The following is a 72,089-nucleotide window of genomic DNA, read 5'->3' on the forward strand; positions in this document are numbered from 1 at the left end:
TTCGAATGTATCATCTTGCACTCATTAGTGTCAAGACTCGTATCTTTTAATATTTACAATTCCTATTCTTATCCGATTAGTCATATTTGTGAAAACGTTGTTTCTTACAAAAACTGAATTTTAGTTTAGCGTTTTCTCTTTAACTTATGTCAATTACTCATATCAAGAAATTGACAGCTAAGAATTTATTCTTGTTCATTCTTAATTTACGCGGGGATTCTCAACTGGTTCCCTTGCATTGTCTAAGTAACCCGTAGGTTCTTTCACTTAGCCTCGTGGGCTATTTCATTAAGCTTTCACCTCTTTAAGGTGAGGTCTTTATTATCTATTTCTTTGTATTCATGACTCGAGAGTCATTTTGGTCCTGTAGATCTTTACACTGTTTGTAACCCGAAGGTTAGGATGATCCCGTAGATCATTCTTTTTATGTTTGAAATTCATTTGTTTTCAAGTTTAAGATCCGTTAACCTTAACTGTAGTTCGTGAATACAATCATTTTATTTCAGATCATTCTCCCGACTCTATGACTTCTCACGTCATTTATGCGTCGGTTCATCTTATGCTCACCGTTATCCAGTTTACATATATTCGTATTTAATTATGTCCCATTACTGGGCTCATTATTCTTTTGCGTTTAACGCTAGCGTTATCCGGCTTGCGCTTACTTATGCCATCCGACATTATTTTATACTCAATCTGTTTGACTTGTTAATGTGAAATCCATCACTTATAAACAATCAAACTTTATTCTTTATTCAACTCGTTCAACCTCAAAATAGTTGAACATATTTATTCAAAATTTCTTTTTAATAAATTTTATCACCTTTTAGTCATAATTCGTAATCCGAGTCTTTCGACTTTCAATATGCGTTCCCGTTTCTTGGTTTACGCACAGTGGCGGATCTGGAAACGAAACTAAGCCGTAACGTTTTATAAATAAGCCGACACGAAATCGAAAAAACGTCAAATTTTTCCAAAATTTACACTAATTTTTCCAAATTTTTCCGCGCCAAGCCGTAGCAGAGGTTGCCCCCCGGTAAGCCTTATGTCCGCTACTGTTTACGCATGTGTTTAATCCTTACCCATTAACCGGGTGATTTACCGAAGTCATTATTAATGCAACCAATTAGATATGCATTAAGACTTCGTTTTGACTTGTTTGGTTTTCTTAGAGAAATCCATCGCTTTATTCAACCAAACCTTTATTCTTTATGTGACCATGCTTGATGGTCTTATAAATTCTGAATGATGATTATCATCATTATCCTTTCTTTTACTACGACCAAAGTTGTCACACCCCCAAATTCCACCTGCGGAGTAACATCCGCTTGAGGGCGTGACTGACCAGGATCCAGCCACCAATTATACTAAGCATTGGTTAATAGCAAAGTAATTGCTATCTAAAGTAGTTAGCAACACCGTAGTTTGAGTTCGATAGTAAGTTTAAACAAAACAGCGGAAGCATAAACCAAAAAGTTTTAAAAGATAGTCCATGGTTCAAGATAAGTAAAACCCAACACACGGGTTTTGATGAACACTACACATCCCCAAGCAGCAGCTCCTCAGTCACTGGTTACCTGCAAAGCATGCAGTAAGGTGTCAACAATAATGCTGAGTGAGTTCACTAGTTGTCCAGTTTTAATTACCAAAAACTTGTTTCACCAGTTAATTTATCCGTTTATACATGCCATGGGGAGCTACCCCAAAAGTTAGCGACTAAACTGTTTTTCCAATACCGAACACTAGGTAACCGTTTGCGTTTCCGCAGGATGCCCCGATGTCAATGTTCTATCATCATTGACGGATGCCTGAGTACATTAGTTCACGACCGATCCCATACCATGGCACGGTGTGAGGTTGGTAAAACCTAAATAGCGCTATCAACTAATAACCCGTTCGCCTGGCCCCGGCGACTAATCGGTATTATGTAGTAGGGACTTGAGTGATAGAGTTTCATTTAGTGCCGTTAGTTGCAATCCGTATAAACAGTAATTAACTACAGGTTCCCAATAACAAGGGAAGAAAAGTAAGTTGTATCCCTCATAGGGGATAGTGTTGTTTGTAGTTCCGTTTCCCAAACCACCGGGAACGCATGCTTTAGGTTGTGAACTCACCTTGTGTTGCTCGGTAGATTAAATACCCGGTCAATCACGTTGGTCACCACGTCCTAGCATGGTTACCAAATATAGGTCAAGTTGGGGTACGAGTAATCACGTATGGCAAACACGTTTAGGCACACTTAACATACAATTCATTCAAACAGTTGGAGTATTGGGCCTAAACAGTAACAGATGCACAAGTAGTCCAGTTAGCAGATAATCCAACAAGCTTTTGGCCCAATAACAGCCCAGTCGAGATAAGGGCGGTTTCGACTCGAGAATGCATGGTTACGAGTCGCAACTAAGGACTCCGACTCGCAACCACAGTTTCGGCTCATCATGCTCTGGTTCCGAGTCGCAACCAGGGATTCCGACTCGCAACCTTGGTTTCGGTTCATCATGAGCTGCTTGCGAGTCGCAACCGGGAGATCTCGACAAATTATGCTGTGGTCTCGAGTCGCAACCAAGGGTTCCGACTCGCAACCACTGTTACGTGCACCTGAATCCTTCTAGAACCTGGCAATGTACTAACCAATAGGATTTTGATTTCGTGAAATTTTGTACTATCCAATAATATTGCACTAACATGTTTTATTGTCTGATTACTAAGCAAAATGGATCAAAAACAGGCATATTTGAATATTCATATCACATTCATCTAGTTCATCATATCTTCAAGCATATTCAAATAGTTCATCCTAAAATTAAATAGTTCATCCTTCATAATTATGCAAATTTTTCGGGCAAGAATTATAACACATAGACAAGATATCAAGGCAACATTTCCTTTCATTCACTAATATGAAGCACATGTTCATTCTTCAAACAATCACATTCACTAAGATTCAACAATCATGCATAATCATTCGGTCAAGCATAATTAATAGCAACAACACATGGTTCAAACATGTTTATCATCATTATTAGTGACATATCTAAGTTAAAAACATGGCAACACTAATCATCATACTCAAGAATCAAAGCAAACACCTAAAAACACTAACCGGTTGATGTTGTGTGTGCGAAGGATCAAAGGTTCCACTTCCGAGTGATGGTTCCGAGTAGAAATCCGGGAGTCTTGATGTTATGGTTGGATCCGAGAGAGATGAGAGGGTGAGGAGGTGATCTTGGTTTGCTAGGGTTTAGGGTTTTAGTGAGAGGAGAAAGGGTGAGAGTGAAATGAGGGAGAGTGTAAAGGATAGAGTGTGAGAGTTTGGGGCTATATATAGCCAAGGGTGCATCCTTAAAGGTTTCCGAAATGGGCTAAGGGGAGGTTGCGGCCCAACCGGCCCAACCGTTCACTGTTCACCCGAGACCGGGTGGTCTCGAGTTGAGTTTCGTGGTCTCGGTTCACTTGTAATACGCATACATAAATATATAACATACATACATACAACACACTTAGCACAAAGGTCACATAGCACCATCAAGATAATACGCAACTTTTCATTTAATGACGTATATACACATAAGGCTATTACAAGGTATTTGTTCGGGAAAATCTAGAGTGTCACATTATCCCCAAGTTTTAGGAACTTTCGTCCCGAAAGTTAAGGCAGTCACTGTCAAGCTAATGTAAGTGAGAACGTTTCAACGGGGTGTCACATCATCCCCCCGTTAGTTTGGAATTTCGTCCCGAAATTCGGCTGTAGCTTCAGTGCTGGGGTTTTCGTTTGGGAACAACTGGGGATACTTGTGCTTCATCTGGTCTTCCCGCTCCCAAGTAAACTCTGGGCCACGTCGCGAGTTCCAACGGACTCGTACAAGAGGGATTTGGCTACGTTTGAGGGTTTTGATCTCTCGATCAGTGATTTTAATCGGTTCCTCAGTAAAGTGTAGCTGTTCGTCAATAGTCAGTTCCTTGAAAGGAATTACGAGCGTTTCATCTGATAGACACTTCTTCAGATTAGATACGTGAAATACGTTGTGTACCGCACTCAGTTCTTCAGGCAGGTTCAATCTATAAGCAACCTTACCGATTTTCTCGATAATTTCGAATGGTCCGATATATCGCGGATTAAGCTTGCCTCGTTTACCAAAGCGAACCACACCCTTCCAGGGTGAGACTTTATGTAGAACCCGGTCACCGACCTGGAATTCTAGTGGTTTCCTACGCTTATCAGCGTAACTCTTCTGGCGGTCACGAGCTGCCGCCATGCGTTGTCTGATCTGGGCAATCTTTTCCGTTGTATCTACCACCATCTCTGGGCCCGTGATTTGACTATCACCGACTTCCGCCCAGCAGAGAGGTGACCGGCACTTACGTCCGTACAATGCCTCAAAAGGTGCTGCCTGAATACTAGTGTGGTAGCTGTTGTTGTAGGAGAACTCTACTAGTGGTAGGTGTTTCTCCCAATTCTTGCCAAAATCGATCACACATGCTCTGAGCATGTCTTCTAGGGTTTGGATGGTGCGTTCGGACTGTCCATCCGTTTGCGGGTGATAAGCGGTGCTCATGTCCAAACGTGAGCCAAAGGATTTGTGCATAGCTTGCCACAATTCCGAAGTAAAACGAGCGTCTCGGTCGGAAATAATCGAGGTTGGCACTCCGTGCCTCAAAACTACTTCCTTTAACTAAATCTCCGCCAAGGTAGAAAACTTGTCTGTTTCCTTAATAGCCAGAAAGTGTGTGGACTTGGTCAATCGATCCACTATTACCCAAATGGTGTCATTTCCGCGTTGAGACCTAGGTAGCCCTGTAACAAAATCCATGGAAATTTGTGTCACACCCTGGCTTTGCGGAAGCGTGGTTAATTTGGTGTGACTTCTTAATACCATAGCTTAATCATAACAAGCTATATGAATTAAAAATATGCAAGATCATCCATTGAAAATAAAATATCGAAACATTGTCTTAACGGGTTAACACCCAACAACCATAACTTGTCTAAACATTACAAATGCAAACTTAAAGTAAACATGGTTCAGGGACTGTGACTTGTCCAGGAAAGAGTCACAAGCCTCGAACCCTGGATGACCTCGGGCCTAATGCAGCGGAAAACAAGCCATACCGCGCCAGATCGTTAATTTCCTGAAATACATGTAAGTTGAAAAATCAACAATAATGTTGAGCGAGTTCATGCGAAAGTGTGTAAACAAACCTTTATCTTTATCAAAAACCTGGTATGTAGCAAATAAGGAAAAAGAAAAGAGATCACCAATGGTTTGCAAGGCCATTGATATGTGTGAAGTGCAAGTAGGGATGACTCAAACCTAGCGGATTTATGCGTCGGGCACTAAGTCACCCCGAGGTCCGTTATGCTGGACCTGGGGCTGGGCTCGCTACACCCAGATAGATCTACCGCTCCTGTCCCTCGGTCCTACTACGAGGATTAATGGCCTCAAGTTGTGCCTACCCACTCACATGATCTGAGTAACAAACCTCCTTACGCTAACCATACCATGTATAAACATATTCATAATCATTGTAACATGTATTTCACCCCCGCAGTTTATAAAACTGAAAACAGTTAAGAGAAAAGGGGGACATGAACTCACAGTCAGTGCGTAGCTAAATCAAGCACTCCAAATGTCCGAAAGCTGTGCAACGACCTACATGTGCTAATTCTATTAGACGGATGGCCGTGCTTTAGCTTTATAGTTTAATTTTCGGGGAAACAGTTAGACAACCGTTCCTTGTATATATTTGGTAGTAAATCTCCTTCCCAAGGATGGGGGAATTAATACATGTGCGTTTATAATATTAAGTCTCACTTAATACATTTTATTTCTCATCCCAACATATAATTATTTTTCTCAAAAATAATATATTTTCTTTTTACATAATACTTTCCAAAATAATACGTTGACAACATACGCATTCGTGAATTTTTCCGTATAAGGCGTAAGTTACGTTTTGGTGATTTAGTGGTAATAATAATTACCGTTGTAACTTATATGTTTGTTGTATAAGCGTTGGTATTATTTTGGGTTCGACAAAGTTAGTAAATATTATTTTTACTCTAAAAATAATATTTATACATTTTCACAAAATAATCATAAACAGTGTTGTGAAAAAAAATATATTTATCGAATAAATATTTATCACGTTTATTTTTGTGAAAACCCCACCTCCGAATATTTGTAAATAAAGTCATGGCGAAATATATTTTGAAAACATTTCAAAATAGTTTAACACTTGTAAATAATTCTAAGTGTTAGATTTTTAGAAAAATTTCGCCAGAGTTTCCCCTGTAACTGGAGGTGGCCACGCTTTCAAGCGTATCATTTTCTTTTACAAAATCACTTCAACAATTTCTTTAAATCAACCAATCAATTTCCGATACTTCAAACCAGTTTCAATACATCAAATTTGTAGACTAGTATGTAAAATCACATTATTACATGAACTTGTAATTTTTCCGAAAATCATGGTGTAGATCACCTTATCTTTAGTGGATCTATGTATAAAATAGTTTAGTCTTGCAAAAACCCCGTTTTTGGAACAAATCATTCTTTACAACTTCCCGACAACTTTTGTAAAAATTTGTTATTTTGTCGGATCTTTCATTTCAAAAGTGTTTATACACTTGTAGTTTGTAAAAAAAAAAATCATATTTATTAACATGTCATCCAACTTTTAAAACATGATTTTTCTCGACACTTGGTTCTACGAATATACCACTTGTACATACGTAGATCGGCTCGTTTTAAATACTATTTTACAAGTCAAAATACTTTTACACAAGTTCATGTTTCTCGCGTGGTGGAGTTTCACCTTTTAACCCTTGTACAAATAGAAACAAGCATATGTCAAGATTCGTGATCTTAACAAGGTCGGGTTAAACGATGATAAGAGCCACCACATCGTAGATCGGGCCTCAATAATCAACATATTCGAATACTACGACTTTTACACAAGACATGACCTTTTATCCAACGATATTCGAGTTTTAGTAGCCTGTAAAGATTTAAAAGATGGGTTTCCGACTTTTAACCGTTAAAAATCATTTTAACCACTTTAGATACGATCAAGAGCGAGTTTTAAATGTTATACCTCTAGCTCGGGGCTAGGGAAGATCTTTGGCGAAAATGGCGTGGATAAAAGCAAATGAACGAGGTCCTTCAACTTCCGCTTGCTTCAAGCTTCCTCGTACGTGACCCGAATGCCTTGTATGTGCTTGGAATGGCAAGACAAGAACCGAAAGATGGATGGTTGTGGGTGGGGGGTTACGGCCGAGAAGAGAGGGAGAGCAAGAGAGAGTGAAGAAAGTTGGTGATTTGTGGTGGATGTCTTGTGTGTCTAGTGTGCATTTTATAGATAAAAACTTGATCATCGTCTAACGGTTTCTTAGCTCTCTAGATATCCACGAAATCTAATAAAATATTCAAAAGGTGTACCCTTTGGTTCCCTCTTGTTGGCCGAAATCCTTAGGGGGAAAAGACATCCGGTTCGATCTCGATTGTTCAGTTAGTGTTCAGTTACATAAAGTTGGTTACTTTTAGAGGTTAACCCCGTTAGTTGTTTGATGCATTGTAAAGCGGGTGTTAGGGTAATCAGGGACCCTAACTGGCTCAGAAAAAGGCTAATAATATTTCTGGCAATATTTTTATGTTCCGGGTATAGTCCGGTTGTCCGGTTGGATAGTAATCCGTTAAAGCGCTTAAGTAATCTTTTAAGCGTCGTAAATAATATTTTTAGCGACACAATTTATTCTGCAAAGTGTCAGGAATATTTCCCCATGTTTTGGCACTTTATTAATTAGCTAGAAGCTAGTGTGTTGATAAAAGTGCTGTGTCTTGTGCTTAGAGTACGTTTTAGGCACATCCAATCTCTGTATCTTATTCCTAGAGACGCAATTATACAACCCTTGTATCCCTACACACACTACGGGTGTAGTAAAATATTTCTGGCTCATTCAGGCCTTTAGAGGCAGTGTTTGCCTGATGCTGGCTATATCAGCATGTTCAATAGGTTATCCGTTCAAATGCTACTATGCTTTTGTGCATCATGTTTGTCACTAGAGTTCAGTAAGTAAATAATGTAGTGACAGGAAATCAAAGTATGATGCAGATATGTACAAGTATCAACAATCAAGTAGCAGTTTATCAGAAATCTCAGTTAAGCACAGTAATTAGGCAACAATTAATAGTTAATTAAGTCGTACGGATACCTGGTTTAGTGAGGGTTGTCACATTCTCCCCCCGTTAAATAAATTTCGTCCCGAAATTTTAAATTCTGCTTGTAGAAGCAGGGTTCTCAGGAAATAAGTGGGGGTATTTCTCCTTCATTCGATCTTCACGCTCCCAGGTGAACTCAGGACCATGTCTAGCATTCCAGCGAACTTTGACGAGCTTGACACTGCTCCGGCGGGTCTTGTTAACTTTCCAATCTGTGACCTCGACAGGTTCTTCAACGAAGTGGAGCGTGTCATCAATATGAATTTCGTCGGTAGGAATGGCAACATTAACTTGAGTTGGACTTCTCTTCAGATTGGATACATGAAATGTATCGTGAACATTATTCAGTTCGGCAGGTAGATCCAACTTGTATGCTACGGTCCCAATTCTTTCCAAAACCTTGAAAGGACCAATGTAGCGCGGATTCAACTTCCCACGCTTCCCAAAGCGTGCCACACCCTTCCAGGGTGATACCTTCAATAAAACCATATCCCCAACCTCAAACTCCTGAGGTTTCCTTTTCAGATCTGCGTAGGTCTTCTGACAGTCACGAGCCGCACTAATGCGATCTCGGATTTGCGCGATCTTATCTGTAGTTTCCTGAACTACATCGGGACCTACCAATTGTCTATCACCTGCGTCAGACCAACAGAGCGGCGACCTGCACTTGCGCCCATATAATGCTTCGAATGGTGCGGCACCAATACTGGTGTGGTAGCTGTTGTTGTAGGAAAACTCAACCAGGGGTAAATGCTTATCCCAGCTACCGCCTAAATCCATAACACATGCTCTCAGCATGTCCTCCAACGTCTGAATCGTCCGCTCGCTTTGACCGTCGGTCTGCGGGTGAAAAGTTGTGCTCATATTCAGCTTTGAGCCAAAAGCTTCCTGGAAGGATTGCCATATCCTCGATACGAACCTCCCGTCTCTATCAGAAATAATCGAGAGAGGTACTCCATGGCGTGTAACAATCTCTCTCATGTAGATTTCAGCCAATTTGCTTGTATGATCCTTCTCGCGGATAGGCAAGAAGTGTGCTGACTTTGTTAAGCGATCCACTATCACCCAGATAGTGTCATGGCCTTTTGGCGTTCTTGGCAACTTCGTAATAAAATCCATGGAGATTTCTTCCCACTTCCCACTGGGGAATTTTTGGTTGCTGCAGAAGTCCCGAAGGCTTCTGGTATTCCGCCTTAACTTTGGCGCAAGTTAAACATTTGCTCACGTAAATAGCAACATCGCCCTTCATCCTAGGCCACCAGTAGTAATCTTTAAGATCCTGGTACATCTTATCCGCTCCAGGGTGGATAGAGTACCGCGACTTGTGAGCTTCATCAAAAATAATCTCTCTTAAACCACCAAACAGAGGAACCCAAATCCTTTTCTCAAAACATAACGTTCCTTCCCTGTTTGGCACCAATATCTTCTCCATCCCACGGAGATATTCTTTCTCAAGGTTCTCCTCCTTGAGAGCTTCCTTCTGTGCTGCACGAATGCGCGAGGAAAGGTCAGTTTGAATTATCATTTCCATAGCCCTAACCCTTATGGGCTTGATCCTCTCCTTACGACTTAGGGCATCGGCGACCACATTCGCCTTCCCTGGATGATACTTGATCTCGCAGTCGTAATCGTTCAACAACTCGACCCATCGTCTTTGCCTCATGTTCAACTCTTTCTGGTTGAATATATGCTGGAGACTCTTGTGATCTGTGAAGATCGTACACTTCGTACCATAAAGGTAGTGTCTCCAGATCTTCAAAGCAAAGACCACTGCGCCTAGCTCCAAATCATGCGTGGTATAGTTCTTTTCGTGCACCTTCAGTTGGCGTGATGCGTAGGCGATAACCTTTTGACGTTGCATCAACACACAACCCAATCCTTGACGCGATGCGTCGCAGTATACCACGAAATCGTCAGTGCCTTCTGGTAGAGCTAAGATTGGCGCGTTGCAAAGCTTATCTTTCAATATCTGAAATGCCTCATCCTGTTTGATTCCCCAATCAAACTTCTTATCCTTCTGCGTGAGGAGTGTCAATGGTTGAGCGATCTTTAAAAAGTTCTCGATGAACCTTCGATAATAGCCAGCCAAACCCAAGAATTGCCGAATCTCAGTTGGCGTCTTTGGCGTTTCCCAATCTTTGATCGCCTCGATCTTGGTTGGATCCACGTGGATTCCATCTCCATTCACCACGTGCCCAAGGAATTGCACTTCCCTTAGCCAAAACTCGCACTTAGAGAATTTGGCGTACAACTGTTCTTTCTTCAGCAGCTCCAGAATGGCTCTAAGATGCTGCTCGTGCTCAGCCTTCGTCTTTGAATAAATCAAGATGTCATCGATGAATACGATCACGAACTTATCCAAGTATGGCTTGCAAACTCGATTCATCAAATCCATGAACACTGCAGGTGCGTTTGTCAACCCAAACGGCATAATGAGGAACTCGTAGTGTCCATATCGAGTTCTGAAGGCTGTCTTCGGAATACTCTCTTCCTGTATCCGTAGTTGATGGTATCCAGATCGAAGATCGATCTTTGAATAGAAGTTTGAACCTTGAAGCTGGTCGAACAGATCATCGATTCTTGGCAGGGGATACCTATTTTTGATCGTCAGCTTGTTCAATTCTCTGTAGTCAATGCACATACGGAAACTACCGTCCTTCTTCTTCACAAACAAAACTGGAGCTCCCCAAGGCGAGAAGCTTGGTCGGATAAAACCCTTGTCTAACAACTCTTGAAGTTGTGTCGACAGTTCTTGCATCTCAGACGGAGCAAGTCTGTAAGGTGCCTTAGCCACAGGCGCAGCGCCTGGAACTAAGTCGATGCGAAACTCCACTTGCCTTTGAGGTGGCAAGCCAGGCAAGTCTTCTGGAAAGACTTCTGGGTATTCCCTCACGACAGGGATGTCTTCGATCTTCGGCCCAACAGCTTTTTTTTATCCATAATGTGTGCCAGAAAAGCAACACATCCTTTCTGCAAACACTTCCTTGCTTTCAGGCAGCTAATCATCCTTAACGGCGTCTCACGCTTCTCCCCATGAACAACAATGGTCTCACCATCACCGGTCGGGATACGAATAATCTTCTCGTGACAAACTATCTCCGCTTTGTTACTCGATAACCAATCCATCCCTACTACCACGTCGAAGCTTTCCAACTGGACTGGTAGTAGATCGAGAGCAAACTCACGCTCTCCCAACTCGATTACGCAACCTCGAGTCGCCTCCTTAGTTTCTACTAGCTTCCCATTCGCCAATTCAATTGAGTATCTAATTTACTAGCAGTTAAACCAAGCATATTCTTAAATTCTAATGATACGAAGCTATAATCGGCACCAGTTTCACACAAGATAGATGCGAAAGTTTTGGTTGTTAAAGAACGTACCAGTAATCATGCCTGGATCCTGGCATGCTTCACAAACTCCGATGCTGGGTGTTCTCTCACGGTCTTGTTTCAACTCCGGGCATTCTCTCTTAAGATGTCCAATGTCCCCACAATGGAAGCATCCTAGCATTCGGCCATTTCCTTTCCTGCTTCCACCTTGAGCGTTGTTACGGTTTTCTCCTTGTTTGGGACTCTTCATCCCACAACCATCCTTGTTATGCCTTTTCCTCCCGCACCTAGGCTTCCGACATCCACATTCATGGTGATATTTGCACCCAGCACGTCTTGCTTTAGTTTCTAAGCAAATCTTATCATTGGCCTGTCTGTTGTTAGGGCAATCTTTCTTGAAATGCCCTTTGCCTCCGCAGTCAAAACAACCTCGAATAGATCTTTGTTCATCATTATTTGTTCGGGTATCTTCGGTAAGCTTCCTTTTGTTCTTTCCAGATGACCCTACCTGAGTCCCCCTATCAGGGTTTGCAAGTTTTTCTAGTCTAATGGCTTCCGTAACGAGTGCCAAGCCCATCTTGCTTGCAGCAATAGTTGTTGGTGGCGTAGATGCTGCCATTAAGCTCATGACTTCTGGTGCCAGTTCCCAAATGAAGTGTCCCAATTTCCTCATTTCTGGTTCCGCTAAGTGGGGAATAACTCGTGCCAAGTCATGAAGTCTTTGCATGTACCCCAACATTTTTGAACCTTCCATTATCAGGCTCTGGAATTCCCCTTTCAACTTCTGGGTTTCCTCTTTGGAGCAATACTTCTCATGCATCATTCCCTTCAGTTCATCCCATGATAATGCATATGCTGCGGTTTCGCCCTTCATTTGAACCTGAAGGTACCACCATAGTCGAGCTCCTTCTTGAAACAACCCAGAAACGTATAGGACTTGTTGTTCTGGCGTACAACCACTCATTCGAAAGATGGAATCCATACTTTCAATCCATTTCACAAAAGCCATGGCACCTCCAGTGCCGTCGAACTTCGGAGGCTTGTAGTTGAGGAAGTGCCAGTAGGGACAACCGTTATTTTCCGAGGTACCTCCGTTGCGCTCGGAGTGATGGGCCTCGTATTATGCGATGACTGCAGCAATGATTTCCTGAAGTTCCGCCTCGTTGGTGGGTATGCGCATTTCGCGTCTTGGTGGCATCTTCTAAAAGATGTTTCACATAGGTTAGGTCGTAGCAGGTAAAATGTACGTATGTATTCAACAATATCAGCACATAACATCTCATGCTATCAATAAATCAGCCACATAACATCTCATGTCATAGAACATAAACCATAGATCAAACATCACAAGTGATGAGAATACTACGATTGCATTACCACAAATCGAGACCACAATGTAAAGCTTATATGTACATAACTGTATCATACAACAATAATGACTTAGTAGGGGACGACCCTAAGCAAGTCGTGCGATTTCTAGACATGTTAAGGAATCTCGGGTCTCTCCATTTTCAAATTCCAGAACTCCACCTTAAGCTTCTGAATTCCAGTCCTAGAACAACATTTCCTCTCAATCATTTCCTTGAGCTCGTCCCAGCTCAGTGCATAAGTAGCATCCGTGCTAAGGGCCTGAACATGATGGTCACACCATGAGAGTGTGCCGTCTAGTAATGACCTTGAGGTAAAGGTATCACTCCATTTGGGGCGAACAGTTAGTCTTTCTTAGAATGGAGTCAATCTTTTCGGGCCAACGAACAAATGCAATGGCGCTTTCTGTTTCGTCGAAGTTCAAAGGCTTGCAGTTTAGGAACTGCTTATAGGTGCGGTCAGCTAGGGATTATTTCCAATAGTGCCATTGCTGTGCTAAAAGCGGAGAGCTTCATGTCGTGCAATTGCCTGTGAGTTGCGTTTTTGCAGCTCGGCTCCTATCCTTGGCAACATACTGGTGTTTGTGTCACGCCTGGGTGGCATTCTCTTCTACCGGAATGGCATGAAGTGGGTTAGACAACTTTCCAATTGTCTTATGAGATACATAGCACCGTAAGCCATCATGTACTCACCCAATTTTACACATAAATATACTCAATGTATGGGTGGGGAAAAATAAATTTTCTGAGCCCTCACATAGGCTTGCCAATTTGGCTTGTTGCTTGAAATAGAATGAAGCCGAGGCTTCATCGCCTTGGTCATTCGTGTTCGAGTTGTTTCCTGCTACATTGGTTTTCATTAGCTTGGCCCGCAGAGTCCACCAGGATTTCTGTGCACTACAAGTCGTTATTACGTGGGCCCCCGTAATAATAAATTGTCTTGCACAGTTACCCCAGGTTTTCTCTCGTCCAAGCAGATGATCAATCAAGGAGCAACAGCAGGTGCATCGGCATGAACAGGGTCATGCTCCAATGCGGTGTTAGGAGCAACGCCTGGCTCAGGGCCATGGCTGGCTCCGGATCAACAAATTCCATCTCAAAATCAGCTGGATTAACCATCACAGGGGGTTACAGGATCCTCCAAGGGCTGGTCTAAGTGTATGAACTCAAGGTCATGGTCTGGATCAACACCAGGTGGAAGAACAAGATCACCCTCAATACTGTGATCAAACTCAAGCTGTGTGCGGGAACCGGTGCAGCTGATGATGCCGTATCAGGGTCGGCGCCGAGTGAATGGTGCTGCACTCCCTATATATGCGAAAATGCGGATGTCAGAAATTTAAATGAGTCTGGGACAGGGGAATGGGCATGAGTTTCCCCTGTAGGAGCGTCCGCAAGCAGTAGGCTAATACCAGCAGCAATAGGGCCTCGCCCTCGAATGGGCCCTCTTCTAGTAGATCGTTATCGTCATCAGAGGCCACGTCAGGGGGCATATCAACAACAGGATAAGCGGCAAGGGGCACAGGAGCAGGGATCACTGCGAGTGGCAAATTCCCAACAAGATGGCCATCAGTAGGCTCTGCTACGACATTCAGGCAGCGCAAAAGGGCTGAGAGTCGTCATTGTCTGTGCCGGTAGTATCGGGAACGTACACCTCGTGCTCCGATGAAACTATGTCGTCTAATACTATGGCCATGGGATTCGTAGTGTCCATCTTTCTAGTACATGATGAAGGCATGCCGTGTGTAACACAAACACACATACGTATAATAATCAATCATATATTCATATAAACATGTAAGTCAACAATAATCAATCAAATAATTCTCCTAGTCCCACTAGCCTCCCAGTCTCCTAGACTGACATTCCTAGTCCCACTAGCCAAATTCCTCCCGGTCTCTAAGACTGTTCTATCATCCACCTCGACCTCTTAGATTGAGCCTCGGCCTCTAAGACCGAGCCTCAGCCTCCAAGACTGAGCCTAAAACAACAAACATCTACCTCGATCTCTAAGATCGAGCCTCGGCCTCCAAGACCGAGCCTCAGCCTCCAAGACTGAGCCTAACATAAATAACATCTACCTCGATCTCTAAAATCGAGCCTCGGCCTCCAAGACCGAGCCTCAGTCTTCAGGACTGAGCCTAATAATGAATAAATGAAATGTGCTCAACATTTGTTTGTAAAAACGTTTTGGATCTGGACTTAAGTGGTATGCAGAAAATGTTTTCGTGAGAGCCCTAGTGATCATAGTCTAGACTCGAGAAGGAATCCTAGTTCGCTATGATCAGAGCTCTGATACCAAGCTGTCACACCCTGGCTTTGCGGAAGCGTGGTTAATTTGGTGTGACTTCTTAATACCATAGCTTAATCATAACAAGCTATATGAATTAAAAATATGCAAGATCATCCATTGAAAATAAAATATCGAAACATTGTCTTAACGGGTTAACACCCAACAACCATAACTTGTCTAAACATTACAAATGCAAACTTAAAGTAAACATGGTTCAGGGACTGTGACTTGTCCAGGAAAGAGTCACAAGCCTCGAACCCTGGATGACCTCGGGCCTAATGCAGCGGAAAACAAGCCATACCGCGCCAGATCGTTAATTTCCTGAAATACATGTAAGTTGAAAAATCAACAATAATGTTGAGCGAGTTCATGCGAAAGTGTGTAAACAAACCTTTATCTTTATCAAAAACCTGGTATGTAGCAAATAAGGAAAAAGAAAAGAGATCACCAATGGTTTGCAAGGCCATTGATATGTGTGAAGTGCAAGTAGGGATGACTCAAACCTAGCGGATTTATGCGTCGGGCACTAAGTCACCCCGAGGTCCGTTATGCTGGACCTGGGGCTGGGCTCGCTACACCCAGATAGATCTACCGCTCCTGTCCCTCGGTCCTACTACGAGGATTAATGGCCTCAAGTTGTGCCTACCCACTCACATGATCTGAGTAACAAACCTCCTTACGCTAACCATACCATGTATAAACATATTCATAATCATTGTAACATGTATTTCACCCCCGCAGTTTATAAAACTGAAAACAGTTAAGAGAAAAGGGGGACATGAACTCACAGTCAGTGCGTAGCTAAATCAAGCACTCCAAATGTCCGAAAGCTGTGCAACGACCTACATGTGCTAATTCTATTAGACGGATGGCCGTGCTTTAGCTTTATAGTTTAATTTTCGGGGAAACAGTTAGACAACCGTTCCTTGTATATATTTGGTAGTAAATCTCCTTCCCAAGGATGGGGGAATTAATACATGTGCGTTTATAATATTAAGTCTCACTTAATACATTTTATTTCTCATCCCAAAATATAATTATTTTTCTCAAAAATAATATATTTTCTTTTTACATAATACTTTCCAAAATAATAAGTTGACAACATACGCATTCGTGAATATTTCCGTATAAGGCGTAAGTTACGTTTTGGTGATTTAGTGGTAATAATAATTACCGTTGTAACTTATATGTTTGTTGTATAAGCGTTGGTATTATTTTGGGTTCGACAAAGTTAGTAAATATTATTTTTACTCTAAAAATAATATTTATACATTTTCACAAAATAATCATAAACAGTGTTGTGAAAAAAAATATATTTATCGAATAAATATTTATCACGTTTATTTTTGTGAAAACCCCACCTCCGAATATTTGTAAATAAAGTCATGGCGAAATATATTTTGAAAACATTTCAAAATAGTTTAACACTTGTAAATAATTCTAAGTGTTAGATTTTTAGAAAAATTTCGCCAGAGTTTCCCCTGTAACTGGAGGTGGCCACGCTTTCAAGCGTATCATTTTCTTTTACAAAATCACTTCAACAATTTCTTTAAATCAACCAATCAATTTCCGATACTTCAAACCAGTTTCAATACATCAAATTTGTAGACTAGTATGTAAAATCACATTATTACATGAACTTGTAATTTTTCCGAAAATCATGGTGTAGATCACCTTATCTTTAGTGGATCTATGTATAAAATAGTTTAGTCTTGCAAAAACCCCGTTTTTGGAACAAATCATTCTTTACAACTTCCCGACAACTTTTGTAAAAATTTGTTATTTTGTCGGATCTTTCGTTTCACAAGTGTTTATACACTTGTAGTTTGTAAAAAAAAATCATATTTATTAACATGTCATCCAACTTTTAAAACATGATTTTTCTCGACACTTGGTTCTACGAATATACCACTTGTACATACGTAGATCGGCTCGTTTTAAATACTATTTTACAAGTCAAAATACTTTTACACAAGTTCATGTTTCTCGCGTGGTGGAGTTTCACCTTTTAACCCTTGTACAAATAGAAACAAGCATATGTCAAGATTCGTGATCTTAACAAGGTCGGGTTAAACGATGATAAGAGCCACCACATCGTAGATCGGGCCTCAATAATCAACATATTCGAATACTACGACTTTTACACAAGACATGACCTTTTATCCAACGATATTCGAGTTTTAGTAGCCTTTAAAGATTTAAAAGATGGGTTTCCGACTTTTAACCGTTAAAAATCATTTTAACCACTTTAGATACGATCAAGAGCGAGTTTTAAATGTTATACCTCTAGCTCGGGGCTAGGGAAGATCTTTGGCGAAAATGGCGTGGATAAAAGCAAATGAACGAGGTCCTTCAACTTCCGCTTGCTTCAAGCTTCCTCGTACGTGACCCGAATGCCTTGTATGTGCTTGGAATGGCAAGACAAGAACCGAAAGATGGATGGTTGTGGGTGGGGGGTTACGGCCGAGAAGAGAGGGAGATCAAGAGAGAGTGAAGAAAGTTGGTGATTTGTGGTGGATGTCTTGTGTGTCTAGTGTGCATTTTATAGATAAAAACTTGATCATCGTCCAACGGTTTCTTAGCTCTCTAGATATCCACGAAATCTAATAAAATATTCAAAAGGTGTACCCTTTGGTTCCCTCTTGTTGGCCGAAATCCTTAGGGGGAAAAGACATCCGGTTCGATCTCGATTGTTCAGTTAGTGTTCAGTTACATAAAGTTGGTTACTTTTAGAGGTTAACCCCGTTAGTTGTTTGATGCATTGTAAAGCGGGTGTTAGGGTAATCAGGGACCCTAACTGGCTCAGAAAAAGGCTAATAATATTTCTGGCAATATTTTTATGTTCCGGGTATAGTCCGGTTGTCCGGTTGGATAGTAATCCGTTAAAGCGCTTAAGTAATCTTTTAAGCGTCGTAAATAATATTTTTAGCGACACAATTTATTCTGCAAAGTGTCAGGAATATTTCCCCATGTTTTGGCACTTTATTAATTAGCTAGAAGCTAGTGTGTTGATAAAAGTGCTGTGTCTTGTGCTTAGAGTACGTTTTAGGCACATCCAATCTCTGTATCTTATTCCTAGAGACGCAATTATACAACCCTTGTATCCCTACACACACTACGGGTGTAGTAAAATATTTCTGGCTCATTCAGGCCTTTAGAGGCAGTGTTTGCCTGATGCTGGCTATATCAGCATGTTCAATAGGTTATCCGTTCAAATGCTACTGTGCTTTTGTGCATCATGTTTGTCACTAGAGTTCAGTAAGTAAATAATGTAGTGACAGGAAATCAAAGTATGATGCAGATATGTACAAGTATCAACAATCAAGTAGCAGTTTATCAGAAATCTCAGTTAAGCACAGTAATTAGGCAACAATTAATAGTTAATTAAGTCGTACGGATACCTGGTTTAGTGAGGGTTGTCACAATTTGCTCCCATTTCCATTTCGGGATTTCTGGTTGTTGGAGTAGGCCTGCTGGTTTCTGATACTCTGTCTTGACTCTTGCGCAAGTCAAACATTTGCTAACGTATGTTGCTATGTGGGCCTTCATGCCAGGCCACCAGTATGTAGTCCTCAAGTCGTGGTACATCTTGTCCGAACCAGGATGTACTGAGTAGCGGGACTTGTGGGCTTCGTCCATCACGAGTTTACGTAAATCTCCATAGAGAGGAACCCAAATGCGCCCTGTTACATAGTAAGCGCCATCTTCCTTCTGTTCTAATCGCTGTCTCGATCCTCGCAGAGACTCAGCCCTGATGTTTTCCGGTTTCAATGCTTCAACTTGAGCATTTCGGATCTGGGTAGGGAGGTTAGACTGGATGGTAAGTTGCAATGCTCGCACGCGCTTTGGTATAGTGTCCTTTCTGCTGAGGCGTCTGCCACGACATTGGCCTTGCCCGGATGGTACTTGATGGCGCATTCGTAGTCATTCAAGAGTTCGACCCATCGACGTTGTCGCATGTTTAATTCCTTTTGCCTAAAGATATGCTCGAGACTCCTGTGATCGGTGTAGATAGTGCACTTGGTACCGTACAGGTAATGTCTCCATATCTTAAGAGCAAAGATCACTGCTCCCAGTTCCAAATCATGCGTAGTGTAGTTTCTCTCATGCGTCTTAAGTTGTCGAGAGGCGTAGGCAATAACTTTCTCGCGTTGCATTAACACGCAACCGAGCCCATGGATAGACGCATCGCAGTAGACCACAAAGTCGTCAGTGCCTTCCGGCAACGAGAGGATAGGAGCGCTACAGAGGTTATCCTTTAGCCTTTGAAAGGCCGACTCCTGAGCTTCATTCCACTTGTAAACAATGCCTTTCTGAGTAAGAGTCGTGAGGGGTTGTGCAATCCTTGAGAATCCTTTGATGAATCTGCGATAGTATCCTGCCAATCCCAAGAATTGGCGAACTTCGGTTGGAGTCTTGGGCGTAGGCCAATTCTTTATCGAGTCGATCTTAGCGGGGTCGACGTGAATGCCGTCCCTGTTGACCACATGCCCAAGGAAATGGACCTCTCGAAGCCAAAAGTCACACTTCGAGAATTTGGCGTACAATTGCTCCTTGCGTAAGAGTTCGAGGATGAGGCGTAGGTGTCGTTCATGCTCTTCTTGACTTTTCGAGTAGATCAGGATGTCGTCGATAAACACAATCACGAATTTGTCGAGGTAAGGCTTGCACACTCGGTTCATGAGGTCCATGAAAACCGCAGGTGCGTTAGTCATTCCAAAAGGCATAACGAGGAACTCGTAATGACCGTAACGAGTCCTGAACGCAGTCTTAGAGATGTCTTCATTACGAACTCTCAGCTGATGATAGCCTGATCGCAGATCAATCTTAGAATAGTAGCTCGATCCTTGCAACTGGTCGAATAGGTCGTCGATGCGCGGGAGAGGGTAACGATTCTTGATGGTAACCTTGTTCAGCTCACGATAGTCGATGCACATTCGGAACGTGCCATCCTTCTTCTTAACAAAGAGTACTGGTGCTCCCCAGGGTGATGAACTAGGGCGGATAAATCCTTTATCCAATAGTTCTTGTAGTTGCGTAGAGAGTTCCTTCAGTTCTGCAGGGGCTAGACGGTAAGGCGCACGAGCTATGGGTGCTGCTCGGGGAGCTAGCTCGATTTGGAATTCGACCTGACGGTGGGGAGGGAGTCCAGGTAGTTCCTCAGGAAATACCTTGGGATAGTCACGTACTACAGGAAAATCTTCAATCCTCTTTTCCTTTTCGTGGGTGTCGGTGACGAGTGCTAGGATAGCGGTGTGCCCTTTTTGTAAACACTTCTGGGCTTTTAAAAGCGAGATAATGCCTGTGACTTCTCCACCTTTGTTGCCTTGAACGATGAGGGGTTGGCCAGAACGGTGAGGAATACGAACCGCTTTCTCTTGACAGAGGATCTCAGCGCGATGTTTGGATAACCAATCCATACCGATGACGACGTCGAAGCTTCCAAGTTTGACGGGGAATAGATCGATACTAATCGTGTGACCAGATAACTCTAGTGTGCAGTCGTGGATTACGTGCGTGGCCTCGATGTTCCTACCATTAGCTATCTCGACGACGTGCTTAGAACTTAATAATGCAGGCGGGTGCTTAAGTTTCTTACTAATGCGAAGGGATACATAACTGGCATCGGCACCGGAATCAAATAACACAGAAACATAACGATCATCAAGTAGGAACTTACCTGCCACGACGTTGGGGTCGTTCCTTGCTTCTCCAGCTCCAATCACAAAAGCTCTTCCCCTTGCACCATTCCCAGCATTGTTGTTTTGCTCAATGTTCCCAGCTCCCTAATTGTTGTTGCGATTCTGATTCAGTTCAGGGCAATCCTTTCGCATGTGCCCAGTTGCCCCACATTTAAAACATGTTCGGTTGTTTCCCTGCTGCTGTTGCTGTTGGGGTTGTTGCTGATTCTGCCTTGCTGGGAACTGACTTCTACAATCCTTGGCTTCGTGCCCCATCTTGTGGCATCGCTGACATTGACCCTTATTACATGCCCCATTGTGGTGCCTGTTACACTTGTTGCACTTAGGGTAGCTTCCCCGGTAGCCACCCTGTTGCTGAGTGCCTTTGTTGTTGTCAGTTTTCCTTTGCTGAGCTGGGGCCTGAGTAGAGTTAGCATCTTTGCCCTGATTTCCATCCCACTTTCGTTTGCCATCATTAGAAGTTCCTTCCGCAGCACTGATCCTTTTGGGCAACCTGCCCTCTTCCACAGCCTGGTTGGTGAGTTTGTGGGCAAGACGAACCACAGGCTGTATGGTAGTGAGGTTGGCCGAGGTTACATGGCTCCTGATTTCTGGGACTAAGCCTTTGATGTACAATTCGATCCTTCGGTACATGGGTCGGGACATGTTTGGGCAAAGAGCAGCATAGTCGTTGGACAGCTTGGTGTAGGTCTCAATCTCTGACCCAACCATCTTGAGTTCATAGTACTCGTCCTCGAGTTTGTGGATGTCATCCTTGTGACAGTACTCTTCCTTGATCATATCCTTGAAATCTTCCCATGCAGTAGCATTAGCAGTCTCCAAACCAAGCATTTGAATTTGCGCCTTCCACCACGAAAGTGCGCTTCCCTCAAGAGTACCAGTAGCAAACTTCACCCAATTAGCAGGGGGACACTCACAGACAGCGAAGACAGCTTCGACCTTCTCGATCCAGTGCAGAAGACCTATGGCACCCTCAGTGCCATTGAATGGAAGAGGCTTGCAATCCATGAAGGTCTTGAAAGTACAGACACGTGGTTGCACAGGCGCATGCTGACCTCCTGGGTGTGCTGCGAAAGCTGCAGCCACTGTGTTGATCAGGTTAGTGAACTGAGCCTGAGTCATGTTGACGTTTCCTCGTCCGCGTCCACTCATTGTCTTCATAACCAGAAAACATAGTATGAGTGTGGTGTCGTAACATAGTGAGAATGAGATAGAAGAGGGGAGGCGTATCTATCTAATTAGGCAAACTAGTACGTATAGTAAAGCAGAAAGCATAAGACAAACAAGCAAGTAAATATGGGTCCGAGCTATGAGGTCAGATAAGTCGAGCCTTGCACTTGGAGTGTAGTGTCGTCACGAGTCACGGGTTATAGTCTGGTTTTTCTCAAAAAGATTTTCCCCTTTTTAAAACCAAGTTCACTATAACCAATGGCTCTGATACCAATCTGTCACACCCCCAAATTCCACCTGCGGAGTAACATCCGCTTGAGGGCGTGGCTGACCAGGATCCAGCCACCAATTATACTAAGAATTGGTTAATAGCAAAGTAATTGCTATCTAAAGTAGTTAGCAACACCGTAGTTTGAGTTCGATAGTAAGTTTAAACAAAACAGCGGAAGCATAAACCAAAAAGTTTTAAAAGATAGTCCATGGTTCAAGATAAGTAAAACCCAACACACGGGTTTTGACGAACACTACACATCCCCAAGCAGCAGCTCCTCAGTCACTGGTTACCTGCAAAGCATGCAGTAAGGTGTCAACAATAATGCTGAGTGAGTTCACTAGTTGTCCAGTTTTAATTACCAAAAACTTGTTTCACCAGTTAATTTATCCGTTTATACATGCCATGGGGAGCTACCCCAAAACCAGGGATTCCGACTCGCAACCTTGGTTTCGGTTCATCATGAGCTGCTTGCGAGTCGCAACCGGGAGATCTCGACAAATTATGCTGTGGTCTCGAGTCGCAACCAAGGGTTCCGACTCGCAACCACTGTTACGTGCACCTGAATCCTTCTAGAACCTGGCAATGTACTAACCAATAGGATTTTGATTTCATGAAATTTTGTACTATCCAATAATATTGCACTAACATGTTTTATTGTCTGATTACTAAGCAAAATGGATCAAAAACAGGCATATTTGAATATTCATATCACATTCATCTAGTTCATCATATCTTCAAGCATATTCAAATAGTTCATCCTAAAATTAAATAGTTCATCCTTCATAATTATGCAAATTTTTCGGACAAGAATTATAACACATAGACAAGATATCAAGGCAACATTTCCTTTCATTCACTAATATGAAGCACATGTTCATTCTTCAAACAATCAAATTCACTAAGATTCAACAATCATGCATAATCATTCGGTCAAGCATAATTAATAGCAACAACACATGGTTCAAACATGTTTATCATCATTATTAGTGACATATCTAAGTTAAAAACATGGCAACACTAATCATCATACTCAAGAATCATAGCAAACACCTAAAAACACTAACCGGTTGATGTTGTGTGTGCGAAGGATCAAAGGTTCCACTTCCGAGTGATGGTTCCGAGTAGAAATCCGGAAGTCTTGATGTTATGGTTGGATCCGAGAGAGATGAGAGGGTGAGGAGGTGATCTTGGTTTGCTAGGGTTTAGGGTTTTAGTGAGAGGAGAAAGGGTGAGAGTGAAATGAGGGAGAGTGTAAAGGATAGAGTGTGAGAGTTTGGGGCTATATATAGCCAAGGGTGCATCCTTAAAGGTTTCCGAAATGGGCTAAGGGGAGGTTGCGGCCCAACCGGCCCAACCGTTCACTGTTCACCCGAGACCTGGTGGTCTCGAGTTGAGTTTCGTGGTCTCGGTTCACTTGTAATACGCATACATAAATATATAACATACATACATACAACACACTTAGCACAAAGGTCACATAGCACCATCAAGATAATACGCAACTTTTCATTTAATGACGTATATACACATAAGGCTATTACAAGGTATTTGTTCGGGAAAATCTAGAGTGTCACATTATCCCCAAGTTTTAGGAACTTTCGTCCCGAAAGTTAAGGCAGTCACTGTCAAGCTAATGTAAGTGAGAACGTTTCAACGGGGTGTCACAAAAGTCAACGATTTTGATCGTCTTTTCGTATGGGCAATACCTTTGTTTTTATGACCTCGTGGGTCAATTATCCTTTGGTTTTACATGCCCCTTTTTGTCAACCATGGCTCTTTCGTCTAAAATGACTTATTTCACGAATTCACTTGGGTCATTTATTTCTATGCGCGCCATACATCGTTTTTATGGTTCTGTAGGATCGTTGTGCGATCTGACTGAGTCGATCAGAAGAGTTGTTTATCCGTGTCAATGGCGGAATCAATGAAACGGACGCTCGATGTAATTATAAAGTCTCTATTATTGATCTAGCACTGATTTACAACCTGGAGACAATCCGGCAGAGCTTCGCTACTCAAGTCCGAAAGTTACAAATGAATAACCAAGTGACCGTATTTATACTAGTGAGATTTCTCTTGAAATGGACAAAGCAATTTCAAGCGGAATCACTTGTTTCTGATTTCGCTTGAAATGGTCCTTGTTCATTTCAAGCAGAATCACTACCATTTTCTCTAAAAACAGTTTCTCGCAACCCGAACACTGGTTATCCTATCCTATCCCATTACACGACTCGATACAAGACGAAGTCAATAGACATAGTGCACTAACAGACTCCCCCTTGGATATTGACGAAGTCTTCAGTGTCAAGTCTCTATCACGACACATCTTCAGTCTTGACCAGTCTTCAAGCTCTTTTCCAAATTGTCTATCATTGTAAGCATCTATCACTCTTCATCTTTTCTTCAGCTTCTTCAGGATCTTGCCCTGGCTCTTGCTTTATCAGCTTCTTTAGGCTCCCCATTTCATCAAGCTTCTGTGCTTTAGGGATCGACACCTTGCTTCCTGGTTACAAGCTTCCCCTTGCTTTGATCTCGTCTTCAGACTCCCCCTTAGACTATGCTGTCGGGATCGTAGTCTGGTTCAATATCTGTAATCACTCATACGTTTATAAGTAACAACATTTTAATACTTCTAGAAATCGTAATCTGGCAATTCAAACTTTCCTAAAATCATTTCCCCTATCAACAATCTTTACAAGTTTGACAGTTTCAACAAAACGGATCGGAAACTTGCTCTTTAACAATATAAGCATCCAAATCCCTCACAGTTAATCATCCAAGTCCAAACTAATGACCTTGGAGATATCACAAACTGTTTTTGACTTTTGATTTTTTAATTCAAGTTTCAAATTAATAAACTTGTTTTATTTTCAAAAACACAATCAGCTTACTTAGATTTTGAAACTCAGCATTTCAGACATCGGTTGTCGAAAATAAAGCAGAATCAAAAATCTTTTTGTATTTTTCTGAAAATATAAAGCAGTAAAGAAATATGTACAAACATATTTATAGACAATATTTTTGTTTGAGTATGCGTCAGAGGATCATATCAGTTTTTGACAAGTCACAAGTACCGTTGAGCTTAGTTACACATTAAGAATTAAATAATTCACTTAGATTGTCGATATACTGACCCACTTAAATTTTCACACAAACTTCAACTGATTCAGGATACGAATTAGGTGTTTTAAGAACTTAAACTCATTCATGTGTCCCACCTCTTGAATATACTCCCGTATCCAGATCCCAATATTCAGTCTTACAGTTGAGTATACCTAAATGATATCTATAAGGGGTTAGATGCAAAACCGTGAGAGCTCAGGTCAGAACTTCCGTTCAGCAGAGAGATGACGGTTCGACTTTAGGTGTGTCCCCTTTAGAGGATCTTTTCTTCAACAGCAATGATTATCAATTTTATTGTTTCATCATTTTTGCTGAGGGCGACGCTATATTTCAAGCAATGCGAAAAGTATTATTTGGGGACTAGGTCAGAACTTCCATTCAGCAGAAATCCCGGAATAATACCCCAGATATCACCGAGCATAATCTCAGAAAGAGGGACCTTTCAAACGAGATTTCAGGGGTTACCTATATATCCAAGTAGTGTTCCCCACGAAATAAGAAAGTTTGAATTTAGGTTTATATCCCGAAAAAGTTTACTAAATGTATAAAAACCTATCGGCATATCATCAGTGAGACTGTTTAACGCTATTTAATCATTACATTTCTTTAGCATACTGTAACTGTCTACTGATGTACTATCAATTCCTCTTTTCACACAAAACTCAAATTGTTGAATTTTATCATGTTTTTGGCTTTTTCAAAATTTCTAATGTTTTTGGATTTTCTGACAATTTTTCTCCCCCTAAATGCAAAATCATTAAAAGAAAATTTGACAACACAATACTGATAGCTTTGTCTTGCCATCCATTTTCTGCTAACTATGCTCTGAATTACACGAAAAGCAGTAATTACCCCCATGATTTACAACACATTGATCTTTTACAGTTTGAAAACCGTTTTTCAATCTGGTGAAAGTAATCATGTTTGTTCCGCCGTGAGGGTTTCGGCATATTCAATCAACACATATTTTTTGTAATTTTCTATTTTTGACAAAAAATTAAAAACAAACATATTTTTGGTTTTTCAAGTTTTTAACAAACTAAAAACATATTTTTGGTTTTTAATTTTTCAGATTTTTAGGGTTTTTGAAAATATTGTTTATTTATGTACAGAAAAACAAATAAACTCCCTGTTTCAACCAACACAGGTTCCAGCAGCCTCTTCCTCCTTTCCATGTGCCAGGCTGCTCCAACTTTCATTCTCACAATCTTTGTTTTTCTTGAGCACCTGCACATTCAACTAACTCAATTACTTGAACAATTTAGCCCAGGCCTGTTTGACCTTAGGCATTTCAACACAATAATCTTCATTCAACGCCGGAAAGTCTTTGTCATCTTTCACAAAGACCTTATCAACTTTGACTTCAACTTTTTCATCTTTTACAAAAGTCATCGGTTTCTTAACACTCCATGTCTGACCTTTTGGTGTTCCTCTTTTGTAAAAATGTGAATCTTTTTGAACACTTTGTTTTTGAACAACAACTTTTGGTTTCCAAAACTCTTGAGGTTTTATCATATCAACTGATGTTTTCCAACTTTGTGTTGTTCTGAATCTGGGTGTGTGAGAATTCCAGGTCTGTCTCGAATCGAACCTGTTTGGGTTTGATTTCCAATTTTGATTTGAAGCAAACTTGTTTGTATTATACCTCCAAGTTTGTTTCGAATCAAATCTGGTTGACCTTTGTTTCACATCCTCAGATTTCTGTTTTTTAACATCATCAGACTTCTTTTTCATATCAACATCAACAGGTTTCAGATTTGGACACTTGCAAGCAAGATGACAATTTGATCACAGTTGAAACATGTTCTCTTGGACACATCTTTGACCTGTTGTTGTTGCTTTTTCTGAGCATGAAACTCATCATTAGACTGTCGTCCAAATTTGAGTTCTTTCTCTTCAGCTAAACTCTTTCCTTGAACAAAACTCATTTTTGCCTGAGAGTTTGGCACTTCATTTTTCTTCCAATTTTGTTTCTTTTTATAACCCAACCCAGCCTTCATGTTTTCCTTCTTAAAACCATGTTTGTTATAAAAAGTTTTGTGACCTTTACCAACAAATTTTGAAATTTTAGATTTTTCAATTTCAACCATTTTGAAAACTTTGTCAATCTTTTCTGAAATCACATTCTGAATTGGGAATACAACATCTAAGAATAATTTGTCCGATCGAATCATGGTATAAACCAATCCTTTTGAATCTTCATTCAATTTTTTCTCGGATTTTGTGTTTTTCAGATATCAATCATGAAAATTACCTTCATTTTCATCTTGTGGTTCAGAATTACCTGTTTCAACCGACTCTTCTTTCAACACACTTTCAACGACTTTACCTACCACCTCTGAATCATGAGAATCATCAGATTTGGAATAGGTTACGTCAATGTTGTCTGGCAATTGATCTACCAGGTTGAAAGCTTTTTCGACCTTTTCTTCATCATAAAATGCAAACTTTTCCGGTGGTGGAACTTGATGAAACTCTGAGCCAATGCCTTTCTTGTTTTGCTCAGACTCACCATCTCCCGGTTTTATATTGAAAATTCTTTCAAGCACATATGACGACACGTGATAACTTTTTAACTTGTTGTTGTCCTGTTCTAAATCAGCAATCTGTCGCTTTAGCTTAGCAACATCCTTAATATAGGAATTAACAACACCTTGTTTAATTTCATACATTCATTTAAGCTCTTTAGTTGTTGACTTGTTTCAGAAAGATAATTCATTCTTGATTGTGCATATTTCATTTCATCTTTCACTTTTTCATATGACTCTTTCATAATGTGATATGCCAATTTCATTGAGTCATATTCTTTCTTCATTTCTTGACAAACATTTTCTTTTTTTATCACAATCTTCTGTCATTTTCTTTTTCGAACTTTTTACATTTTTCTGAAAGTTTTTCATCATTTTTTTTAAACTTTTTCTTTTTCTAGCATTTCTTTGCATTTTTCTTTAAAAATGTTTTCGATTTTTGTGAATTCAAGATCTCTTGTTCTGAACTTCTCATCTTTTTTAGTACAAGCTCTGCACGTTTCCATGCATTTCTTGCACTGTTCAATCGGTTTTAAGATTCCCGAATCAGAATTTACCTCAGTGATTGGCACCTCGGTGTTTGTTGCAGTCTTTGTCTGCTTCTGATCAGCATCATCCTGCTTTTCTTCAACACCAATTTCATCCCCAGCTTCCAAATTCTCATTCTTCATTATCTGCTGTTCTCCAGTAACAGCTTTTTCAACCTCATCATTCCCCTCAACTTTTTCTGTCTCAACAACTTTCAAATTTTCAGCTTTCACAATTTCAACTTCAATGGCTTCAACTTTAACCTCTTCAGCCGCTTTCTTCAGATTGTTCACCATTTCTTCAACATTCTTCTGCATTCTCTCTTCATCTCTTTTTCTCAAACACGATGTCATGGCATACCATATTTCCTTTTCATGTCTTTTTGCATATGTGTCATCTTTCAACACATTTCTATAATATTCGGTTCTTGAAGGAATTATGAGAAGAACATCTTCAAAGATTATGTCTTTCTTCGAACAACTGGTTCTCCTTCTCTGTTGAAGTAGCACTCTCTCTTTTTATCCCATCTTTTGCTACTGACGGCATTCTCATACTCTTCCTGCATCTCGTCCATTCTGTTGAAAGCAATGTTTCTTTCTCGATAAGTTTTCTCACTTAGAATTTCATCTCTGGTTTTCTCTTTTGTCTCAGCTATGCCTTTTTCTTCACTGTTTTCTTCTTTAATTTCAGCAACAAAAACAAACTGTCTTTTCTCTGTCATAGCTCTGCCATGAGCTGTTTTTCAAACATTTTCCAAAGGATCTTCTTCTGGACAAATCTCGTTCCAATCAAAACCTTCATCATCTTGAATTACAAAACAAGCTCTTGATTTTTCTCTCGGTTTATCTTCAATCATCTTTGGCTCTTCTCTGCTGCGGTGGTAAATCGCTTTTCGGTAGTAATCATCATTGAACGGATGTTCATTTCCACCAACTACAAAATTGGTGTATTCTCTCTTGAAATGACCTTTCTGCTTACACTTGAAGCATGTCACTTTGGATTTGTCAAATCCAAGTTTTGTTGATGCACCTCCAAGAGATTGTTTCCCAGTAATCTCCATGTATCTTTGAGCTTTGCGAATGCAACTTGCCAAACACCAACGAATGTCAATGAGTTCCATCTCTTCAGGATCGATCTGGTCATAGTCTTCTTTGGTTAACTCTGAGTTTCCAATTTTTCCAGCTACAAGACCTTCATATGATTCCAGAACAGATGCAAGAAAACCCATTTGCTGCATAGCTGCATTGATGCTCATTGCCGGAGAATTTTTCAACTTAAGAGCAATGTTGCACAGTGATACGCGCAAAATGCAACATATAAATTATATCAATTGTGGCGTAAAACTAACCCTTTTTAGTACTAATGTTGGAAAAAGTGTGTTTTTGTCTTCCTTTTGTATTTTCAGGATTAAATGAGCTCAAATTAACAAAAGAAGCAAAAAGACAGCTAAATCTAACATAAATACAAGAAAGGGAACAAAAGTGGACTGCCCGACCCCTTGACAGCATCCTCCCAAGCAAAACAGAGAAGGCAGAAGACTGAACACGCCCCGTGCTCAGCGAGCACGGGGCCATGCCCAAGAAGCAGCAGAAAAGACAAACCTGTAGAAGCTTCTATTGCTCACCACGGGGCCGTGCCCAGTGAACACGGGGGCATGCCCAAAGTACTGCAGGCGCATTTATTGTAATTGCGAATTACAATTAATGAAGAAAGAGAGTGTCAGACGGGCACGGGGCCGTGCCCAGTGGGCACGGGGCCGTGTCCAGGCTTCTGTTCAGCCTATAAATAGGAGTGCTTGGAGCCATTTCAACTCATCCCTTGGCACACCACCTCTCTCACACTTCACCCACCACCCACCACCACCATAACACCATCATCCACCACCATCATCCATTGTCCATCATAGAGTGTGTGAGTCGTCTCGGGATCCAAGATTGATCGTAAGAGTTCTTGACAATCAAGGCCATGTTTGCCTAAGTCTCTTACATCACTTGGTGAAGACAAGTGTTTAGTATAATACTTTTTTTTTAATCTTTTGCATTTCTTAATTGGTTTTGTATTATTGACTTTAATAACTAGTTTCTTATGTTGAAGGTGATTCTTCCTTATCGTTTGTTCGTGGTGTCTTGGCATTATTTTACTGTCTATATAAAATAAAAGATTTTCACCATTCATATCTCCACGGTCTATATGGAGGTATGTTGGCTACCTGGTCGGGGGTTAAGGGAATGGTTTGGTAAGGGTCTTGCCCTTGTTCAGCGTTTAGAGGTCCTGCAAGGGACCTGGGTCAAATTTAGTAGGACCTCCTTCAATACCCAAAGGTATTGGATGGCGGGGGTCCAAACTCTTTGATCCCCTCATAAGTTAACTACTATTAGTACTATAACCCGGCTATTTAGGACTGTATCCCTGCTGACTCAGACTAGTTAGTCGAGGGTAACGTCACCTCCAAAAGAGGGGCCTACCGTAATTTGCATTAATAACTTAATTAATTATCTTTCAGTAATCCGACCCTTTAGGATTGTATCCTTGCTGACTCAAACTACTGGGTTGAGGGTAACGTCGCCTTCAAAAGAGGGGCCTACTACAATAACTAAGATAATCTCTTAAACAAGTGCAAAAGTGCGAAAATAATCAAAGGTTATACTAACACATGAGTCGGATCCAAGTGATTCATCTTGTCTATCTGTTTTTATTTTTATTTTATTTTTCAGCATTTAGTTAGTTTTATTTTCTTAGTTTAAAAATCTTTTTCTAACATTTTGATTTGATTAGACGTTGAGGATAAACCGGTACTAAAAGCTCTTGTGTCCTTGGACAACCTCGGTATCTTACCAACACTATACTACGTCCACGATGGGTGCACTTGCCCATATGTGTGTTTAGTGTTAGTAAATATCGTGTTTTATAAATTTAAAACTTGGCTAAAGTGTAAAAAGGGCTTAAATTATATACCTAAAACATATTACACCTAACGCACATCAAGTTTTTGGCGCCGTTGCCAGGGACACAAGGATTTTAAGAAAGCTTAAAATCAACGGCCTAATCAGTTTTTCAAAACCTTTTTAAAACGCGCGCACAGTTTTCTGCATTTTAGTGTAGGATCGGTTTCTGACCCGAACGAGTCAATCAGAAGAGTTTATCTCTAAACGAACGGCGGAAACAGACGTGTAGAGCTCAATTCAGCTAGATTTACACAATATACTGTTGTACTATTGATTTTAGAACGTTTTACAACCTGACAACACCTCGGCAGCACTTCGTTGCTCTGACCGGAAAGTTACAAATGTGAAAGTTTGAAACCTATATATACTACTTGACCCTTCCGTTTGAAACACTTTCAAATGGACAGACATTTCAAACGGACAGACTTTCAAACGGACAGACTTTCAAACGGACAGACTTTCAAATGGACAGACTTTCAAACTTTCAGCAGTTTCAAACTTTCAGCTTCAAACTTTCAGCTTCAAACTTTCAGCTTCAAACTTTCAGCTTCAAGTTTGTAAACCGAGACTCGATATAAGACGTAGACAACAGATGAATGCACCAACAGACTCCCCCTCAGATGTTGACGGAGTCTTCAATGTCGAGTCTCTGCATCTTCAAGCTTTATCAGTCTTCTCAAACTCCTTGAAGTATTTGACGTTGTAAGAATCCTCAAATCTTTCTCTTCTCTTTTCGTCATCATCAACAAACTTTCACGAACAATCTTTATTAGGATATCTTCAGACTCCCCCTTTCGATATGCTGGGATCACAGTCTGGCTTGTTGAAATCACGCAATCTTCAGGTATCGGAACCTGGCACTCTATCTTCATATAACCTGCACATTCTCTACCCAAAAGTAAAATCTCTGATGATAACTTGTAAAAACAATCTCACCAGCTAATGAACCACTAGCAGGAATAATTCTATCAAAGAATGATTTTACAATGTTAATCTTTGATAAACCACTTGAAAATATATTTTAAGTTTTCAAAACACACACTTTCACCCAAACCATCTGTTCATCATGTTTAGCACTCGGAATTTTGAAAATTAGCTCTCCAACACCAGTTGGCGAAAATCTTTTTGAATTTTTCAAAATTTATGCTAAAATACACTAAAATCTTTTTGGATTTTGAATGAAAGATAATGCAGAAACGAAATTTTTACAGACAATATTTTTGTGAGTTCATGCAAGAAGATCATATCAGTTTTTGAGACAAATCACCAACACCATTAAGCTTTAAACATTTTAAGTTCTAAACAATTTACCTAGATTGTCAGTATATTGGTCCACTTTAAATTTTCACACAAATTTCAATTGATTCAAGATACAATATTAATGTTTTAGAGACTTGAACTTAATTGTGTATCACTCCACTTGAATATACTCCCGTATCCAGATCTCAATGTTCAGATTTACAGGTAAATATACTACAACTGATATCTGTATATAAATTAGGGGATATGCAAGGACTGAGGGATCTCAGGTCGATACTTCCGTATACGCAGAGAGATATCAGCTTCGACTTTTCGGTGTGTCCCCTTTAGGAGATCTTTTAGCTACAACAACTGATTATCAATTTTATTGTCTAATCAGCTGAGGGCTTTATGCTATGTTTCAAGCATTTTGCAGCAAGTATTATCCGGGGACTAGGTCAGAACTTCCATTCAGCAGAAGTCCTGGGATAATACCCCAGATATCACAGAGTATAAGAACCTAGTATATCAGAAAAAGAAACCTTTCAAACGAGATTTCAGGGGTTACCTATATATCCAAGAATAGTTACCCACAAATCAAGCAAGTTTGTTTTAGGTTTATATCTCGTTTCAATTTACTAAGTGTGCAAAAACCTACTGACACATCCGCAGTAAGATTATTTATCACATTTAAACATTTCATATCTTTAGCGTGTTGTGATAGTCCACTGATGTACTATCATTTCCTCTTTTATGCGACGAAACTCATTTTTCAGTTTTATCATGTTTTTGTCTTTTTCAAATTTTCTGATGTTTTTGGATTTTCTAAAAATTCTTACTCCCCCTAAAATTCAAATACATCTAATGAAAATTGAAAACAAACTATACAGAACATGACAACTGATATCAAATCACCTCAATTCGCCATTCACTTGGCATAAACAATCAGAACTCCCCCTATCAACAAACTATTTTCCCATTTAGATTTCAAAACACTTAAGTTTGTTTTAATCAAAATGGTTTTTCCGGAAAATAAGTTTGATTGATTTTATCACTTGTAGATTTATCAATAACAAGTTCGGGGTTGTGGTTCATCATATAGTCTTCCAACCAATTGTAGGAAAATACAAGTACAAATTAATGTCCTTGATTTACCATTTGCACAATCAAATCTTTTTACCACTCGTACATAAAACACAAACAAACCTTTTTACCGTTTTGAATGATTGACGTTACCGAATAAAACTTTAAGAAAGATGCCGATTCATGCTCCACGCTTACCAACCTGGGAGCTCCGGCAAGTCCTGAGACTTACTGTTCATAGTATGTACCATCCCAGTCACAAACCAGGGATGGTTCAATCTTTTCTTTCATTGTTTTCTTCTCATAAAACTCTTTAACCCCTTTGACTTTTCGATCAATCATCTTTCCAAAGATATGTTTTACCTTGGGGTTAAAGACCTTCTCAGCATCAAATTCCTGTTTATCATTATAAAATTGATTAGAAATTTCAGTTTTACCAATTTTCTTTTTATAATTTTCAGCCCGAAGTGATGGAAATTCCTCATCATTCAAAATCGGAACTGATTTTTCATCTTTTAAAACAGCTTCACATTTAGAAACAACTTGTGGCTCAACTGACTTTGTGGAATCAGTTTCATCGCCCGAAGATAGCTCCTCTGATTTTGATTCATCAGAATCATCGCTAGAGCTTTCACCAACCTTCTTAACAACCCATTTCTGGTTGTCAGATTTAGCTCTCTTCTGGTAAAACTTGTTCGAACTCTCACCAATTTCAAATATAGAATCTTGAAACAATTTTGTTCTATCAATTGGTGATTCGAACGGAAGCACTGTCTCTTTGATTTTACGAAATACTCCATGTTTTGATTGTGTTGCCTCAGAACAATCTCGGGCAATATGTCCAACAGTGTTGCATCGGAAACAGGTTTTCATGTGTTTCTTCTGCTCAGCCTTTATCTTCAATTCATCTTGCTTCTTTGCAAGAAATTCATTGTTTGACTGTCTCCAGAATGCTTTCTTTTCTTCTTCTTCTTCAGATGACGTTCCTGAAACAAATGACATTTTGGATTTAAAATCACGAACATATTTTTCATTTTTTGTAGGAGTAAAACCAAGATCTTTCTTTTTGAAATTACCGTTATGGTTTGATTTCTTTTGGAAACCAGAACCAGAACCGTAACCCTTTTTCTTGTTTAATCTTTGTTGAACTCTTGAGGTGTATTTTTTAGGTTTTTCATTAAGACATAAGTCTTTTATTTCAGAAATATTAATTTCTGTGAGTTTGAAAACCTTGTTTATCAATTCAGTTTTGACACCTCTTATTGGAAATTCCTCATCAGAATATAATTTGTCAGAATCATTTAAAGTGTAGACAACTTTAAACAACCCATCATCCAAATTAGATTTTGATAACAGGAATTCTTTTTCATAGACTATTTTTCCATGTTTTTCTGTTTGACCCGGAGTGCTTGACTCAGACTTTAACTCTGACGCAGACTCCGACTTTGACTGTTCACAATCATCACTCTCTAACACATGATCCACGACTTTCTTCATTAATTGAGACTGTTGATCAGTGTCAGATGATGTAAACACAATATCAATGCTTTCTGGAAGATTGACCGACGACTCTGACTCCCACTGTAAATTTGTGGCCTTTTTAACTCTTTCATCATTTGGATATCTAGGCAAATATCCATTTTCCAGCGGGGGTGGACACTGGTTATAACTGACACCTTGCTTCTTACCAGATGTTGTCTTTTCAGTGTCTTTTTTCTTGTCATTCTTCTTCTTATCAGCAATCTTTTCATCAACGCCTGCTCCAGCTGCTTTCTCCTCAGTTACTTCATCGTCTTCCCATACCTTCATGCTTTCAACCGTCGGATAAATCCTGTCAATAACATAGGAAGTACATGAGTAACTTTTTAATAAACGATTAACTCTCTCCGTTTCAATTCTTTGCAGCTCAAGCTTTTGTTCCAAAGCAGCACACTTCTCAATATAGTTGTTTACAACTTTCTGTTTTATCATAAACGCTCCTTGAAGAGTCTTCATTGCTACAGCTTGTTCTTCACTCGTTTGATTGTACTGATTCATCGTCTTATTCAGTACATCATAAGACTCCTTCAGACTGTTCAAGTTGTAAATCAATGTGCTATTCTGCTTCTTCACAACTTCACAATTTTCACACTTTACCGGAATCTTTTTCGCATCAACTTCTTCTTCTACCTTGAATTTAGGCACTTCTTTCACCTTTTGTCTTCTTACCACCGGCACCTCTTCATCATCACTGCTCATCGGTGTCTTGATCTTCTTCTTTTTCTTCTTGGCTTTTTCATCTTCACTATCACTTTCAGCAAGCAACTTCATATCTTCTCTATATTTTCTTGCCCAATATTCCGTATCATCATCACTGTCATCTACAACCTTTGCTGTAAAAGCAGTGTAAGCTGTAGTTTGATCAGGAATATAATCATCCCAAGTGAAATTTGCCCAGCTAAAACCCTCTGGTAATCTCTCATCATCTTGATCAATTATCAAAGCACTACCATCCCTTCTTTTTCCACAATCATAGCTGCTCACACAAGCTCTCTTTCCAGAATCTTCAATCACATCTCTTCCATGTGCAGTTTGAGCTTGATGTTTTTGTTGTTGAGATGATTGTTGACCAACTTGGTGATATATGGCTTTCCGATAGTAATCATTGTTGTTGTTGAACGGATTCTGAGCCCCACTTGCTTCACGGTTAGTGCACTCCCTCTTGAAGTGTCCTTTTTCTCTGCATCGAAAACAAGTGACTTTAGATTTGTCAAAACCTAAAGTAGAAACATTCGCATCACGAAGATCATCTCTCCCTGTGATTTGTTTGAATTTCTCAGCTCTCCGTAAAACGCTAGCCAGACACCATTTTATGTCCATCAGCTCCATCTCTTCAGCATCTATCTGGTCGTAGTCTTCTTTAGTTAACATTGGATTGCCGATACGACCTGCAACAAAACAAGTATAAGATTCCAAAACCATTCCTAATAAAGACATTTGGTTTTTCGCAATTTCCTCAGAATAATCTTGATCATTTTCAAGATTCAACACAATGTTGCATTGTAATTTTCTCCCATTCTTAGTTGCAGAGATGTTTGGATCAAAAGATGAAAATGGAGTGAAACTGGTTTTGCTGTTTGACCCAGATGATGGACTTCCAGATGAATTCTTGGCACTATAAGCAGTCTCAATCTTCGGAGATTGATTTGAAGATTTCTTCTCATTTACCCCTGCCTTATAATATAACCCGATGTCCTGTTCACCATCGAAATCTTTCATTCTGATCACTTTCCGTTGTTCCATTTCCTGAGCTTCGATCTTTTCAATGAACTTACTGAGCGTCAGATTGCTAAAACCCTTCTTGTTTCTGAGCATCATAAGGTATGTGCCCCAAGTCTCATAGGGCAACGCATCAGCAAGTTTCTCGATCAACTCATCATTTGTTTTTTCAATACTCAATCTCTTCATGTTAGCAAGCAAGTTACAGTATCGTTCAATAATCTCTCGTGTACTTTCATTTTTTAACCCTCGAAATAAATCAAACTCTTTCTTTAGAAGCGATTTCTTGCTTTTGACCATCTCTTCACTTCCTTGAAACTTCGATCGCAAAGCTTTCCAAATCGAATATGATGTTCCATTGTGTTGCAAAAGAACCATGATATCCTCTTTCACTGCTTGCTGAAGAAGACTTAGCATCATTTTCTCATCTTTGTACTTCTTCCTAGCATCAGCATATAGATCTTTTATCGGAACAGGTTCTTCATCATCATTCAAAGGTCGAACATACTTCGTCTCCATGCATTCCCAAGCATCAAGATAGTTAGCTTGCACCCAATTCTCAAACCGACTTTCCCAACCTTTAAATTCTTCGATGTTCATTAATTTGGGAGGCTTTTGCATCGTCCCTGTTTCGTTTTCCAACATCGTGTTCTATGTAATACTCATCAGTGTAGCTGGAGTAGCGAATGCGTTGTAGAAATCTTCGTCCATTTTTCCGGATTTTCACAACTTTATCACCTTGTAAGAATACCTGACAATAATACCTGACAATAAAAACAAACTAGATACAATCAGTTTAAACAGACAAAATACGTAAAATTGTGAGACTATTGAATCGATCTAGGACTCGTGTCGATGACTCGCAGACTGACTAAACTCCAAATTGTGCAAACTGAGTGAATGAGCCGAAATCAACTTTGTGCATCTGACGCTAATCCAAGTCACATGAGACATGAGCTGGTGAAAAGGACCTGACAACCGAAACTCTCTTATATCAAGACATGGGCCGCACTTTTGACTTTTAAAAGTTGACACTTTAACTTGGGCTAATAAAATCTTGGGCTGAAATTTGCACAAAACAATGTTATAACTATTGTTGATATATGCAACAAACAAACAAATTTGTCTATATAATTGGGCTGCACAAACTGATCAATACACATGAAACATGCAATCGACTACAAATACAAATTCCACTGAATTTTTATCAACCGAAACCACATAATCTCCCTTTAAATCCTAGTGGCCGTCAATATTAATTTCAACACATGAACAGAATCTTGTTTCTAATCTAATTCATGATAGGACCATAGAACTTGGTGGGCTGACACCACTGACAACTTTAGTCAACAAAACTTATCACAACATATCACATACTCCAATTTATATCACATGGGTTTACGATATAGTCTCTGATTGGGCCACACATTCCATTAAACTATCAAAGGATTGGGCCGTACTTTTGCTGACACCAATTTTAAACCAATTTGATTATTGGACCGAAATACTGTTTGGTGGGATGTAAAGTCAATAAGACTTTCTTGAACAAACAAACTGAATATTATAATAGCCAAACCTTTCTTAGAAGCCAACAATTTTTTTTTTAAAAGTTCAATAATTCTGATTTTAATCGACAACTTTCATTGGACCTCTTTTATAATGTGGGCAGCAACTTGTCTTTCAAATTAATGTCATTGGACCTCCGAGTCCACTAAAACAATAACCACTTTGAATAATATTGGTACACTTTAATGTGTATTCAAACGATGCAATGATTTCAAACGGTGCCATGTGTTTCAAACTGTGGACTTTTCAAACGGATATTATATGTTCAAACGATGTGTAACCTTTTCAAACGATGGGAGTCATTCAAACGACTAACTCAAACGATAGTCAATATTCAAACGGTCTTTTCAAACGGTTATGCATTTTTCAAACGACAGGAACAGTTTTCAAACGGTAGAACCCAGTTTCAAACGATAGGAAGCTTATCTCAAACGATGAAAAGTATTTTTCAAACGATGGGAAGTGATTTCAAACGGACAAGCAATGTTTCGTTCAAACGGACACCCTTTTTCAGTCCATTTTTACCAGTTATACTTCGAGTTTTAAGCTGAAACTTTCAAGGATTTGTTAAACTATCATTACGCACACATTGTGTAAGTTTCATCCAATTTCAACCGTGAAAACTTGAAAAATTTGAGAAAGAAAGGTGTAGAAGTAGAAAATGCAGCTGAATTGTATAGAACTCTTCCTCCTGAGCTCTGATACCACTTGTAGGATCGGCTTCTGACCCGAACGAGTCAATCAGAAGAGTTTATCTCTAAACAAACGGCGGAAACAAACGTGTAGAGCTCAATTCAGCTAGATTTACACAATATACTGTTGTACTATTGATTTTAGAACGTTTTACAACCTGACAACACCTCGGCAGCACTTCCTTGCTCTGACCGGAAAGTTACAAATGTGAAAGTTTGAAACCTATATATACTACTTGACCCTTCCATTTGAAACACTTTCAAACGGACAGACATTTCAACGAACAGACTTTCAAACGGACAGACTTTCAAACGGACAGACTTTCAAACTTTCAGCAGTTTCAAACTTTCAGCAGTTTCAAACTTTCAGCTTCAAACTTTCAGCTTCAAACTTTCAGCTTCAAGTTTGTAAACCAAGACTCGATATAAGACGTAGACAACAGATGAATGCACCAACATTTAGATTAGTTTGCATTTATAGTAGCCTGAACACGGGGCCGTGTTCACTGAATACGGGGCCGTGCTGCATACTTTTAGTTAAATACCCAGATACAGAGGCTGAACACGGGGCCGTGCTCACTGAACACGCCCCCGTGCTCAACGAGACCAGTAACTTTAATTAAAACGCCCAGATACAGACCCTGAACACGGGGCCGTGTTCACCAGACACGGGGCCGTGTCCAGCTTCTGTTTTCGTCTTTGTTTCTGTTTCCTGGTCCCGAGACTTAGTTGTGGTCTGCTGAGTGATTCTTATGGATCAATACTCAGGAGGTTACAACTACACCTATGAGGAGGATGATTATATGAGAGAATATTGCACTAATTGTGGTAACCCGCACTCGGCACAATATTGTAACTTATTTCAACCATCCACTTCATACAACTATTATGAGGAGGCCAGGTACGGGCCATCAACTTCATACACATCCTATGAAGACCAAAGGTATGAACCTCCCCCCTCATACTCATATTTTGATGAACCAAGGTATGAACCTTCATACTCATACTTTGAAGAGTCAAGATATGAGCCACCACCTTCATACACTTATTATGAGAAACCATGGCGTGAACAACCCACCTCATATGAGTACTATGAAGAACAAAATTACGACCCTTATCCATCATATGCTTACAATGAAGGACAATGGTGTGAACCATCTACTTCATATGGGTACTATGAGGAACCAAGGATCGAACAACCGGATTCAAGCCATGAGGATCCCGATCCTTACTCTATCACCGACATAGCCGATAGGATAATAGAAAACCTTAAATTTATCGAACATTGCATAAAAGAATCTCGCGCAAGGGAAGAGGAGTCCCGCGTAAGAGAAGAGTTCAAAAAGGAAGAAACGATAAATAACGAATTAAAAATGGAAGAACAAATAAGTGAAAAACCGACACATGAGTTAAATAACGAAAAAGGTGAGGCCGATAACGATAAAATTCAAGAAGAGACTAATTTTGAAGAAATTAATCTCTTGTCACCTTCTTTCGAAAATCACTGTTTAGTACCAACTCATGCTAAGTTTTTAAAAGAGTTAAACACTAACACTAAAATTGAAGAAATGGTAAGTGTTAAGTTAACTACTGATCAAACTTCACTGATAAAAGAAGATCCTTTTGAAATTAACATTACACCGGTTCCATGTTTTTTTCAAAATTCATTTATTAGTAATGTCACTATTGATAAAGATCTTTGTGTTAACATAATGCCTAATTACATTTTCGAAAAATTAAGTATTAGTGATTTTACTTGTGACACTTCGGACTTTCCCGAACAATCCTTCGATGTAACTTACGTGTGTATATTTATTAAATGAAAACCCGTGAACTTTCGTGTTACATGTTATGTGTATCTACGTGTTGGTGTATTTAGATATGTATGTATATATGTGTGCGTGTAATACATATGAGCCGAAACCACAAGCAACCCGACTCGAGACCACGGTCTCGAGTGAACATTAGTAATGGGCCGGCTAGGCCTTGGCCTTGTAGGGAATTGAACCCAACCCGGAAACCCCCTAAGCCCATTCGGAACCTTATATAAACCAACCCACCCCTCCCTTATCCATTTTTACAACACTCACTACACTCTAACACCCTCCTCTCATCTCTCTCACTAAAACCCTAAAACCCTAAGCAACCAAGATCACCTCTTCTCATCTCCTTCTTCTCGGATCAAATCGGTGACCACTAGGAGCTCTCGGATCAACACACACACCCGTTAGAAGTTTCATACTCACCCTTGAACCTCACCAACCGGTTAGTGTCTTTAAAATATTTGTTGATTGTTAGATGATAGCATGAAGGACATAATTTAGCTAGTGTAGTTGTATACTTGGTGATGTGGTTTTGTGTGTAAAATGAATAATCGGCTAACATGTTTCTAGTTTCGGATAAGTTGCTAATGTGTTCATGACATTTTTGTGGCTAAAAATGACGCAAACCATTGATGTATGATGCTCATGAAAATCGGTTTGCATATGTGTGACACCATATGAATCGGTTTGGTTTAGAGTTGATTCTTAGGATTTTCATGATAAAATGTTGTTTTGATAACTTGTTTGTGTGTTTTGATGTTGTCCGAGAAATATAAGATTTTGGTTAGTGGGTTTTATGCATAGTATTTGGGTTAATGATGATGAGTGTTGTTGAATGTTGCTTGAATAATGATGAACAAGATGAATGTCTCATGAATATTTGAAAATGCCTTGTTTGATCCATTTTAGACAAAGGTTAGACAAGAAAACATGTTTTAGTGGCATAGTACAACCTGATTTCATGAAATTGCAATATCATTGGATAGTACACTGCAGGTTCTAGAAGTTTGCCATGCACGTTATCACAGTTGCGAGTCGCAACCTTTGGTTGCTACTCGAAACCACGCGTGACCAGTCGAAACCTCCCAGTTGCGAGTCGCAATCAGCACGCATCAAACCTGGTTGCGAGTCGCAACCAAACCTGCTAAGTCGCAATCTCCGGTTACGAGTCGTAACCAAATCGTGACGGACCGAGACCGCAGTTGCGAGTCGCAACCTCGGTTGCGAGTCGCAACCACCTTAGTTTCGACTGGGCTGTTTTATGTTATTGGGCCTTGACTGTTTGTCTTGTTGTTTTGGGCTTCAACTGTTGGGCCTCCTATTGACTGGACTTCATTCTGATCTGCTACTGTATGTACATATGTTACTGTTTGTAGTTCTGCCTGTTAACTGTTTGTATACGTGCATGCTATACGTGTTTACTTGTACCCGACTTGACCCATATTTGGTAACCATGCTAGGACGTGGTGACCAACATACTTAACCAAGTAACGTATCATACCGAGCAACCCAAGGTGAGTTCACAACTTAAAAGCATGCGTCCCGGTGGTTTGGGACACGAGACTAAAACAACCCTATCCCCTTGTAAAGGGGATACCGTCTACACTCCTTCCCTAGTTATTGGGAAACAACTTACTTTATCTTCCCTTGTATTGGGAAACCTTTTTTAGTTAATTACTGTTTATACGGATTGCAACTAACGGCACTAAACGCAACTCTATCACTCAAGTCCCTACTACATAATACCGATTAGTCGCCGGTGCCAGGCGAACGGGTTATTAGTTGATAGCGCTATTTAGGTCTTACCAGCCTCACACCGTGCCATGGTATGGGATCGGTCGTGAACTAATGTACTCAGGCATCCGTCAATGATGATAGAACATTGACATCGGGGCATCCTGCGGAAACGCATTCGGTTACCTAGTGTTCGGTATTGGAAAAACAGTTTAGTCGCTAACTTTTGGGGTAGCTCCCCATGGCATGTATAAACGGATAAATTAACTGGTGAAACGAGTTTTGGTAATTAAAACTGGACAACTAGTGAACTCACTCAGCATTATTGTTGACCCCCTTACTGCATGCTTTGCAGGTGGCCAGTGACTGGAGCAGCTGCTTGGGATGTGTAGTGGTCGTCGGCCCGTCTGTTGGACATTTATCATGTCTACCTTTCGAACTTTGTTTAAAACTGTTTACTTATGCTTCCGCTACTTTTTAATCTGAACTTTAAAACTTTAAACTCTGAACTTGATATTTGCTAATCGTACGGTTAGTAAGTATTACTTTAATATTAACCAATGCTTAGTATAATTGGTGGCTGGATCCTGGTCAGTCACGCCCCCGAAGCGGGTGTTATCCGCGGGTGGATTTTGGGGGTGTGACAGATTGGTATCAGAGCCATTGGTTATAGTGAACTTGGTTTTAAAAAGGGGAAAAATCTTTTTGAGAAAAACCAGACTATAACCCGTGACTCGTGACGACACTACACTCCAAGTACAAGGCTCGACTTATCTGACCTCATAGCTCGGACCCATAGTTACTTGCTTACTTGTCTTATGCTTTCTGCTTGCTATACGTACTAGTTGCCTGATTAGATAGATACATCTTCTCTCTTCTATCTTATTCTCGCTATCACGCACTCATACTATGTTTTCTGGTTATGAAGACAATGAGTGGACGCGGACGAGGAAACGTCAACATGACCCCGGCTCAGTTCACTAGCCTGCTCAACACTGTGGCTGCAGCTTTCGCAGCTCACCCTATAGGTAAACTCGTTGTCTTAGGATGTTTAGATCCTACCGCCGCATCGTCTTTTCGCCTCTAAACCTATTTCGCTTCACTCCTCACAACAGGTCAGCCTGCACCTGTGCAACCACGTGTTTGTACCTTCAAGACCTTTATGGATTGCAAGCCTCTTCCTTTCAATGGCACGGAGGGTGCCATAGGCCTTCTGCACTGGATTGAGAAGGTCGAAGCTGTTTTTGCTGTCTGTGAATGCCCAACTGCTAACTGGGTGAAGTTTGCTACTGGTACTCTAGAGGGAAGCGCACTTTCATGGTGGAAAGCGCAAATTCAAATGCTTGGCTTGGAGACTGCAAACGCTACTGCGTGGGAAGATTTCAAGGATATGATCAAGGAAGAGTACTGTCACAGGGATGACATCCACAAGCTGGAGAATGAGTACTATGAACTCAAGATGGTTGGGTCGGAGATTGAGACCTACACCAAGCTGTCCAACGACTATGCTGCTCTTTGTCCAAACATGTCTCGACCCATGTATCGAAGGATCGAACTGTACATCAAGGGTCTGGCCCCAGAAATCCGAAGCCATGTAACTTCAGCCAACCACACTACCATTCAGCCGATCGTTCGACTTGCTCACAAACTCACGGATCAGGCTGTGGAAGAGGGCAGGTTGCCCAAAAGGATCAGTGCTGCGGAAGGAAGTTCTAGTGACGGAAAACGAAAGTGGGATGGAAATCAGGGTAAGGATGCTAACCCTACTCAAGCCCCAGCTCAGCAAAGGAAAACTGACAACAGCAAAGGCACTCAGCAACAGGGTGGCTACCGGGGAAACTACCCTAAGTGCAACAAGTGTAACAGGCACCACAATGGGGCATGCAACAAGGGTCAGTGTCAGCGATGCCACAAGATGGGGCACGAAGCAAAGGATTGTAGAAGTCAGTTCCCGGCAAGGCAGAATCAGCAACAACCCCAACAGCAACAGCAGCAGGGAAACAACAGAGTATGTTTTAAATGCGGGGCAACAGGGCACATGCGAAAGGATTGCCCTGAACTGAATCAGAATCGCAACAACAACCAGGGAGCTGGGAACAATGAGCAGAATAACAATGCTGGAAATGCAAGGGGCAGAGCTTTCGTGATTGGAGCTGGAGAAGCTAGGAACGATCCCAACGTCGTGGCGGGTAAGTTCCTACTTGATGATCGTTATGTTTCTGTGTTATTTGATTCCGGTGCCGATGCCAGTTATGTATCCCTTCGCATTAGTAAGAAACTTAAGCATTCGCCCGCATTATTAAGTTCTAAGCATACCGTCGAGATAGCTAATGGTAAGAACATCGAGGCCACGCACGTGATCCACGACTGCACCCTAGAATTGTCTGGCCATACGTTTAGTATCGATCTTTTCCCTGTCAAACTCGGAAGCTTCGACGTCGTCATTGGTATGGATTGGTTATCCAAACATCGCGCTGAGATCCTCTGTCAAGAGAAAGCAGTTCGTATACCTCGTCGTTCTGGTCAACCCCTCATCGTCAAAGGCAACAAAGGTGGAGAAGTCACAGGCATTATCTCGCTTCTAAAAGCCCAGAAGTGTTTGCAGAAAGGGCACACCGCTATCTTAGCACTCGTCACCAATACTCGCGAAAAGGAAAAGAGGATTGAAGATTTTCCTGTAGTACGCGACTATCCCGAGGTATTTCCTGAGGAACTACCTGGACTCCCACCCCACCGTCAGGTCGAATTCCAAATCGAGCTAGCTCCTGGAGCAGCACCCATAGCTCGTGCACCGTACCGTCTAGCCCCTGCAGAACTGAAGGAACTCTCTACGCAACTACAAGAACTATTGGATAAAGGATTTATCCGTCCTAGTTCATCACCCTGGGGAGCCCCAGTGCTCTTTGTCAAGAAGAAGGACGGCACATTCCGAATGTGCATCGACTATCGTGAGTTGAACAAGGTTACCATCAAGAATCGTTACCCTCTCCCGCGCATCGACGACCTATTCGATCAGTTGCAAGGATCGAGCTACTATTCAAAGATTGACCTGCGATCAGGCTACCATCAGTTGAGGGTACGTGACGAAGACATCTCTAAGACTGCATTCAGGACTCGTTATGGTCATTACGAGTTCCTCGTCATGCCTTTTGGAATGACTAACGCACCTGCAGTGTTCATGGATCTTATGAACCGCGTATGTAAGCCTTACCTCGACAAATTCGTGATTGTGTTTATCGACGACATCTTGATTTATTCAAAAAGTCAAGAAGAGCATGAACAGCACCTACGCCTTATCCTCGAACTCCTTCGCAACGAGCAACTGTACGCCAAATTCTCTAAATGTGACTTCTGGCTTCGGGAAGTCCATTTCCTCGGTCATGTAGTTAATAAGGACGGAATTCATGTCGACCCAGCTAAGATCGAATCGATAAAGAACTGGCCTACGCCTAAGACTCCCACTGAAGTACGCCAATTCTTGGGCTTGGCAGGCTACTACCGCAGATTCATTCAGGGATTCTCCAAGATTGCACAACCTCTCACAACACTCACTCAGAAAGGCGTCGCCTACAAGTGGAATACAGCACAGGAATCTGCCTTTCAGAGGCTTAAGGATAACCTCTGTAGCGCTCCTATTCTCTCGTTGCCTGACGGCACGGACGACTTTGTGGTTTACTGCGATGCGTCTATTCATGGGCTCGGTTGCGTGCTAATGCAACGCGAGAAAGTTATCGCCTACGCCTCTCGACAACTCAAGACGCATGAGAAGAACTACACGACGCACGACTTGGAACTAGGAGCAGTGGTTTTTGCTCTTAAGATATGGAGACATTACCTGTACGGTACCAAGTGCACCATTTACACCGATCACAGAAGTCTCGAGCGTATCTTTAGGCAAAAGGAATTGAACATGCGACAGCGCCGATGGGTCGAACTCTTGAACGACTACGAATGCGCCATCAAATACCATCCGGGCAAGGCCAATGTCGTGGCAGACGCCCTCAGTCGAAAGGACACCGTACCAAAGCGCGTGCGAGCACTGCAACTTACCATCCAGTCTAACCTCCCTACCCAGATTCGAAATGCTCAAGTTGAAGCATTGAAGCCGGAAAACATTAGGGCTGAGTCTCTGCGTGGATCGAGACAGCAAATGGAACAGAAAGAAGATGGTGCTTACTATGTGACAGGACGCATCTGGGTTCCACTCCTTGGAGATTTACGCGAACTCGTGATGGACGAAGCCCACAAGTCCCGCTACTCAGTACATCCTGGTTCGGACAAGATGTACCATGATTTAAAGACTACCTACTGGTGGCCTGGTATGAAGGCCCACATAGCAACATACGTCAGCAAATGTTTGACTTGCGCGAGAGTCAAGACAGAATACCAGAAGCCAGCAGGTCTACTCCAACAACCAGAAATCCCGAAATGGAAATGGGAGCAAATTTCCATGGATTTTGTTACAGGGTTACCTAGATCTCAACGAGGAAATGATGCTATTTGGGTAATCGTAGATCGATTGACCAAGTCCGCGCACTTTCTGGCTATTAAGGAAACAGACAAGTTTTCTACCCTGGCGGAGATTTACTTAAAGGAAGTAGTTTCGAGGCACGGAGTGCCAACCTCGATTATTTCCGACCGAGACGCTCGATTTACTTCGGAATTGTGGCAAGCTATGCACAAATGCTTTGGCTCACGTTTGGATATGAGCACTGCTTATCACCCGCAAACGGATGGACAGTCCGAACGCACCATCCAAACTCTAGAAGACATGCTTAGAGCGTGTGTGATCGACTTTGGCAAGAACTGGGAGAAGCATCTACCGTTAGTAGAGTTCTCATACAACAACAGCTACCACACTAGTATTCAGGCAGCACCTTTTGAGGCATTGTACGGTCGTAAATGCCGGTCACCTCTCTGCTGGGCAGAAATCGGTGATAGTCAAATCACGGGCCCAGAGATGGTGGTAGATACAACGGAAAAGATTGCCCAGATCAGACAACGCATGGCGGCAGCTCGTGACCGTCAGAAGAGCTACGCTGATAAGCGTAGGAAACCATTGGAATTCCAGGTCGGTGACCGGGTTCTACTTAAAGTCTCACCCTGGAAGGGTGTGGTTCGCTTTGGTAAACGGGGCAAGCTTAATCCGCGATATATCGGACCATTCGAAATTACCGAGAAGATCGGTAAGGTTGCTTATAGATTGAACCTGCCTGAAGAACTGAGTGCGGTACATAACGTTTTCCACGTATCTAACCTGAAGAAGTGTTTGTCGGATGAAACACTTGTGATTCCTTTTAAGGAACTGACGATTGACGAACAGCTACACTTTACTGAGGAACCAATCGAGATCACGGATCGAGTGATCAAAACCCTCAAACGTAGCCAGATACCTCTTGTACGAGTTCGTTGGAACTCGCGGCGTGGCCCAGAGTATACCTGGGAGCGGGAAGACCAGATGAAGCACAAGTATCCCCAGTTGTTCCCTAGCGAAAACCCCAGCACTGAAGCTACGAACGAATTTCGGGACGAAATTCCAAACTAACGGGGGGATGATGTGACACCCCGTTGAAACGCTTTCACTTACACTAGCTTGACAGTGGCTGCCTTAACTTTCGGGACGAAAGTTCCTAAAACTTGGGGATAATGTGACACTTCGGACTTTCCCGAACAATCCTTCGATGTAACTTACGTGTGTATATTTATTAAATGAAAACCCGTGAACTTTCGTGTTACATGTTATGTGTATCTACGTGTTGGTGTATTTAGATATGTATGTATATATGTGTGCGTGTAATACATATGAGCCGAAACCACAAGCAACCCGACTCGAGACCACGGTCTCGAGTGAACATTAGTAATGGGCCGGCTAGGCCTTGGCCTTGTAGGGAATTGAACCCAACCCGGAAACCCCCTAAGCCCATTCGGAACCTTATATAAACCAACCCACCCCTCCCTTATCCATTTTTACAACACTCACTACACTCTAACACCCTCCTCTCATCTCTCTCACTAAAACCCTAAAACCCTAAGCAACCAAGATCACCTCTTCTCATCTCCTTCTTCTCGGATCAAATCGGTGACCACTAGGAGCTCTCGGATCAACACACACACCCGTTAGAAGTTTCATACTCACCCTTGAACCTCACCAACCGGTTAGTGTCTTTAAAATATTTGTTGATTGTTAGATGATAGCATGAAGGACATAATTTAGCTAGTGTAGTTGTATACTTGGTGATGTGGTTTTGTGTGTAAAATGAATAATCGGCTAACATGTTTCTAGTTTCGGATAAGTTGCTAATGTGTTCATGACATTTTTGTGGCTAAAAATGACGCAAACCATTGATGTATGATGCTCATGAAAATCGGTTTGCATATGTGTGACACCATATGAATCGGTTTGGTTTAGAGTTGATTCTTAGGATTTTCATGATAAAATGTTGTTTTGATAACTTGTTTGTGTGTTTTGATGTTGTCCGAGAAATATAAGATTTTGGTTAGTGGGTTTTATGCATAGTATTTGGGTTAATGATGATGAGTGTTGTTGAATGTTGCTTGAATAATGATGAACAAGATGAATGTCTCATGAATATTTGAAAATGCCTTGTTTGATCCATTTTAGACAAAGGTTAGACAAGAAAACATGTTTTAGTGGCATAGTACAACCTGATTTCATGAAATTGCAATATCATTGGATAGTACACTGCAGGTTCTAGAAGTTTGCCATGCACGTTATCACAGTTGCGAGTCGCAACCTTTGGTTGCTACTCGAAACCACGCGTGACCAGTCGAAACCTCCCAGTTGCGAGTCGCAATCAGCACGCATCAAACCTGGTTGCGAGTCGCAACCAAACCTGCTAAGTCGCAATCTCCGGTTACGAGTCGTAACCAAATCGTGACGGACCGAGACCGCAGTTGCGAGTCGCAACCTCGGTTGCGAGTCGCAACCACCTTAGTTTCGACTGGGCTGTTTTATGTTATTGGGCCTTGACTGTTTGTCTTGTTGTTTTGGGCTTCAACTGTTGGGCCTCCTATTGACTGGACTTCATTCTGATCTGCTACTGTATGTACATATGTTACTGTTTGTAGTTCTGCCTGTTAACTGTTTGTATACGTGCATGCTATACGTGTTTACTTGTACCCGACTTGACCCATATTTGGTAACCATGCTAGGACGTGGTGACCAACATACTTAACCAAGTAACGTATCATACCAAGCAACCCAAGGTGAGTTCACAACTTAAAAGCATGCGTCCCGGTGGTTTGGGACACGAGACTAAAACAACCCTATCCCCTTGTAAAGGGGATACCGTCTACACTCCTTCCCTAGTTATTGGGAAACAACTTACTTTATCTTCCCTTGTATTGGGAAACCTTTTTTAGTTAATTACTGTTTATACGGATTGCAACTAACGGCACTAAACGCAACTCTATCACTCAAGTCCCTACTACATAATACCGATTAGTCGCCGGTGCCAGGCGAACGGGTTATTAGTTGATAGCGCTATTTAGGTCTTACCAGCCTCACACCGTGCCATGGTATGGGATCGGTCGTGAACTAATGTACTCAGGCATCCGTCAATGATGATAGAACATTGACATCGGGGCATCCTGCGGAAACGCATTCGGTTACCTAGTGTTCGGTATTGGAAAAACAGTTTAGTCGCTAACTTTTGGGGTAGCTCCCCATGGCATGTATAAACGGATAAATTAACTGGTGAAACGAGTTTTGGTAATTAAAACTGGACAACTAGTGAACTCACTCAGCATTATTGTTGACCCCCTTACTGCATGCTTTGCAGGTGGCCAGTGACTGGAGCAGCTGCTTGGGATGTGTAGTGGTCGTCGGCCCGTCTGTTGGACATTTATCATGTCTACCTTTCGAACTTTGTTTAAAACTGTTTACTTATGCTTCCGCTACTTTTTAATCTGAACTTTAAAACTTTAAACTCTGAACTTGATATTTGCTAATCGTACGGTTAGTAAGTATTACTTTAATATTAACCAATGCTTAGTATAATTGGTGGCTGGATCCTGGTCAGTCACGCCCCCGAAGCGGGTGTTATCCGCGGGTGGATTTTGGGGGTGTGACATTACTCCACTTCAAATACCCGTTTTTCTATCCAATGGGAAAGTAATACAATCAATTGGTGTGGTTGAGGATGTTTTGGTTCAAACAAATCAAATGGTTATTCCAACCGATTTTGTCATCCTCGATGACGCTCCTCTAGTCTTGGGAAAACCTTTTGTAAAAACTCATGAAGCTTTGAAAAACCAGAAGTTTAACAATCTACCTCTTCAGTTAGGGGCATTCAAAAGGAGCATAGATCTTGAGCGTTCAATGAAATACCCTTTTGGCAATAATGATCCCCTAATTGAAGATGAAGATGAGCCACCCGATACAAGTGAAGAAGTTGACCACTTTGTTGAAGAAGAGGTCGCCATAGAACAAACCTTTAAAGTTCTTGATCTAAATGAGCCACAAAATAAGGAGTCTCCTAAAGACCCACCCATTGAGCTCAAAGAACTTCCGAAAGGTTTGGAATATGCATTTCTAGACAAAGATGGTAATTTTCCTGTAATTATTTCGTCTCAATTAAGTAGTGTAGAAAAAGAAAAATTAATTAATCTTCTTAAAAAACACAAAAATGCGATCGCTTGGAAGCTTGTAGATATTAAAGGAATAAGTCCTTCCATGTGCACGCACAAAATTTTAATGAATGCTGACTACAAAACGGTAATACAACCACAACGTAGAGTGAATCCTAATGTGCAAGAAGTGGTTAAAAATGAGGTCATCAAACTACTTGACGCCGGACTAATCTATCCTATCTCCGATAGTCCGTGGGTAAGTCCCGTCCAAGTAGTCCCAAAGAAAGGAGGTATGACGGTAATAATAAATGAAAAGAATGAATTAATACCAACAAGAACCGTCACAGGATGGAGAGTTTGTATAGATTATAGACGATTGAATGAAGCAACAAGGAAAGACCACTTTCCTTTGCCCTTCATTGATCAAATGTTAGAACGACTATCCGGTCATAAATTTTAATGTTTCTTGGATGGTTTTTCAGGTTACTTTCAAATTCCAATAGCATCTGAAGACCAAGAAAAGACGACTTTCACATGCCCCTACGGAACTTTCGCCTATCGACGCATGCCATTTGGTCTATGTAATGCCCCCGCAACTTTCCAACGTTGCATGGTGGCCATCTTCCATGACAAGATAGAAAAGACAATGGAAATCTTCATGGACGACTTTTCTATCTTTGGAGATTCATATGACCAATGCCTAGATAACCTTGAACGAATGCTATCCCGATGTGAGGAAACTAACCTCGCCCTTAACTGGGAAAAATGCCATTTCATGGTAACGGAGGGAATAGTTGTGATAACTCGTATTTCAAACCTCTATTTGTGTGCTTCGATGTAACTTATTTGGACTATACGTGACTAGTTGACGTGTTTGATTGTAATGGAATACTATGTTTTGTTATGCTATGTGCTACGTAATTGCGTGTGAATATTATAAGCTTGGTTGCAGAACACTTGCTCGGTCGCACAAGCCTTTTGGGCCGTGCATTTCTCCCTCTCGGCTCACTCTATTAGACTCGAGACCTCAAGGGCAGCCCAATGTTGGGTTCGGCCCACTTCTCTTGTTCACTACACTTAGTAACATTGGGGTTTAATTCCTCATAATTTACAAAACACAAACACACACAACAAACCCTAGGAGCTCTCTCCCTCTCTCTCGTTTTCCCTTGGAACCCGACGGCAACCTCTCAACTCTCGAAGGTTCCTTTGTGTTCATCTCGAATCGGGTTAGTATCATAACACTATTTGAATGATTGTTGATATATATATATATATATATATATATGTGGTTTGTCAAAAATATCATTGCATAATGATTTGTGATAGAAACCGTGTGGTATCAATATGTGAATGATAATCTTGAACCGAAAACATGATAATCGGCTATATGTGTTTGTATTCGGATGGACTAACTCGGATAGCAAACTGTTAGAGATCTCATGATAATGAATTAGGGTTGATGTGGTTTTATGCATTAACTTGAATGAGCATGATTCATGATTTAAGCTGGATGATGGTTGATAGTCTATGTTTTGGGTAACATGTTAGTTCTGGAATTCGTTAATCATTTGATCCGATTGAGTGCTTGATGATTGTTCTTGATTTCGTGATGATTATAGTAATATGAATGTGTATGATTGTTGAATAATTGTGATTTGATCTGAATTGTGAAACTGCTAAAACTGTTAGCAATTGTTACGGAAATCATGAGCTGCAAATAAGGAAATCTGTTACACATGCATAGTCTCGACACAGATTGTGTAAGACCCAGTTTATATTACTAGATTTAATAACGTAGAACCTTACATTTGATGCCAAATTTTAGAGTTTACAAAAACTTTTAATATTTAAACCATAGCTAGACACAACATACATGTATTGTGCTTACGAAATCATAATCAAGACGATAACTACAATCGTTTACATAGTTTTTAAAACAAGAGATCATGTGCGGAAGCGTTTGTTAGAGTGTTCGGTTCGGATACATATGCTTGATCATCACCCTTCTACTAGAAAACCTGAAAACTGAGCATTTTAGACCAATGTTAGTATTATGGTCCTTGACCAATAATATAAACGAAACGGTGTTTTAAAACCAATTAAAGAAATCAAGAAATATGAATTTCAGCGTTTGGAACTGGGGGCTACCGTAACTTACGGTAGCCACCGTAAGTTACAGTGGCACCTGGAAACTTATTGTTCTGCCGTAAAGCAGAAGAATCCCACCGTAGCAATTTATTTGCTACCGTAAGTTACGGTATCATCGTAACTTACGGTAGACTCTGCACATGTTTTCTTGCTTTGTGATTTTAGTCATTCTAGTTCCGTTTTGCAGGGAATTAACCTTGAACATGTTTATCACCTACCCAAGGTTAATTACCCATGTTCGGAATTATTACTCGCTATCATGTTTCGCTTTCCCATGAGGAATCGCTTACGCAATCATCCACATGTTTGAATCCAAGACTTCGTGTTAATCAACTATACCACTTGACATATTTACCATTTCATGACCTTAACTCCTGTACTAGGAGTTAGACTTCGCAACAAAATTTAGCGTGTCTAACATACGGCTTACACAACGATCATAACCATGCCTTATGTAATGTTGTTAAACATCATGTTTACTACGGAACTTGTTTTGACCCATTTGGTACCGAATTAAGCACCTTATGGACATTCGATCCCCATGTTTATCACTTGCTTAAGACTTTAATCGAATTCATGACATAAAGGTAACTCTCGATTTTCATGTATGAAGAATGACATAAGACTAACCATAAACATAGTGTAATGAAACGATAAATTTCATACCTTTAGAGCACACCTTTTCCCCGTGAATTCTCGCCGGCTTGTCCGCTTGATGATCCAGACTCTTTGCCTAGAAAATTCAGTTTTTAACTTGTTTAGAATTCTTTTCATGACTGTATTCACATCATTTGTGAGACATGATCAAAATCTGCGTTTTCATCCTATTCTAATATTTAAAACCTCACTTAGGCATTTCAACGAACACCTAACAGGTCAGATTTTTCTACAATCATTACTTAGTTCATGACTTGCCATTTAACATCTAATTTCACTTTAATTAAGCAAATTGTACACACTCAACATTCAAATTACTGAATTTCCTCATACAATTCAGCTTTTCACTAGATTAGGAATTCATAATCCTAGTGTTTGTCTAGTCTTTACAATATCATAAATCACCTACAATGGTGATTGTAATTTCTTCAAGTATCATGCAATGATTTTCACAATTAATCATCTAGGGTTTAACCCCAAGCAACATATTATTTCAAGATTCATTCATTCATAACATATCTAGGTTCAATTTCAATTATTCACCATTGACCTAGAATTCATAATGAATCAAAATATCGAAATTATACATACCTTTTGATCCCTATGACGCGGTGATCACTAATTCGTGTTTAGAACTTGATTTGGAGCAGATTTATAGCTTCAATTTTGAGTTTTATGAAGGTTTTAGGGTTTGGAACAAACCCCTGCTCGCCCCCTCCTTCCCTTGATCGACCAGACACACCAAATGGTGTGTTTGGTAATTTTTTGTTACTATTTCAGCATTTAACTTTCATGTTTTGGCAAGTCTAGTCCCTCACTTATCACCTAGTTTTTAATTACTATTGTCTTAACTTAGTGCAAGCTATTTCAAGACTTGAAATTTTAACTAGGTTAAAATTTCTAGTTGGTTAATTCTTGTTTATTAAATCTTTAAATTTCTAATATAAGGTCTTATATTTTCGGGGTGTTACAAGTCCACCCCCCTTAAAAGGGTTTCGTCCCCGAAACCGAATTACGTACCAAATAATGTAGGGTGGAGACGTCGCATCTCCTCTTCAGACTCCCACGTAGTGTCTGACCCTTTTCTGTGCTCACATTTGACCTTGACTTGATTTATCACCTTGTTCCTCAAACTTTTCTCTTTACGATCCAAAATCGCAATCGGTTTTACTGCATAGTTGAGGCTGTTATCCACCTCGATATCATCGTAGTGGATATGAGCGGTTTCGTCGGCCAAACATTTTGGGAGATGTGACACGTGGAATGTGTTATGAATCCCACTCAACTCTTCGGGTAATTCAAGACGATATGCTACTTTACCAACCCGTTCAATGATTCTAAATGGCCCAATAAATCTTGGGCTTAGTTTTCCCCTTTTTCTGAATCTAATAATGCCCTTCCATGGGGAAACTTTCAGCATGACCTTGTCGCGAACCTGAAATTCAATTGGCCTATTCCTTTTATCCGCATACGCCTTTTGCCGGTCTTGAGCCGTTTTCAAGTGTGCCCGAACTATGTCGATTTTCTCATTCGTAGTTCGGATTACATCGGTAGGTGCTAGCCCTCGTGGACCCACTTCTCCCCAACATACCGGAGTTCGACATTTTCTGCCATATAACAGTTCATACGGGGCCATCTTAATACTCGCGTGATAGCTATTATTATATACAAATTCGACCAAGGGTAGATGGACATCCCAACTACCTCCGAAGTCAATAATGCAAGCCCGCAGCATATCTCCCAACGTTTGTATTGTTCTTTCACTCTGCCCATCCGTTTGTGGATGGTAAGCAGTGCTAAGGAACAATTTAGTTCCCATTTGTTCTTGGAATTCACGCCAAAATTTCGAAGTAAACCGAGTATCTCTGTCTGATACAATGGATATCGGTACCCCATGCCGTGCTATGATTTCATTGGTGTACACTTCCGACATCTTCTCAGATGTATAGGTCTCACGAATTGGTAAGAAGTGAGCGCTTTTCGTCAATCTATCTACAACTACCCAAATAGCATCAAACCCGTGGTTAGTTTTGGGCAATTTGGTCAACAAATCCATGGTGATGTGTTCCCATTTCCAAACGGGGATTTCCAACGGTTGGAGTTTACCGTATGGCTTTTGGTGTTCCGCCTTGAATTGTAGACATGTCAAACACTTTTCTACGTATCTCGTGGTGTCTCGTTTCATTCTGGGCCACCAATAGTTTTGTTTCAAGTCATTATACATCTTGGTCGCTCCCGGATGAATGGAATAACGGGATTTGTGTGCTTCATCAAGTAGAAGCTTTTTAACCCCACATGTGTTAGGGACCCAGATTCTATCGTAACGAGTCTTCAGGCCGTGACTGCCTATCTCGAGGTCTTTAACTTAGCCGATAATTCTTTCCTTTTTCCAATTTTCCGTCTTTACAGCTTCATCCTGTGCTTCTCGAATTCGTTCTAGTAAGCTCGAAGTTACAATGAGTTGCATTGATCGTACCCGTATCGGGGTATAATCTGCTTTGCGACTCAGCGCATCAGCCACTACATTGGCCTTCCCAGGGTGGTAATGTATTTCACAATCGAAATCTTTGACCGTTTCCAACCACCGCCTTTGTCTCATGTTCAATTCCTTCTGATCGAAGAAATATTTCAAGCTTTTACGGTCGGTAAAGATTGTAAATTTTACCCCGTACAAGTAATGCCTCCATATCTTTAAGGCGAACACCACCGCTGCCAATTCCAAGTCGTGAACCGGGTATTTCTTTTCATGAACCTTCAATTGCCTCGAGGCATAGGCGATGACCTTACCTCGTTGCATCAAAACACACCCGAGCCCCAAATGGGAAGCATCCGAGTAAACTACCATGTCGTCAGTCCCTTCCGATAATGTTAACACCGGAGCGTGGGTCAACCTTTCTTTGAGCGTTTGGAAAGCTTCCTCTTGCTTAACGCCCCATACAAACTTTTCCTCCTTGCGAGTCAATTTGGTCAATGGCAAGGCAATTTTGGAGAAATCCTGTATGAATCTCCGATAATATCCCGCAAGCCCTAAAAAGCTTCGGATTTCTGAGGGGCTTCTTGGAGGGTTCCATTTTGACACCGCTTCTACCTTGGACGGATCCACTAGTACTCCATCGGTACTAATGATATGTCCAAGAAATTGCACCTCTCTTCGCCAGAAAGCGCACTTAGAGAATTTTGCATATAACTTTCCTCGTCTGAGTGTCTCCAATATTTCTTGCAGATGACACACGTGCTCAGCTTCATTCTTCGAGTATATTAATATTTCATCAATAAATACAATTACCGATTTATCTAGCATAGGTCTGCAAACCCGGTTCATGAGGTCCATGAAAGCCGCGGGTGCATTAGTTAACCCAAAGGGCATTACAAGAAACTCATAATGCCCGTACCGCGTACGAAACGCCGTCTTTGGTACGTCTTCTTTCTTGACTTTCAATTGGTGATAACCCGACCTAAGATCTATCTTGGAAAAACAACTTGCCCCCTGTAGCTGGTCAAACAAATCATCAATTCTTGGAAGTGGGTATCGGTTCTTCACCGTGAGTTTGTTTAACTCTCGGTAATCAATACACATGCGCATACTGCCATCCTTCTTTTTCACGAATAAGACTGGTGCGCCCCACGGAGACACACTCGGTCGAATAAACCCCTTGTCGAGAAATTCCTGGATTTGAGACATCAATTCTTGTAATTCTGACGGCGCAAGTCGGTATGGCTCCTTGGCCACGGGTTTTGCGCCGGGAATCAACTTGATTCCGAACTCTACCTCCCGTTCTGGTGGTATCCCCGGTAATTCTTCCGGAAACACGTCTTCATAATCACGTACCACCGGTACGTCTCCAATTTTGAGGGGTTCTTTTTCCGTTTCGCTTGCGTATACCATATAAGCCTTGCATCCATGTTTCATAAGTTTATGGGCTTCTAGCATTGAGCATATCACCGGGTTACCTCCTTTTTCACCGTATATCGTAACTTGCTTTCCGCTAGGAGACGTCAGTTTTATTTCCTTTCGGAAACAAACCACCTTCGCGTGGTGACGGGATAACCAATCCATCCCCACTATCACTTGGAATTCTCCCATCGACATCGGAATCAAGTCTATTGTGTATTCTTCGTCATCAATGTTCATTTTACAGTTTTCGCATACATCACAAACAATGAAGCTCTTGTTATTACCTATCTCTACTTCTAAGGGCATAGGTAATTTTGTTAGAACAAATGAAGGATGCCGAATAAACCCATATGAAACAAAGGATTTATTCGCACCCGTATCAAATAACACACGTGCGGGAATTGAGTTTACAGTAAATATACCTGAGACCACGTCAGGTTCGACCTTTGCTTCAGCAGCGGTCAATTGGAAAGATCTTGCTTTTGCTTTCGAGGCTTCACCTTTCGAGTCTTGCCCGTCTTTCTTTCCGACTAGCTCCGGGCATTCCGATCTTTTGTGACCCGTTCGGTAACAGTTGTAACAAACAGTCACTTTCTCCGGGCATGATATAGCCATGTGTCCCGTTTTTCGACATATGGGACAAGGCTTATCTTTGAAGCGACATTCACCATTATGATTCTTCCCATAAATTTTGCAACTTGGTGTACTATCTTTTGCGTCTGATTTCTTCGCTGTTTCATTCGTTCTTGCTTTCTTGGTAGGGCTTGGATTCACATCTTGTGCCCTTCGTTCACCCCGTTCTATACTCTTTTTCAGTTCGATCTCCCTTTCCCGAGCAGCATTGACAATCTCGGTAAGGGTCTCGTACTTTGAAGGGGTTATGAACTCTCTATACTCTGCGCTTAGCATGTTATGGTAGTAATAGACCTTTTGCTCTTCATTCATTATCAAATCATCGCAGAACTTCATCTTGTCCATAAACATCCCCGTGATCTTGTCTATGGATTCACCTTTGTGTCTGAGTTGCATGAACTCTTCCTTGATCTTGTTTATGATCGCTTTGGGACTATGGTGTTTAAGAAACTGCGTCTTAAACTCCTCCCATGTCATGGTCTTAGCCGCTTCACTTCCAATCTCATTCTTTTTATTATCCCACCAGTCTTTTGCTTGACCTCTTAATTGACCCGTACCATAAGCTACGTAGTCATTTTCATCGCAATGAGTTCTCTCGAATACTCCTTCGATATCGCCTATCCATCGTTGGCACACAATTGGATCAACCTCCCCATTATATATGGGTGGTTTACAAGCCATGAATTCCTTGTATGAACAAGGCTTTCGTCCTCCAGATTTTCCCTTTGCTAGATTCGAATTATCCTCTAGCTTCTTGATTCTCTCTTCTACTACTGATAAAACCGTGTTTTGAATTTTATCAATGAAGTTCGACAAACTGTTTTCGATCGCCTTTCCAACCTCTTCGGCAATCACTATCCTCATTTGTTCGGTGACTCTTGGCACCGCATCATCATCACCTCCATCCGCCATCTTTAATACTGAAATGTTTACATATATTGTTAAACATTCCATTTGTAACACATGTTTTACATGTTTTGATTTAATCAAGTTCATGACTTGACTCAATCATTCTTGTTTCATGTCTTTCTTGTGTTTGAGTGTGTTTACACACTCTTGATTCTATCGTTCTTGTTTCATGCTTTTCTTGTGTTTGAGTGTGTTTACACACTCTTTTCCATGCATATTTGTTCGTGATTTATTTCTATTTTATCAAAATTTACTTACACAATTAATTCATACCGGATACTTGATCAAGCTTGAACCGAACACTTATTGACAACCTTGAGCTCTGATACCAACATGTAAGACCCAGTTTATATTACTAGATTTAATAACGTAGAACCTTACATTTGATGCCAAATTTTAGAGTTTACAAAAACTTTTAATATTTAAACCATAACTAGACACAACATACATGTATTGTGCTTACGAAATCATAATCAAGACGATAACTACAATCGTTTACATAGTTTTTAAAATAAGAGATCCTGTGCGGAAGCGTTTGTTAGAGTGTTCGGTTCTGATACATATGCTTGATCATCACCCTTCTACTAGAAAACCTGAAAACTGAGCATTTTAAACCAATGTTAGTATTATGGTCCTTGACCAATAATATAAACGAAAAGGTGTTTTAAAACCAATTAAAGAAATCAAGAAATATGAATTTCAGTGTTTGGAACTGGGGGCTACCGTAACTTACGGTAGCCACCGTAAGTTACGGTGGCACCTGGAAACTTATTGTTCTGCCGTAAAGCAGAAGAATCCCACCGTAGCAATTTATTTGCTACCGTAAGTTACGGTATCACCGTAACTTACGGTAGACTCTGCACATGTTTTCTTGCTTTGTGATTTTAGTCATTCTAGTTCCGTTTTGCAGGGAATTAACCTTGAACATGTTTATCACCTACCCAAGGTTAATTACCCATGTTCGGAATTATTACTCGCTATCATGTTTCGCTTTCCCATGAGGAATCGCTTACGCAATCATCCACATGTTTAAATCCAAGACTTCGTGTTTATCAACTATACCACTTGACATATTTACCATTTCATGACCATAACTCCTGTACTAGGAGTTAGACTTCGCAACAAAATTTAGCGTGTCTAACATACGGCTTACACAACGATCATAACCATGCCTTATGTAATGTTGTTAAACATCATGTTTACTACGGAACTTGTTTTGACCCATTTGGGACTGAATTAAGCACCTTATGGACATTCGATCCCCACGTTTATCACTTGCTTAAGACTTTAATCGAATTCATGACATAAAGGTAACTCTCGATTTTCATGTATGAATAATGACATAACACTAACCATAAACATAGTGTAATGAAATGATAAATTTCATACCTTTAGAGCACACCTTTTCCCCGTGAATTCTCGCCGGCTTGTCCGCTTGATGATCCGGACTCTTTGCCTAGAAAATTCAGTTTTTAACTTGTTTAGAATTCTTTTCATGACTGTATTCACATCATTTGTGAGACATGAGTTACATGCCTTGCAGGACCTTAGGTATACATGGAGCTTGCATGGGAGGCGCAGTCGTTGTGGACCTGGATCGTGGTCATTTTGATAAACACTTATGACAGTTGAAAACTTATTAATTACGTTGGACTTTATACTATGCTTCCGCTACTTAAACTATGTTATTTGAACACCTTTCATATTGTGGGTTGATATACGCTTACGTTTATTATTACTTATTATGTTCGATATGATTGGTGGCTTGATCCTGGTCATGTCACGCCTCCAAGCGGTGGTACTCCGCGGGTGGATTTTGGGGGTGTGACAGATTGGTATCAGAGCCATTGGTTATAGAGAACTTGGTTTTAATAAGGGAAAAACGTTTTTATTAAAACCAGACTATAACCAGAACAGTGCTCTCAACGATCCACAACGACGCTTCGCTCCACGTGCAAGACTCAACATCCTAGGTAATATGGTTTATGTTTATATTGCATACTTGCTAGACATAGAACTTTGCTCAGGGTATGCTTAGATACACATAACACTATTGCTTGAGAACCTTTGTGTGCTTACTCTCTTCTGTCATCGCACTTTTCGCGAACCTCTCTCTTACCTATGTTATCTTTGCAATGAAGATCATGTCTGGACGTATTAACATGACTCAAGCCCAATTGACGGCTCTTATTAACGAACAAGTTGCTGCGGCACTTGCAGCCGCACAGGCAGGAGGTATATCTTGCAGTCGTAACTCACACTAAGATCTTTAGATCCTACACTTCTAGACCAACTCTTGTGTTTAACTTTGTCCTATTCGTACACAATAGGTCAACACGTACAACAACCTGTTTGCACTTTCAAGAACTTCATGGACTGTCGTCCAAGCACGTTTAGTGGCACTGAAGGAGCAGTGGGACTCCTCCATTGGTTTGAGAAGCTCGAGTCGGTGTTTGAAATGTGTGATTGCCCTGAGGCTCGCAGGGTGAAATACGCCAGTGGTACTTTGGAAGGAATTGCGCTGACTTGGTGGAACGCGCAAGTTCAGATTCTAGGGCTGGCAGCTGCTAACGCCACCCCTTGGAATGATTTTAAGGAGCTCATCAAACGAGAATACTTCACACGTGATGACATCCACAAGTTGGAGGTGGAGCTATATCATCTGAAAATGACGGGGTTGGAAATTGAAGCCTATACGAAACGGTCAAACGAGCTGGCCATCTTGTGTCCAACCATGGTGGACCCTCCAATCAAGCGCATTGAGTTGTACCTCAAGGGTCTAGCATCCGAAATTCAGAGCCATGTGACATCGGCTAACCTCAACAATATCCAAGACATTCAGTGTCTTGCTCATCGCCTCACGGACCAGGTGGTGGAACAGAACAAGCTGCCAAAACGTATCAGCGCAACTACTACCGCTACCACTTCTGCTACTCCTGCTACTCCTAATGAGAACAAGCGGAAATGGGATGGGGATTCCAGCAAGGGTTCAGCTACCGTTTAGTCTCAGGCACAGAAGTAACACAAGAATAATGATTACCAGAGCCCGGGTCAGCAAACTTTTGGTGGTCAGGGGCAGGGTGGATATCGAGGAATTCACCCACTATGTAACAGGTGCAACAGACACCACAGTGGTCAGTGCCGCAAGGGCCGCTGTCAGAGATGTCTCAAGATAGGGCACGAAGCTAAAGATTGCAGGAGCTCGCGACCTGCGAATCAGAACCAACAACAACCACCAGCTTCTCAAAACCAGCAGTAGCAGCAACAGCGAGGCAACATGGGATGCTTTCAGTGTGGTGCTGAAGGCCATTTCAAGCGGGATTGTCCCCAGTTAAACCAAAATCGCAACAACAATAACAATCAGGGGAATGGTAACAACAACGGTGGAAACAACAATGGCAATGAAGCTAGGGGACGTGCATTTGTGCTGGGGCAGGGAGAAGCAAGGAATGATCCTAACGTAGTCATGGGTAAGTTTCTTCTCGACGGCTTTTATGTTACTGTATTGTTTGATTCGGGTGTGGATACAAGTTATATGTCACTAAAAGTTAGCCAAATGTTAAAACGTGCACCAACTCCCTTAAGCACCAAGCATGTCGTAGAGTTAGCTAACGGTAAAAGTCTAGAGGCCACACACATAGTTCAGGGTTGTAATCTTATCCTCGCTGGTCAGACTTTCTCCATCGATCTCATTCCCATAGTTTTGGGTAGTTTCGATATCGTCATTGGGATGGATTGGTTATCCCAACAGCAAGCAGAGATCTTATGCAAGGAGAAGATAGTTCGTATTCCTCGTCCTGGTAAAGAACCCCTCGTGATTCAAGGTGTGACAACTCGAATTTCCAAGATTTCTGTTACGCATTTATTGCACGTTTATTGATTGTTTAATTGTTTGCTTGCACAATTGGTTTGCTATGAAACTGTATACGTTTTGGATTTGATAAGGTTTATGAATGGATGGTCAAATACTTGATTGTGGTGATGAAAATGTAAATTGTGTATTTTGTGCATGTAACATGTAATAGACAATACTTAGGGGTGCTTTGTGCTAATAGTGAAACTTAAATCATTCTTAACCCTAATTCCTTTCACTAATCATTCACAAGAAACCAAAACACGTACCCTCACATTCTCTAATCCTCTCCACAACCATCTTCTCATCATTCTTGGATTCACAAGTCTTTTGCAACAAGTTTGATCTTCCAATCCATCTAGAATCAATCAAGGTAATTGTTTAATCATTGTTTGATGTTAATTGTTGATTGATTGATTGATGTTAAAACCCTAGTTCTTCATGTGATAGGCTGTGATTTTGATTTGATTCTGAATTTATTGATGATGATGATTAGTTGTATGATTGATAGATGGTTCCTGTAATGATTATAGGTTGATTATTGTTGATCATAAGTGGATTGATTATGATTCTGCCGTCACTGTGTATGATATTAGGGTTAGAAACCAAGAAAAACGTAACTGTTATGATGCAAAAACGAATGATTGAATTGTGTCTCAGAGTTTTGTGAATGAATATGTATGTCTGAGTTTCGTGACCCTGATGTAGTTGTCTGAGTTTTGTTAACCACATGAGGTCCGAGTTTTTTTTAAACAAGCTCATGGGTCCGAGTTCTTTATGAATATCATGTTGTCCGATCTTTAAACACTGGAAGAGATCCGAGCCTTGTGAGCCTAACCTTTTGTCCGACTTTTACTTATGATAATAGGGAGTCTGAGTTCTGCTAACAACACACATGTGTCCGAGTTTCATGCTTAGGTCCGAGTTTCATGTTTGTACCATGTGTCCGAGTTTTTTTATTAAGGTGAAGATGGGTCCGAGTTTTGTAAACACCCACCTTTGGTCCGACTTTTATAAAGGGGAAACCCCCCCCCCCACTAGTCCGAGTTTCATATATTTATAATCAGGTCCGAACTTTAACCCCCCCATACCCCTAGTCCGAATTTTTAACCCCCACACACACATTGGTCCGAGTTCTTAAGGGAGGGTGTGACACTGTCCGAGTTTTGGGGGGGGGGGGAATTGTTGGTCTATGTGTTATTTGCTCGTGTAATCCCGTTTATTATGTAACCGGTTAATCATGTAAACATTATCTTTACTGAGTTGTGAACTCTAATTACTTGTTAACTCTCTTAAATTATCTAGCGCAGTTAAGTCGATGTTTCTGTTACATGTGTTAACGGTGTTAAGTGTTAACCACGATAAGTGTTATTATTCTACGAAAACATGTTATCTAGTTAAGCATGAAAGACCTTGTTAAGCACGACGACCCTGTTAATTGTTACTGAATAACCATGTATGTATTAACCAAGAACACTATTGTATGTGATACGTGATGTTATTTGTCAAACGCTTTGTGATATAGATTACCTACGTAAGAATACGAACATGAACTGATTTATTACACATGCGTACAATAGGACTTGACTGATTACTTGTGAGTGCATACCTTAGCATACCGAGCAAACCAAAGTGAGTTCACACAGCCAAGGCATGGGGTTCCCAGGGTGGGAATGGGATTGGATTACTTTATTGTACATACTCAGTTGATAGAACCTAACGATAAGAATACGACTAGACTAGTAACACTTATTGAACTGATCTTCGCACACCTGCCAAGGGTTGGCCGCGATATTATGACTGACTTCGCACACCTGCCTTTGGAAGGCCGCGAACTGGAATTTACTAATCTTCGCACACCTGCCTGGTAGGCCGCGATACAGATTAACCTAGTCTAGAATACTCGGGATGAACATCCCCTAATATCTTCGCATACCTGCCTGGGAGGCCGCGATGGAAACTAATACGATACATGACATAACGAACGAACATACTACTACTCACACTACACTATTACTGAACTGTTAACTGTGAACTCGCTCAACTAGTCGTTGATCCTCTGTTACATGCTTTGCAGGTCGTTAGATACATGGAGCTTGCACATGGAGGAGCAGGTCGTTGTGGAGCATGGATCGTGGATGCCATGTTAAAACATTTAAACATTTGAACTTATGTTACACATTGGGTTTTCATACTTATGCTTCCGCTATACTTTGAAACTATGATTATGTTTTGAACACCTATCGTATTGAATGATTGGTTTACATTTATTATACTTGATATTAATTACATGTTCGATATGATTGGTGGCTTGATCCTGGTCAGTCACGCTCCCAAGCGGTGATACTCCGCGTGTGAATTTTGGGGGTGTGACACAAGGCGACAAGAGTGGTGCTGTGGTAGGCATCATCTCCTTTCTAAAGGCCCAGAAGTGTTTGCGTAAGGGCCACACTGCCATTCTGGCACTTGTTACTGACGCATCAACGAAAGAAAAGAAATTGGAAGATATTCCAGTTGTACGCGACTTTCTTCAGGTGTTCCCTGAAGATTTACCTGGTCTACCGCCTCATCGCCAGGTCGAGTTTCAAATCGAGCTAGCACCAGGAGCAGCACCGATAGCACGTGCACCGTATCGCTTAGCTCCATCAGAGTTGGAAGAACTCTCTGCACAGCTACAAGAACTCTTGGATAAGGGATTTATCCGACCTAGCTCTTCGCCTTAGGGAGCTCCAGTGTTATTCGTGAAAAAGAAGGACGGTACCTTCCGCATGTGCATTGATTACCGTGAACTGAACAAGGTGACAGTGAAGAACTGCTACCCTCTGCCACGTATTGACGACTTATTCGACCAGTTGCAAGGGTCGAGCTACTACTCCAAGATAGACCTGAGGTCAGGTTACCATCAACTGAGAGTCCGGGATGAGGACGTCTCCAAGACAGCATTCAGAACTCGCTACGGCCACTACGAGTTTCTAGTCATGCCATTCGGGTTGACAAACGCACCGGCAGTCTTTATGGACCTTATGAACAGGGTGTGCAAACCCTACCTAGATAAGTTTGTGATTGTTTTCATCGACGACATTCTGATCTACTCCAAGAGTCAGGAGGAACACGAGCAGCATCTACGACTTATTTTGGAACTCCTTCGAAAGGAACAACTGTACGCCAAGTTTTTAAAATGCGACTTCTAGCTTCGTGAAGTCCACTTTCTAGGCCATGTGGTCAACAAGGATGGGATCCATGTTGATCCATCCAAGGTAGATTCGATCAGGAACTGGCCTGCACCACGTACACCGACGAAAATACGCCAATTCTTGGGTTTGGCGGGTTATTACAGACGATTCATTAAAGATTTCTCAAAGATTGCTCAGCCGCTTACACTACTGACACAGAAGGGTGTCACCTACCGTTGGGGTAATACTCAGGAAACAGCTTTTCAGCACCTAAAGGATAGGCTCTGCAGCGCACCTATTCTTTCATTGCCAGAGGGCACGGATGATTTCGTGGTTTATTGTGATTGTAGGATCGTTTGGCGACCTGAATGAGTCGATCAGAGGCGTTTTCGTCAATTACAGGTGCGGAATAACAAGTAATCAACGTAGGAATAGCTTGCAATACACTTTAAACACTTTCTGTATTGATTTGACGGTAAATACAACCAGTTCTCGATCCGGCAGCACTTCGGTACGAGATTCGACCAACCGTTACAAATGAGATCGCTCATCAGGTATTTATAGGCAACTGGAACCGCTTATTGGACAGGCTCAATAAGCGGCCCAACCATAAGTCACAAGTGCGGTCCTACCTGATGACGTTCGAGCGATCCATACAAGTTGCCATTCGAGCGGTCCAACATGGTCACTCGAGCGGCCCTAATTCCTAATGGACATATGAGCGATCCAATATACTAAAATCTATACAATCTTACTATTTCTCATATTATGCCCAGATCTAATATCTAAGACTTATGACTTGATACAAGACGTAATCAGCAGATGTAGTGCACCAACAGACTCCCCCTCAGATGTTGATGGAGTGGACTATCGAGTCACACCATTGCTGTGTCTTCACATCTTCAGTCTTGATCAGTCTTTGGGCTTCTCTCTTTCTATCTTCAGACTCCCCCTCTCGATTTGCTGGCATTCCTTTATTCTTCAGCAACATCTTCAGGATCTCTGTCTGGCTTTCCTGCATAACCTCTACCTCAAAGTAAATTTCTTTCACATATATTTCAAACATATATCACTGCACCAATTCAGTCTCTTCTTCAAAACAAACACAGATTTTGATGAACCACTTGAAAGGTTAGATTATGAAAACATTTAATTTCACACACACACTCCCCCTCAAGTATTGCTCATCATGTTTAGCACTCAGAATTTTGAAAATCAGCAACTCAACATCAGTTGTCAAAAATCTTTTTGAATTTTTAAAATTTATGCTAAAACACACCAAAAATCTTTTTGAATTTTTCTGAAATAAAATAAAATGCAGAAATAAACTATTTACAGACAATATTTTTGCGAGCTCGTGCAAGAGGATCATATCAGTTATATGAGACAAATCACCAACACCGTTAAGCTTTAAACATACTCAGTTCTAAACAATTTACCTAGATTGTCAATATGTTTGTCCACTTAAATTTTCACACAGACTTCAATTGATTCGAGATACGATATTAATGTTTTAGAGACTTAAACTTAATTGTGTATCACTCCACTTGAATATACTCCCGTATCCAGATCCCAAATATTCAGTCTTACAGGTGAGTATACCACAGATGATATCTGTAAAGGGGTTATGTGCGAGGGCCGTGAGAGCTCAGGTCGATACTTCCGTATACGCAGAGAGATGACGGCTTCGACTTTTGGTGGGTCCCCTTTAGAGGATCTTTTGTTACAACAGCAAAGATTACCAATTTTATTGTTTAATCAGATTGCTGAGGGCGGCGCTTTTTCAAGCATTTGCAGAAAGTATTATCCGGGGACTAGGTCAGTACTTCCATACAGCAGAAGTCCCGGGATAATACCCCAGATATCACTGAGTATAAAGACCTAGTATCTCAGAATACGGGACCTTTCAAACAAGATTTCGGGGGTTACCCATATATCCAAGAATAGTTACCCACGAATCAAGCAAGTTTGATTTAGGTTTATATCTCGTTTCAATTTACTAAATGTGCGAAAACCTACTGACACATCCGCAGTAAGATCGTTTATCACATTTTGACTTTTCAATTCTTTAGCGTGTCGTGATAGTCCACTGATGTACTATCATATCCTCTTTTATGCAACAAAAACTCATTTTCAAATTTTCTGATGTTTTTGGATTTTCTAACAATTCTTACTCCCCCTAAAATTCAAAAACATCTAAAGAAAATTGAAAACAAACTGTACAAAATATGACAACTGATATTGAACCACTTCAAATCGCCATTCACTAGGCATAAACAATCAGAACTCCCCCTATGAACAAACTATTTTCGCATTTAGATTTCAAAACACTTAAGTTTGTTTTAATCAAAATGGTTTTTCCGGAAAATAAGTTTGATTGATTTTACCAGTTGTAGATTTATCAAACAAATGTTCGGGGATGTGGTTCATCATCTTGACTTCCAACCAGATGTAGGAAAATACAAGTACAAATAAATGTCCTTGATTTACCATATGCAATCAAATCATCTAACCACTTGTAATTATAACCAACAAACATAAACAAACCTCTTTACCGTTTGTATGATTGACGTTACCGAATAAAATTCAAGAAAGATGCCGATTCATGCTCCACGCTTACCAACCTGGGAGCTCCGGCAAGTCCTGAGACTTACTGTTCATAATATGTACCATCCCAGTCACAAACCAGGGATGGTTCAACCTTTTCTTTCTTTGTTTTCTTCTCGTAAAATTCTTTAACCCCTTTGACTTTTCGATCAATCATTTTGCCAAAGATGTGTTTTACCTTGGGGTTAAAGATCTTCTCAGCATCAAATTCCTGTTCATCATGATAAAATTGGTTAGAAATTTCAACTTTACCAATTTTCTTTTTATAATTTTCAGCCTGAAGTGATGGAAACTCCTCATCATTCACACTTGGAACTGAAATCTCATCTTTTACATCAGCTTCACATTTTGAGACAACTTGTGGCTCAACTGACTTTATGGAATCAGTTTCATCGCCCGAAGATAGCTCCTCTGATTTTGATCTATCAGAATCATCGCTAGAGCTTTCACCAACCTTCTTCACAACCCATTTCTGATTGTCAGATTTGGCTCTCTTTTTGTAAAACTTGTTCGAACTCTCACCAATTTCAAAAATAGAATCTTTGAACAATTTTGTTCGATCAAGTGGTGATTCGAACGCAAACACCTTTTCTGAGATTTTACGAAAAACTCCCTGTTTTGATTGTATCGCCTGAGAACAATCTTTGGCGATATGTCCAACGTTGTTGCACTTGAAACAGGTTCTCGAGTCTTTCTTTAATTCAGTTTGTTTCTTTTTCAAAAATTCACTGTTCTTTTCTCTCCAGAAACATGTCTTTTCTTCTTCATCAGTTGATGTACCTGAAACAAAGGACATTTTGGATTTAAAATCACGAACATATTTTTCATTTTTCTGTTTTTCTGTCGGAGTAAATCCAAGGCCTTTCTTTTTGAAATTACCGCTATGGTTTGATCTCTTTTGGAAATCTGAACCAGAACTGTAATTCTTTTTCTTGTTTAATCTCTGTTGAACTCTTGAGGTGTATTTTTTAGGTTTTTCATTAAAACATAAGTCTTTAATTTCAGAAATATTAATTTCTATGAGTTTGAAAACCTTGTTTATCAATTCAGTTTTGACACCTCTTAAAGGAAATTCCTCATCAGAATATAATTTGTCAGAATTATTCAAAGTGTAAGCCACTTTAAACAATCCATCATCCAAATTAGATTTTGACAACAAAAACTTTCTATCATAAACTAATTTTCCCTGTTTTTCTGTTTGCACCGGAGTTTTTGACTCAGATTTTGACTCTGACGCTGACTCCGATTTTGACTCGTCACTGTCATCACTATCTAACACATGATCCACAACTTTCTTCATCAATTGAGACTGTTGATCAGTGTCAGACGATGTAAACACAACATCAATATTTTCAGGAAGATTGACTGACGACTCTGACTCCCACTGTAAATTTGTAGCCTTTTTGACTCTTTCATCGTTAGGATGTCTAGGCAAATATCCGTTTTCCAGTGGAGGTGGACATCTATTATAACTGACACGTTTCTTCTTACCAGATGACGTCTTTTCAGTATCCTTTTTCTTGTCACTCTTCTTCTTGTCAGCAATCTTTTCACTAGCGTCAACTCCAGCTGCATTCTCTTCAATTACATCATCCTCTTCCCATACCTTCATGCTCTCAACAGTAGGATAAATCCTGTCAATCACATAGGAAGTACATGAGTAACTTTTCAATAAACGATTAACTCTCTCCGTTTCGATTCTTTGCAACTCAAGCTTTTGTTCTAAAGCAGCACATTTTTCAATGTAATTGTTTACAACTTTTTGTTTTGTCATAAAAGCTCCCTGAAGTGTCTTCATCGCAACAGCTTGCTCTTCACTGGTTTGATTGTACTGATTCATTGTCTTGTTCAGCACATCATAAGACTCCTTCAGACTGTTTAAGTTGTAAATCAACGTGCTGTTCTGTTTCTTCACAATCTCGCAGTTTTCACATTTCACCGAAACTTCTTTTGCATCAACACCTTCTTCAACTTTAAACTTAGGCACTTCTGTCATCTTTTGCCTTCTCACCACCGGCACTTCTTCATCATCACTACTCACCGGTGTTTTGAGCTTCTTCTTTTTCTTCTCCTTCTTGACTTTTTCGTCTTCGCTATCACTCTCAGCAAGCAACTTCATATCTTCTCTGTATTTTCTCACCCAATACTCTGTATCATCATCACTATCATCTACAATCTTTGCTGTGAATGCAGTGTAAGCTGTGGTTTGATCAGGAACATAATCATCCCAAGTAAAATTTGCCCAGCTAAAACCTTCTGCAAGCTTTTCATCTTCTTGATCAATCAAACAAGCTTTTCCATTTTCTGGAATGTAATTATCCCAGGTAAATGATTGCTTTTGATTTGGATTAACCACACAAGCTCTCTTTCCGGTATCTTCAATCACATCTCTTCCATGTGCAGTCTGAGCTTGATGTTTTTGCTGTTGAGATGATTGACCAACTTGGTGGTAGATGGCTTTGCGATAATAATCGTTGTTGTTGTTGAACGGATTTTGAGCTCCACTTGCTTCTCGGTTTGTGCACTCTCTCTTGAAATGTCCTTTTTCCCTGCACCGAAAACAAGTAACTTTAGATTTGTCAAAACCTAAAGTAGAAACATTAGCATCACGAAGATCATCTCTCCCCGTGATTTGTTTGAACTTCTCAGCCCTCCGTAAAACACTAGCCAGACACCACTTTATGTCCATCAGCTCCATTTCCTCTGCATCTATCTGGTCATAATCTTCTTTGGTTAGCATTGGATT

The sequence above is a fragment of the Helianthus annuus genome, chromosome 5 (assembly GCF_002127325.2).
Source record: "Helianthus annuus cultivar XRQ/B chromosome 5, HanXRQr2.0-SUNRISE, whole genome shotgun sequence".
Classification (NCBI taxonomy): Eukaryota; Viridiplantae; Streptophyta; class Magnoliopsida; order Asterales; family Asteraceae; genus Helianthus; species Helianthus annuus.